The sequence below is a fragment of the Cupressus sempervirens genome, chromosome 9 (genome assembly GCF_028749045.1).
Source record: "Cupressus sempervirens isolate cs-2001-9-10 chromosome 9, ASM2874904v1, whole genome shotgun sequence".
In the NCBI taxonomy this organism is placed as follows: domain Eukaryota; kingdom Viridiplantae; phylum Streptophyta; class Pinopsida; order Cupressales; family Cupressaceae; genus Cupressus; species Cupressus sempervirens.
The window spans coordinates 745,316,795-745,388,883 of record NC_143126.1 but is presented as its reverse complement, the minus strand read 5'-3'; positions in this window follow the sequence as shown (position 1 = coordinate 745,388,883).

Genomic DNA, 72,089 nt, shown 5'->3' with positions numbered 1-72,089 from the left:
TCAGCTTATTCAACTTGCATCTCACACACTTTGAAATAAAAACTTGACCTTGTACTTATACCTTTCAGATTGTCAAGTCAGCTCAAATACAAATTAGAATAACCAATATTCTTCACCTCAATCAACTAGAATCAATAGGTAAAATAATTAAGCTTTACATTTCAAAATAATTAAATCCTTTGGTAGTTGACCCAACTCGATAGAAGCTGATTCTGAAACAATTTCCTATGTTAATGAATAGAAGCTTAGATAACATTGTTAACTTACAAAATTCCTTTGGTAACTAAGTTAACTTTGTTAATACTTGACTTTGTTTAACTTTTCCTTTATTAATTGAGTGAGCTTGGTTAACACACTTTTCTACTTAACTTCCTTTAACACCCAAGTGAGCTAGGTAGAAACTGCCTTTTGCATAGAGTAAACTCAAGAATGCTCGATAGACTAGGAAAATTGTCTTCACTAACCAAGTGAGCTCGGCATGCATTGACTGTCAACTAATATGACATTTGTGTAACATCAAATACAACAAAAAATTAATCAATTGTATCCAACATGAGGATGTCAACAAGTTAGCAAGGTACTGTACATCAAATGTACTTTATCTAATAAGATTACCAAAGATTTGGATAGTGAGAGTGAAGGAAAGCTGAGTGAGTTGGAAACTCTAACTAGTCAGATACAACAACCCTCTTGTAGAGTTTATGAATTGGAAGGACAAGTTGCCAATGTTTACATAGACATCAGGAAATTGGAACTTGAAAAAGAGAAAATTTTGAGAAGACTGTCAAAATTTAGAGAATCTATTGATCTAAAGATATCACTCATTGAGAGATAGTTGGAAGAATGTGTTGAAGAAAAAGACACTTATGAAAATTTCACCTACTTCGACCTTAATGCAGTTGAGATTCCATCATAGGCCTTATGTGCAATGCTCACTACTATCAAAGTAGAAAAGGACTTTTGGGAGGAAGGTATGAATAGTTTGAAGGCAATTTTTTATGATTGTATGAAGATATTAGCAACTTGAGGTAGTGAGACAAAAATTTTGACAGTATTTCACAATAGACAAACAACATTTTTTTATAGGTTTTGGACTTTTTGACCTTTGTCATTGATGTCAAAGGGGGAGAAGTTGTAGAAAAAAATTGTGTATTAATTTATGTATGCAATAATCATATTAAAAGGGGGAGAAATTGAGTAATTGACCATTTGCAATATGAAGTATATGTAATGTAATAGATGATAAGTATTGTAAGTTTTGCTAAGTTTTTGTCACTTAGACAATTTTCCTTACTTTTTTGGCATCAATGCAAAAGGGCAAGATTGTTGAGAATTGGCTATATGAAGTTATGTAATTTTTGTCATTAATGACAACACATGATGTACATACTTCTAGGTAACGTCAGAAATAAAGATACTTAGCTTTTGGTACTTAGAAAATTGTCCAAGTATGAAATTGGTTTACAATAGTATATTGTTTTATATATAAAATGGTTCTAACATCATATTATTACTAGAAAAGATAGATGGAGATAGTATACATGTTTATGATGATGTATATAACCTTGGACATTAGTACAAACTATATGGAAAAGACATATTCATGATCTAACATTGAACATAATAGCGAAATTAAAGGTAAAGGAATTATTTTGTTTACAAAATATTTACTTGACTAATTAGGGCCAACATCCTAGATGTTTACTCTAAGTTGGAAAAGTATAGTGTGGTTTTAGCTGACCTAGTAGCAATTTGTGAAAAGGCACAATATTTATGCAAAGGATATCTTGCAAATTAAGTGTTTGTTTTTTATGTGAAAAGTGATATGCAAACTTTTTGTGAAGCAATGTATGTGAAGTTTTTGGGAACCTAATTTTGTGATCTGAGATCGAGTTAAGGTTAGAGATCAGCTGAGAAGAAGTTACAACATTTATACATCTATGTTTGAGGAACTTAAAGTTCAATTACTTGTTTGGGTTTTGATCTCTTATTGTAATTGGAAGTGCATGTTTGGGTAGTGAGCTCTTCTTGCATCCATTGTACTACAACTCCTAATAGGTTTGAAATCTCCTAATCGAGATTCAAAGTCTCCTAATAGGGAATCTTTACACTAAATTTTATCACTAACTCCTAATAGGGTCCATCTTCTAACAAGGAACATATATATCAGTATATCATCTAGTAGTTATCATCCCCACTAAGGTTTTCCCTTGCCCAAGGATTCCCTAGTTAACAAAATATGGTGTTCTGAGTTCTCTTTATGCATGATTATTATTACTATTCAACAATACTTTTTTACTTTCTTATACATAGTTCAAAGTAAATAATAATATCTATTTGGCAATTTTTTTTTGTAGAATAATAATTCACCCCCCTCTTAGTATTCCTTATTTCTAATATATTTCCTCTCAACTTTCCCAAAATACAAGTCTACCTCTATAGGTTTTCAGATACTCACTTTTCCATCTTCCAGCATATCAAAAGGATTCCTTTGGTTCCTTTGGACCATACCCTATTGTTACTATATTGTGGCTCTAAAATGTATAAAAGGTGGGCAATTTAACAAAGAACCTTTATTTTCTTTGCACTCCAAAGACTCCGGATGCTAGAAAATCCCTTCTTAGGTCATAAATTTCACCAATACAAGATAAATTAGACCCAAAGCTTCTACAACACCAAAAACCCTAAATTTCTCCCCAGAACTATCTCAAACTAGGGCTTTCTAATTAAGTGTTGTGTAAAAACTTGTGCGATTAAAAAATGGTCTATTCACCTTGTATAGTGTGTATTTAGACACCTCAAAACATATAATAGGCCCCTCCTTTAGATAAATCATCTACTACTGATCCATACCCACATCTCCATTCACCATTAACACTTCCTTCTTGTGTGATCACCTTCAAACAAACTCTCATCTACACATGTCAATGCTAGAATAGTATTTTACAAGTTAGGGATGAGTCATTCCATGAGAATTAGCAATTTCATTTGTGGAATGATCATCAAACCATTAATTCTTGTAAAAAACTAGTCAAATATACACTATTCCTAATTTTGTTAGCACAAATTTGCAAAATTAGACATCAATAAGTGACATCAGAACATATAAAGTGTATCTAAAAAAATTACAATGTCCATCAATTGTTAGAACATTAATTGATTAGAAAACTATGTAGAAAAAGCCTCAAACTTGCATCAAAATGGAGTTTTTATTCGTTGTCTTGTATAATCCGTATAATGAATGATTACTAGTGCAACTTCCCTTGGTAAAATGCCTCCAACTTGGCTTAAAAACATCCCCTACGGTTATTCCAACAAATTTGTATTGGTTTCCATGCTTAGTTATGCCTAAAACTTCCTAAAACTGATTTCCCTTCAAAATGGAACTAATCATTTGAATTACAATATTTGAATTTCTGAATTTACAAATTATTTAATAAAACAACTATTTAGATTTTAAAAATTTTCTAGTAGGTCCTCAAGACCAAGTTAACCAATCCTAAACCTTCCTAAGACTCCTTAGGGTTTATTTGAATACATATTTCCTTTCTACCCATTTTTCATCATTTTAGATCCTAAGGTTGTTAACAGTCCCTTTAGTTTTCATTGCATTATTATTATCTTTAAAGCCTCTTAAGACCATGATTGGCTTCACCACATGCCAATTGACTAGTTCATACTATTGTTTTCCTCTAATCCATATTTTTCCTTCTTTAGGGGGCTTTGCATATCTTGATACTCCTGCATCATACTCCCCTCCTCCAATGAAACTCTTGTCTGAAGAGTTGATCTTCTTAGGGCAAGAAATAATCTTTGGTGAATTTTTGTATGCAAGGGTGAGGTAATCTCCTAAGGTGACCCACCTCTTCATAAAATTCCCTACACTCATACACAAAGAGTTAGTAAAACAACTCTCATTTGCTAACTGTCTAAATGAAGGATAGTAAGATGGATTTAAAGGTTTTCAAAACAATTTTTTGTTATCAAGCATCATCCAATGCTTAAATATCTTCAAACTACCTTATAGGCTTAGTTGCCCCAATTAGGTCTCTAGTGATAAATAACCTTGATTTCCTCTCAACTTTCCTAAAATACAAGTATAACTATATAGGTTTTTAGATACCCATATTTCCATATTCCAACATATCAAAAGGATTCCTTGATTTCCTTTGGACCATACTCTATTGTTACTATATTGTGGCTCTAAAATGCATAAAAAGTAGGAAATTTAACAAAGAAACTATAATATATTTTTGTTCCTGACACTTCACACCTCTAGGTTGTCCCTTCTTAGGTCATAAATATCACAAATCCAAGAGGAACTAGACCCAAAGCTTTTGTAACACCAAAAGCCCCAAATTGCTCCCCAAAATTGTCTCAAACTAGGGCTTTCTAATTAAGTGTTGTACCAACACTTATGGGATCAAACAATGGTACCTTGTATAGGGTGTATCTAGACACCTCAATACAAAAACAATTTTCCATCCTTTAGATAGATCCTCTATTGCTACTCCATACCTACATCTCCATTCACCATTAATAATTCTTTCTTGGTTGATCACTTCAAAAAAACTCTCATTTGCACATGTCAATGTAAGAATAGTATTGTACAAGTTAGGGATGAGTCATTCCATGAGAATCAGCATTGACATTCATGGAATAATCACCCAACCATTAATTCTTGTCAAAAACTAGTAAAATGAATAGTATTGCTAATGTTGTTAGTACAAATTTGTAGAATTAAAGATGAATAAGTGACTTCAAAACTTTTAAAGTGGATCTACACAAATTACAATGTCCATCAATGGTTAGAACATCACTTGATTACAAAACTATGTAGAAAAAACATCAAACTTGTGTTGACAATTAACTAAATAAAGATATGTAATTGTTGTCATTTATGGCAACATATGATGTACACACTTGTAGAAAACCTTACAAATAAAGATACTTAGGTTTTGGTACACAAAAAAATGTCTAAGAATAAAATTGGTTTACAATACTGTATTGTTTTGTATGTAATTTGTTACTAATGTCATATTATGATTAGTAAAGTTAGATAGAGACATTATAAATGTTTATGACGATGTGTATAACCTCAAACATTAGTATGGACTATATAGAAAAGAGATATTCATGTTTTACCATTGAAACAAAATAGAAAAATTAAAGGTAAAGGAATTATTTTGTTTACAAAATAATTACTTAAATAATTAGGGTTGGCATCCTAGATGTTTACTCTAACTTGGAAAAGTATATTATGGTCTTAGCTTACCTAACAAAAAATTGTGAAAAGGCATTGTATTTAAGAAAATGGAATCTTGTGAATTCAAATGTGTTGTAGTGAGATTGTATTGTGATAAAATGATATACAAACTTTTGTGAAGTGATATATGCAAAGTTTTGAGAACCTAATTTTGTGATTTGAGATCTAGCTAGGGTTAGAGATTAGTCAAGAAAGAAGTTACAACACCTATATACCTATGGACTAATTACTTGTTTGGGCAGTGAGATCTTCTTGTAATTGGAAGTGAATGTCTGGGAGTAGGCTCATCTTGCATCTACTATACTACAACTCTTAATAGGGTTGGAATCTCCTAATAGGGATTAAAAGTCTCCTTACAGGGACTCTTTACTAAATTTTCTCATTGACTCCTAATAGGGTCCATCCAATAACATGAAGTATATATATATCAGTATATTATCTAGTGGCTATTTTCCCCACAGGGGTTTTCCCTTGGCCAGGGTTTCCCTAGTTAACCAAATATGGTTTTCTAAGTTATCTTTGTGCATGGTTATTGTTACTGTCCAACATTACTTGTTTACTTTATGATGTATGGTTCAAAGTAATAAATAATATTTAGTTGGCAACTAAAATTTGTAAATTACTGATTCACCCCCCCTCTTAGTAATTCCTATTTCTAACAATTGGTATTAGAGCCCAATTACTTAGGAGAGGCTTAATAGCTTGAGTAAGATCCCTATGGATATGTAATAGTTGATGAATAACCTTGAAGAGGAACTTGAAAAAATTGATCTCCTTACTAAATAAAGAGATAAGATAAAATATAGTTACGAAAACTCCAAAGTATATATTGGACAATTGAAGGAAAAGATTGAACATCTCAAATCCAGGCCTAAATCTACTAAATCTAAAATTGCTAATGATGATTATTCAAAACTAAAGACAAAGTAAAAGATCTTGAAGCATGGATTGAAGATTACCAATCTAAAGTTTTTTGGAATATTCAAATAGAAAGAATGCTTCTAAGAGGGGGGGTGAATCAGAAGTATTATACTTTTAACCACTTTTTATACCTTTAATAAAAAATAATTGAAATTGTCATGCATGCATATAAACATTAAATAATCATGTGAAACAAACATTCATCACCACATAACACTTGAGATTTTGGTAACCTAGAAACTCTCTAGAAATAAGAAGGTAAAACTAGGGTGGGGATGATACCCACAAAATCACTGCAGCAATAATGTTTAACCACTTCTAATGGTCTACCCTATTAAAGGCTTTACACTGTATCAATAGTGACCTGGTTAAAGGATTTAATCACCTATTTAAAAGGATCTACAAAATAGATGTTAAGCTAACCTATCACCATAGGGTTTCCTTTTTAATACAATTTCTAAAGAGTATTAGGTATAATAAACCTGATAGCTTACGATCCTTTGATTTCTAAATACAGGCACTTGATCTACTTACTCTGATCTAGATCCTCTGGGATATGATACTCATTTTTATCCCTTACTTTGTTCTGATCAACTGAATATTTCATTGCTGCTCTCTTCCTCCAAGTCTTTTTACTCTTCACTCTAAACTCCACTATAATTTTTCCATATACTTCTTCATCCTATATTTACAATGAAATTTTGTCTTCCTTATAAAGACATTCAAAGACTTTGGGTTAGATATAGATCTACAGTTCATATTGAATCTCTATTTCCTGCTCATTCCTTGCACTTTTCTTATTGGTTGCATGCCTTCTCCATTTTTCTTATTTGTTGTATGTAGATTGTATAGGAAATACAAAAGATTTAATCTTATCATTTTAATCCTTTGAGATTCATCATATGTCGGCCATGAAAATAGTTTATATCTGAATTAGTAAAGTTATAAACTCAAATGTACATTCTATGTTACTCGGCACTTACTGATTCCTAATGCTTGACACATGTAACAAACTAGCTTACTTGGCTCTTGTTGCATTTCTATCTTGCTCAGCATTGTCTGTGACTTGGCACTTAAATATCACTCAGCTCTTGTATCATGCTTGACACCTGAAGTCACTCAGCACTTCATCTTCACTCGGCACCTGAAGGCTGCTCAGCACTTGAAGATCACTCAACACCTGTTGGATCTCCTGACTCAACACATATTATGGGTTGGCAGACATAGTGTGCTTGGCTCCAATGTAGAAAGTGGTTAAGTTTGTTGGCACTCAAATGTCAAAAACCATTCTGAAACTAACAATCTCCCCCTTTGACATGAGTGACAAAAACACTTAACTGACCTTATGAGTACATTCACTAATCTACTTAGTATATATACAGAGGTTTAAAAAACTTGATCAAAATTTTGTAACTTATAGTATATACCTCAAAATTATTATAACTCCCCCTGAGTTGATTGTGTCATTATCTGTGCTATCTTGGTAACCAAAATTTTATGCTATATAGCATCACACTCCCCTTTTATCTTGTCTCCCCCTATTAACTTTTCTCCCCCATTCATTTATACTATCTCCCCCTTTTTGACACTTATGTCAAAGGGTTTTAAAGGTTAAGACCATATTTCACCAAAAATGTGTTATTTACCTCCATAATCATCCTGAGAGCTACATCCCAATTATGCAAAGCAATTTCCAATGACTTATGCTGGATGGTAATTTTGGTAGCAAGGTGAACAAATCCATCTAAAATAGAAAGATTAGGATCTTTCTTGAGAACAGTTTCAACATAGACCTATTCTTTATGGATTTCTTCCACATGTGGGGTAATGGAGGATTGAAGCTGGATTAGTTTTTCCTTGATGGTGGCCTCTTCTGCTGTTAATACAGCTATTTCTTTCTGAGTGCGAAGCATTTGAGAAATATGCTTCTCACTTTGAGCTGGATCTTTTGGTGGCTACATGCTTGAAATATTCAAATTCCTCTCCATGCTCATTATATTTTGGCTTGTCTCTTGCGTGAAGTATGAAAAGTCACACAAATTTTTGTACAATGAGAATATATTCTTAAGTACCTTTTTCACTTTGCCTATTACCTTTTCCAATTCAACTTGGGAAAGTGCAATTTCACTACATATTTTCTTATTTACTTTCCCCTAGAATTTTCTTTCAGGCCATTCCATAAGTTTTGCAATTGTCTCTTGGTATTCATTTGTCACCTGGTTAGCAATATCTGATAATTGCTCCATGACATGCTTTGAATCATCTGGTGACTAAAAACTAAAGGCATCCATAAAGATGTCTTTAATCTCATGTAGTGTTTTCTTTTGTTTATACTCCTTCCTGAGTATCTCTTGCCTCTTTCTTCTATTCAATGCTTCTTGCACCTCATTTATTTGATCAATGCTTTTTTTTTTTGAGTCATAACTTAGTATGACTGTCTCCTCATCTAATTTAGGGTCTCCATAGTGAAGTACCCTTGCAAATTTTGTAGAACTTGATCCTGGTGCTGATATTTGAAGTGGCATTGCATCATTACTTGGCTATTGTGAAGGAGTCCCTGAGGTAGGCAGATTTATCAATGTTTGTATTACCTCCTTCTCTTTAGGGCTTTCCTCTATTTTCTCCTCCTACTGTCTACCTCGATCAATTATAGTAATTTTAGGAAGTGAACCTTGTGTTTGTGCTGTAGGATCAGATGTAATAGTCTGTCCTATTTGTTTTACTTCTTTGTCTCCTACTTCACTCAACTTTAGTATTGTGGTGTCAACTATGCCTAATGAAACAACTATTGGCATTTGAAGTTGACCTCTAGTAGCTATAGAGATGATGGAAGGTTGTTCTTGTGGATTCACCTTATCGCTAACTATTTTTTCTACTAGTTTTTATAATTCATCCACACTGACCAATACCAGATCTTTACATAATTTTTCTTGTTGTGTGGATTGGTCAAGGATTCTTTTGAGATCCTCTATAGTTAATGGATTGATGTTTTGAGCAGAAGTGTTAGGAACATTTTGTACTATTACAGTTTCTACAGGTGTGATGGGTACATGAGGAGGGCTAGAAGATGGATATTATGTGTCTTGCACACTCTGGTCTTGTTTCTACTCTTGCTCAACTATTTCCATTTCATCTTGCTTTTGTTTCTCCTCCTCCTCTATTTCTTTCTCCTCTCCATCTTTCTTTTCTTCTCCCTTCTTTTCTTCTTCTTCTTTCATTTCTTATTCCTTCTTTTCTTCTTCTCCTTTCTCTACTTCTTCCTTCTCTTCTCTCTTTCTTCTTCTCTCTTCTAGTTGAGTAGTAGCTTCTTCCTTGTATTCTTCTTCAAAAAAATCTTCAACCTTTTTGTACAAATTCTTCCATGATTTTGTTGTTCTTTGTACAATTTCTTCCATTTTGTTTTGGAGAATGAAGAATGCCCTGTACTTAGGTGTAAACCTAGTATTATGCCTTTTGACTACTTTCTCTATTTTCTCCTTAGTCAAATGAGGAAGTATGCTTGCTAGGGTTGATTCTCTCATCTCCTTCTCAATTTTCAAACAAAAATGTCATCTGTCTTCTACAATTTTAGACAGTTCCTTTGGAAATTGTCCATCTAGTTCAAGAGGAGTATACTTGAACTGTGCCATCATTCCATAAACTGATTCTTCTATTCTATTTTGTTCCTCTTTAGTGAAGTTATTGAAATCAAACTTATTCATGTCACTTAAGTCTGCATTTCCAAACCTTTCACATAATGTATCAATTGAAGACTTAGAAGAATGGCTTACCTTTTTAGATTGATCTTCCTCATCAGTGTTAGGTTGAGCCACATATTTTATTATTTTCCTTGGCTCTTCCTGTGTCATCTTAATTATTTTTTTCTTTGTAGCATCTTCTTTAGCTTTTTGTGTGGAGGCCCTTGTTGCAGCTCTGGTTGTTGGCTTTTGGGGTGATGGCATGGCAGTTTTCTTTAGTTTGGGCTATGCTGGAGGTTGTTCTATTGCCTTTCTTTTCTTTGGCTCAGCTTTAATTGGTGCTTCCTTGGCTTCTTCTTCCTCAACAGCTTCCTCCTTGTCTTCACCTAGGCCTCAACTTAATTCCATTGGGCCTTGTTCTTGTTCATCCTCATTATCATCATCATCTTCTTCATCTTCTTCTTTTTCTTCAGCCTCAATTCCTTCACCAAATTTCTTCTTAATTTTTTTCATCAATTTGTCTTTCTTCTTCAATGTGGAGGCATTCTGTAACTCCATATTTATCTTTGACCTTACCACATCATAAGTTCCAAAGTGTGCGGCACTCTTATCTATCTTTTCTGCCAATAATGCAGTTATGGTTGTAGATGCTTCATCTATGTTGATCTCATAACCAAATGGCCTTAGCCATCTCACCCTTGGAATTACTACTTGGATATAGGTAAAATAAATATCAACTAAGAAGCATATATCATTAGTATGTTTTTCCACTAAGAAAATTGGTATTCTTACCCTTTGCTTCATGGATTTCTTGAAATTCTCAAAATAGCTTGTCATTAGTGTATCAAAATTGTCTCCCATTTGTTCTATATATTCATTAATTTGGGCAATGATAGTTCTATCATTTCTCCATGTAACTTTTCCAAAAGAGGGTGTAGGACTAGAAAAATGGGTTAAAATGCATAACATACTATGAGAAAATCACAAAACTCAATAATTATATGTTAGCACCCACTAGTCTACCATGAAAGCCAAGCTAATTAAGAAAGAAATAGAAACCCCATTTTTTGTTTGTAGCTCCCATGTTCTTCTTTCTTCTCCAAATGATTGTAGCTCTAATTCACCTATAGTGCACACAAGGTTGAAGCCAAAGCCTATGATGTGTATAATTCCATGAGAATACTTGAAGTGTGATTTTATGTGAGAGAGAGAATGCAACATGCAAAGAAGTAGAGACTCAAAGATATAAAGATTCAAGGACTCAAGACTTAAGCATTCTAGATCTGAAATGAGAGGAAGGGTGTCCATTTTATAATTTCCATGTAGGGTGAGAGCATTGGATTTGTCACCCACAGACATGTGATGTGGCAAGAGATTCTTATGATGCATATGACAGAATATGTCAAAAGTAGGATTCTATGACACATGAGAGTCAAATTTGGAAGAGAATCTATGACGCGTCATAAGATTCCTCAACCCACTTAAAGCCAAGAATCTATGACGAATAAGCCAAATAGGGACATGCATAAGAGGTAATAATAATTCCTATGACACATATGATAGAATATGCCAAAAGTAAGATTTTATGACACACGAGAGTCAAATTTAGAAGAGAATTTATGACATGTCATAAGATTCCTCAACCCTATTAAAGCCAAGAATCTATGACGAATAAGCCAAATAGGGACATGCGTAAGAGGTAATAATATTTGATTATGACAAATCTCAGCCAAGTGTCAAAGGAGAATCCACAAGGTGTCACATCCAAGTGTCATGATGATGAAATATTTTACGTAATATTTGAATTAAAAATCATTTTATTCCACAAAATAAAAATTAGTAGAAAATGGAATTAATGATGGAAAATGGAACTTAGGAAATTGTAAATTTCCATGGTTTGCAGATAATGAATCAATTAATTAATAAAATTAATTAATTGAGGATGATAATTGGGAAGAATAATTAGAAAGAATAAGATTAAATTATGGGTTATTTAATCCTATAGAGAAAATTAGTAAATGATTGGCCAAATTGATTAAATGAATGTGACTGTATCCTTTGATGAAAATGTGACGATGATGGATATCGAATAAGATGATGACTAGTAGATCAAAGCCATGATCAAATTGATTGGTTCAAGTTGATAACATGCCAAGGACACATGGCATGAATTTGTTGATATGTAACATTTAATCGACATTGTAAATGCTACAAGATTGAAATTGATTGATAAGGTTTGATCATAATAACAATGATGGACATTTTCAATGTTATTAAAATGGTTGATGATGCCATGATCTGACATCGAAAGCCTCAACAACATCAAAGATTGAATGACATGAATGATAGTTTGACCTAGCACTGAGAGCCATGACAGTACTAAGGTCATATTGATAAGATTGATAAGTTGATAGGTTTCCAAGACACTGAAAGCCACAAAAATGCCTAGGAGTGGATAAATGATGATTGATTTGGGATGTTTGATATGTTTTGGGTTGATTAGGACCAATTTTGAGTGATTTTGAGTTGGTTTGATATGATTCTGAGTTGATATGAAATTGATGTGAAAGGGGATACAAATGACGAAATATGGTCAATTTGGCCAAAAGATCAAAGTTAGTAGAATGAGAAAATGGGACAAATTAGTATGAAGAAGTGATGAAATTGTAGATGTGAACCATTTTTGAGTGTCTACATTTTTCCCCACTTTGATACAATGTGATTTAGAGTGTTGTATCAAAGAATAACTGATGAGAAAGCCACAACATGCCCCAGTAGGGATGATATATATGGGTGCCCCCTTGAGAAATTAACTAAGATAAGCATATGATAAGTTAATTTATTGACAACAAGAAGACAAAACCATAGCAACTAACGGAATGAAAATCAGAGCTAAAATGTGAAAGTTATGAGGTCTAGAGTGTAGACTCGAAACTGTGCATGCATGCGCAAAATGATGGAAAGATGTCAGAGCATGAGGGAAATCATAAAAAATGGTCGTATTTTGTCAAAGATGATGAGACAATTGTCAGACTGAGGTTGAACTAGGTGGAAAGCCATAGAAAGGTGATTGATAGCATAGGATGATGCAAGAATGCATGAATGCAAGATGAAGATGATTTGGTGAATTAGAAGACATGATCATGGTGATGGAGAATGAGATGAAGAAGAAAGATGAGATGAGGAAATGTTAGTATGATGGAAAGACTTTTGCTTCTAGAAAGTGCACTATATGTCAAATGGAGCTTTATTTTGATATGGCAAATGGAATGCAATGCATCATGGCATAAAGGGCCAGAGCGCAAATGCAAGCCTTTTGCGTAAACAAGCATGATGCAAACAGAGAATGACCTTGTCCTTCCTGAGGCATATGTATATGCCCCAGACTCTCAAAAGTACATTGTAATAAAAAAAATAGAAAAAGATGACCATGAACCATCCTAGCCACTCTCATAGATCAATTTATATCATCGAGTAGCATAGGGACATGATCAAAGAAAAAACAAAGTAAAAATAAATCACTCACTAAACAGCGTGAGCCAACAGCTATCCTTGTCCATTATTACTTGCGGTTTAGTGTGTTAGGTGTGTAGATAGTGTTTTACATGTTGATAATGTGATAGTTTTGGTTATGGATTCAGTTGATAAGCTCATAGTGACATGTTGGATAGATTGTTGGTTCATGTTGCACAGATATTGTGATTGGCATTGAAGCATAGCGCTTTGATTTTCAGTCTACAAAGTGCAAGGGTTTAGGCAAAAGGGGTGGTTATCTACAGTGAACATGTGCAAAGTTTATTGCATATTTTTGAAGGGTTTTATGATTTTTAGGGTTTTTAAGGATATTTGATGTTTTTGCGTGACTAGTTTCTTCAGGACATTTAATGATTTTTAGGGTTTTTCTCAGGACATTTAATGATTTTTAGTGCTTTTTTTAGGATCGTATTTGAATTTTTTTAAGGATTTTTTTTTCAGGACATTATGTGATTTTTAGTGATTTTATCAAGAAATTTTATGATTTTTAGGGATTTTTTTAGGACATTTTATGATTTTTAGGGATTTTTTCCAGGACATTTATGTGATTTTTAGTGATTTTCTCAAGACATTTTATGATTTTTAGGGATTTTTTCAAGATCGTATAAGCATAGAGAAGTGTTAGCTCCAATCCGTTATGCGATAGATTTAATAGATAAAAAGCACTTAGGGGTATGCCCCTAGTTCAAATTCAACCTTATGCACTATGTAGGTAATATGTCCCCAGACAAGACGCAGACTATGTACAAAGGCCAATGATAGAGTGTGTACAGACTGGTAATACTTGGTAAGATAACAAAGGACATTAAACAGTTTGGGAGCCATGATAAGGAACCAAGGATGTCTTGCAATATGAAGGATATGATCAAGGAATGATAGAGGGGGAAAAGACCAGATGGAATCTTGATAGATGGAGGAGCAACACTAATTACACATGACACCTCTTTGCCAGGTTTTCACCATGGTACTTGCCCAAAGCGCCTGTTTGCCAGGTTTTCACTTTTGGACAAAATTTTTCTCTTGAATCAAATTTTTGTGCCAAGATGCTTGTTTGCCAGGTTTTCATCAAGGCATCCATTTTTTCATGACTTTTTCAGTTTTTTTTTTTTTTGATTTTTTCATGACTTTTTGTAATTTTTTGATATTTTTTTAGGACTTTTTACAATTTTTAAAATATTTTTTCATGACTTTTAGATGGAATCAAGAATGTCACTGACAAATGCTGAGAAGATATCTATTGTTGGTGCTGCTAGCTGATGAGCTCTGGATCCATGACTGACCATAACTATGGAGGATTTGTTCCAAGTCTATAGCTAAAATCAAACCACTAGAAAGGCCTCAAGAGATACCATCATGTACCATATGTAAGACAATGTCTATCTCTTGTGAATCAAGGCATTTGAGGATAATTGGGTCAATAGATGTATCATGTGGGATGTCACTAATGATGACATATGCAAAGGCTTGTTGGATAGAGGATAGATTTTGGTTATTGGAAAAAGTAGGTAGTTGGATTTGGGGATAAACAAAGGGATATAAGGGAGGGTTGGGCGATTTGAGACCAATGACCTTCCGCATGAATTCTAATTGAGAGAGCTCCAAAAGACTTTGTGGCATGTTGAACACTGGAACATTGATATTCATGGCGTCATATTTTTCATTTTGTATTCTTGGGAGCTTCTTAGATTTTTATTTTTTATGGTATAATGGTGCCTTTCAATTTTCACCAAGAGACCTATGCTTGCTATCGTTTGCTCTTTTTTCTTTGTAGCTAGAAAGTGGAGTTGGCTCCCTAAAATATGCCAATGTGTTCTCTTTAGGAGAAACTACTTCTTTATGATCTTCAGTCATAATGCTTTCAAAGTCTATTATGAGAGTGTCATCATCATCGAATTGATCAAAAATTGGTGGTCCACATTGGTCCCAATCCAAAGGTTCAGGATAACTTGAGGAGATGTCATCATCAATGGTTAATGGGCTTTGGTTGAAGGTAGATATATGGGTAACTGATTCAACTGGGTCATTGGGGTTATGCTCAGAGGCTAGGGGATTGTTGGTTTCAAGTGGGACATCCTCAGATGCCTTTTTATCATTCGAAACATCCATAGACTTACATGTAGGTACTGTGGTACAAGGAGGACCTATTCGTAATGGTTTAAATCCAAGCCCCAAACTAGGAGGTTGTCCTTCTATAGTGATAGGTTCAATGATTCCTTGTTTTTGAGATCCAAGACCGCTATAGCCATCATAGCCTTGTTTTTGCATGATAGTAAACCCAAGTCCATACTTGTTAGGAGATATCAAAGTGAGTTGTCATTCTTCTTTTTCTTTCTAAATACATACGGATGTATTCTTAGTGATAGAAGTATCATTCCTTGTACTGATCTCTAAATGTTGTGCTTGAACTGGTTGTGAATTACCATGAGATTGGGGAGAAACTAGTGACTCCGTAATGTGAGAGACTTGAGACATAAAGTACTCTCCACACCCATTGTCTTCAATCTTCATCTTTTCCTTTGCTTTACTGAGCAGTATATCAACATCCACATACTTAGAGGAACATGTGGGTTGTGCTTCATTGTTTGTTGGGATTCGGAATGTAGTAGCATCTCTTAGATTAGCACAAAACTAGAAATGATTTGGATCGCCAGGGATGGTAACCTCTATGTTGTGATAGAAAAACTTTAGACATTGATGATATGTAGAAGGGACTGCTTTCATAGAATGAAGCCAAGGGTGTCCTAGTATCATGTTGTAATTCATTTTGATGTCTAGGACATGGAACAATGTGTCTTCAATAGTTGGACCAACTCTGACAGGTAATGTGATGATGCCCCTAGAGAAGCATTCACCATCATCATAAGATTTTATTGCGACTCTTCAAGAGTGATCCAAATCATCTTCAGAATAACCCAAATTGTTGACAACCTTAAGAGTATAGATGTTTAGTCCTACTCCTCCATCTATTAAGACATGTCTGACTTTGGCATTATGGATGAAGACTTCGAGATAAAGGGGATCATTATGGTTAGGTTTGTCCTTAGGAGTATCTTGGGGTGAAAAACTAATATGTTGTGATGTGGATAGGTTCCCAACCATGGCTTGGAACTGGGCCATCAATGTTATCTTGGACAACTGACTCTTTAAGAGCTTGATCCAAGATCTTCTAATGTTGGGGAGATGCACGTAGTAGGTCCAAAATGGATATTTGTGCAGGGGTTTTTCCAAGTTTTTCAACAAGGCTATAATTAGCTAAAGTAGGATTAGTAGGTCTACTTGGGGGTGCAGGTCTAGTAGAAGTAGTAGGTCTAGATGGGGCTCCAGGTAGGGTGATCTTGTTGCGACGTATAGTAACAGCATAATGAGGGTCTTCAGCCTTCAATGTGAATGTGGATATGTGAAAGTCAGACTCATTAAAGCAATTGATGGTGTAGTCATAGCTGGTATGTGTGTAATTCACATTACCTTGCGAGTTTGAGTTTGAACTTGAGGGTTTCTCTTTGTCATGATTACCCAAAGGATCTTTGAAAATAGTGTGATCAAAGTTGGATGCTAATAGTGATGGATCAACTATGATGACACCATCATCAATAAGGTCGTGTATTGCATGTTTCAGTTGGAAGCATGATGAAGTTTTGTGTCCTTTGGTGTGATGGTAATCACAATACTTTTTGTAATCCCACCAATTAGCTTTTTTCAATGGTTCATCTTTGATTGGGGGTAATTGCAGGAAGTTATTACTCAGCAACTATTGTAATGCAGTCTCAAGTTGTATTCCCAATGGTGTGAATTTCTTGTCTTTGGTTCTAGGATGTCTTTTGTCTTGCGTGGAAGTCTTAGTTTTTTGTTTTTGAGGTGTTGTTTGATTAGGAGTTTGTGAATTTGTAGGGTTTACACCTTTCAAGGTAAATTGAGGTTGTGCTATGCTAATTGTGTGGGCATCCACAATGCCATCATTAGTCACATTCTTGTTTTTCGAGAAAATTTTTGCCTTGTCATTAGACGAGTTGGTGTTTGTGTTTTCTTTGTTTATCTTGAGGATTCCCTTATGGATAAGAGCATCTTCAATATTAGCCCCTTTTTTCATCAGTTTAGAAATGGTTCTTGGACTCTTGATTTTAAGTTCATACATTAAGTCAGGGACTAAGTTTTCAATGCACAAGTTTACTTGTTGTTCTTCAAGAATGTCTAGTGAGCATTGACTAACTAAGCTTCTCCAACGTTGTAAGAATGTGATGAATGGCTCTCCCATCTTTTGTTTAGTTGAGCACAAATCAAAAAGTGTCACCTCATTTGTAATGTTAAAGGAAAATTGGGAGATAAATTTGTCTACTAGCTCTGACCAAGATTTGATATTACTAGGAAGTTTGGAGTACCATTCAAGTGCAAGCCCACCTAGAGAATGAGGGAACAATCTCATAAGTTATGTGGGCTCATCACTGAGTTTGATACATGAAGAACAAAATTCTCAGATATGATCAACAAGGTTTCCTTTTCCTTAGTATTTTTCAAACCTTGGAGCTTCAAAGTGTTTTGGGAATTTAGGCATATAGAGACTTTTATCGAATGGGTTAGGACTTAGGTCCCTTTTCGTATATAGAGCTTGTTTCTTTTGGACTCCCAATGCCTCGACTTGTTTGGAAATTTTTTTGAATTGTTGTAATAGTCCTTTATTGGGGTTTTGCATGATGGTCTTTTCTTCAAGTCTTTTGTGTCTGTGAGTAGACCATTTGCTGTGGCGAGAACTATGTCTACTTGGTTCTGACATTTTTGTGTCTGATGAATCTGATGAAGTGTCACTAGGTGATGGAGGTATGTTGGCACCTTGACGATAGAAAGGTCCTTGTTGTTGGGGTACTTGTTGTGGTATTTGATGTGGCACTTGTTGTGGGATTGACTGTGATTGTTGTACCATGTGTTGTTGTTGTGCCATGTGTTGTGGTTGTTGTTGGGATACCTCTGTTGGTTGTATGTGAGACCATGTGCATGCTTGTTGTTCTAGAGGTATTTGTTGAGGTTGTTGTGGCACATGTTGTTGTTGTAACAAATGTTGCTGGTATGCGATTTGTTGCTCAAGGCATCCTTGGTATTCAAACTATTGCTTGAGTTGCTCTTGTTGTTTAGCAAGCATCATTTTTCATTGTTGGAATTGTTGCTGAAATTGTTGTTGATAAATTGTGTGAAAGTCAAGTGGGTCCACATGGGATTGCGTGTTAGGAATGTTGGATTTTTTCCCCACTTGTGGTTGTTGTTGTTGCATTTGATGTTGTTGTTGATATGTGGGATGTGTGTCAAGCGGATGTAGACTTCATTGTGCCTTGGAAGTGTTGAGTCCTTGTATCATTGTAGGTTGTTGTTGTCATGGGGGTTGACTAAGTCCTTGAGAATTGAACATCAAGTTTGTATTGTTGTTTTGGTACCTTTGTGTTTTAGATGTTCCTACTTGTGACATCATATTGACTTGACTATGACATTACTCAGCTTGCACTATATTTCCACTTTACGCAACTTCCATTGGAGTTAATTAACTTGACATCAGTTATCAACTCGGTCGTTGTTAACAACTCAGCATCCACTAGAATTTTACTCAGCATCCAAAGATAGCTTGGCATCATCATTTAAAATTTTTTCTTGGCATCTTGTTTCATGCATATTTATACTTTGCATTGCTTCTTCATGGTTTAGGGCTGATGTATGATACTTCCTTATATGTATCAGCCTCGTAGGCTCATCTTTTGATTAATTGAATGAGAAATGATCACTTGACCTTGTGGGTCAAGTGACCCTTCCATTGGATGAACTTGATTCATTCTTTTTCTGCCATGTTTTCTTCATGTCTATTCTGATGTGTTCCTCATCAATCTTTTCTTTGCCCTTATTTTCTTCAGTCTTGGGTGCCTCTGACCTTGTAGGACAATTTTGCTTATATGACTAATTTTCAAACAACTAAAACATGTGGTTTGGTTCAACCATATTTTATAGTTCCCTTTGAAGTGTGTTCTTATGTAGTTTTGGGATATATGTCCATATTCTTGTCAATAATGACAACTATACTTGGTGTTATAGTCCTAATGGTAGTGAATTTAATTCCCTTTTGTTTTTGCTAGTTGATTTGATGTCCACATAGGCTTTGATCTATATTCAAATGCTCTATGTCTGTACTTCTTACAATTATGACAATGTCCATCAAATCTTTGTGTCCTTGTAACTCTGGACTTGCAATCATGTGTCATATGTCCTTGCATGTTGCACTTGTGATAGTAACTCTTGCTTTTGGGTGTGTTTGTCTAATTGATTCTTCTACTCCTGCAAACATTAGCATTATGCCTCTTTTTATTTTAGTAATGACAAGTGGGTTTAGATTCCTAACCTTTGTCACTTTTTTACTCGCCACCCTTTGATGATTCTCCAATTTTAGTGCTGTTATATCCAAGTCCTGATGTATCATGGGTGGATCTTGGGAATTCCATCAATTGTTCAAAGTATTTTATGGCTTCACTTGACTTTTGAGATTCTCTGCTACCTCTTTTTCTCTATTCAATTCATTTTTCAATTTTTCATTCTACATCTTCAAAGTAGAGATCTCAATATCTTTCATATTGAGTTCATGATGAAGGTTCATCATTTGGGAAAGTGTATCCATCTACATGTTTGAGATCCTTGTTAATTCATTACATTTTTCTTCAAGTCTATTTGCAAGATTTCTTTTGTCATCTTCCATCATGACTCTATCCTAACCTCCTCTTTTCTTTTGTTCAATGATTTCACATAACATTATGGCCTATGATTCATGTTCCATCTTGAGAGATCTTATCTCATCTACTTGAACTTTGTTTTTTTCCATCAGTTCTACTATTGCTGCATCAAACTCTTTAGTGTCTCCATTGACAAACAATTTTGTGGTATCAATATCTTTGTAGTTTATATCATTTTCAGCTATGGCTATATCCTTCCTTCTTTTCAAGGATTTTCTTAGTTCCTTCCTAGCTTCCTCTACTTTGTGTAGAGCCAGTTTCACATCAATCACTTGATTGTTAATAAACTTCCCAAGTTTGAAGACTTCCATATTTAGATCCTTTTCTCCAAGTTGTTAGACTTCTCCTTGTGAGAACCTTGTAGCTCTAATACTAATTTTTGGAATATTCAAATAGGAAGAATGCTTCTAAGAGGGGGGGTGAATCAGTAGGAATATACTTTTAACCACTTTTTATACCCTTAATAACATATAACTAAAATTGTCATGCATGCATGTAAACATTAAATAATCCTGTGAAACAAACAGTCATCACACATAACACTTGATATTTTGGTAACCCAGAAACCCTCCAAAAATAAGAAGGTAAAACTGGGGTGGGGATGATACCCACAAAATCATTGCAACAATAATGTTTAACCACTTCTGATGGTCTGTGCTATTAAAGGCTTTACACTGTATCAATAGTGATCTAGTTAAAGGATTTAAAACACTTTACATGAAGTGTTACCCTATTAAAGGATTTAATCACCTATTTAAAAGGATCTACAAAATAGCTATTAAGCTAACCTATCACCATAGGGTTTCCTTTTTAATACAATTGCTAGAGAGTATTAGGTATAATAAACCTGATAGCTTACAATCCTTTGATTGTTGAATACAGGTACTTGATCTGCTTACTCTGATCTAGATCCTCTAGGATCTGATACTATTTTTATCCCTTACTTTGTTTTGATCAATTGAATATTTCACTACTACTCTCTTCCTTTAAGTCTTTTTACTCTTCACTCTTCACTCTACTATAGTTTTTCCATATACTTCTTCATCATATATTTACAATGAAATTTTGTCTTCCTTATAAACACATTTGAAGACTTAGGGTTAGATATAGATCTAAAATCCATATTGAATCTCTATTTCCCGCTCATTCCTTGTACTTTTCTTATTGGTTGCATGTGTTCTCCATTTTTCTTATTGGTTGCATGTAGATTGTATAGGAAATACAATAGATTCAATCTTATCATTTTAATCCTTTGAGATTCATCATATGACGGCCATGAAAATGGTTTATATCTAAATTAATGAAGTTACAAACTCATATGTACATTCTATGCTACTCAGCACTTACTGATTCCTGATGCTCGACACATGTAACAAAATGGCTTACTCAGCTCCTATTGCATTTTTGTTTTGGTCAACATCATTTGTGACTCGGCACTTAAATATCACTCGACTCCTGTATCATGCTTGGCACTTGAAGTCTCTTGTTACTTGATCTTCACTTAGCACCTGAAGGATGCCCAACACTTGAAGGTTGCTCGGCACCTGAAGATCATGTGGCACCTATTGGATTTCTTGAGTCATCTCATATTGTGGCTCGGTAGATGTAGTGTGCTTGGCTCTAATGTAGAAAGTGGTTAAGTGTGTTGGCACTCAAATGTCAAAAACTATTCTGAAACTAACAAAGTTGAATTTGATTTGAAAATTGAAAATACAAATCTTAGAGTGCATCTAGAAAAGAAGACATTTGAATTTGAAACATTGAAAGAAGATCATAAAGAACTTCATCAGTACGACACTATTATGAAAGGTGAACTAACTCAGTGTAAGAAACAACTTAAAAATCTTTATTATAGTACAGAAAAGTTTGATGATTCAATGTCAATATAAAGACCTACCTATGATAAGACTTTTCATGCTTATCTATTTAACATGTCTGCAAAGAAACCTAAAAAAAGATCAGAATCGAAAGAGAACGATAAATTAGATGATAAAATTAAATCAAGTCAATCTTTTGATAAACCTTAAGAAGATGGACAAGACAAAGAAACTATGAAATTGGATGAACCTAAGAAAGTGGAATCTCCTAAAGAAACTAGGTATGAATTTAGAGGTAAGTGTTTTTCATGTAATGAAATAGTTCATATGAAAAGAGATTGTACAAATAGTTCATTGAATCATGTTATGAAATTTTATTTTTACAATTGTAATGGTATGGGTGATAAAGAAATTGACTATAGGAAACCTAAATATGATAATGATAGAAGGAATAGTAGAATGTCTCAAAATACTAACCCTATAGATAGAAGAAGATCTGATGAGAGCACATAAAGAGAAGGAAGACCTTATGAAGAATGAAGTAGATCATATGTTATAAGTGTAACAACTTTGGACACATAGCCTAGAATTGTCATGTACCTATTGATAACTAGAGTCATAAAATAAACTCTAGAACTAAGAAAGACAATGAGGAACAAAAAAATGTAGTAAGTGAGCTTCAAGAAGAACTCAATGAGGTGTTCATAAAAGGATTAGACATATTAGAGGAAAAGTTAGAAGATGATGAGACATGACGATCAAATTAAATAATTAATTTTGATTCAACTAAGTTGAATTAAGCTTGTTTATAGCATGAGAATTTGAAACTTCATTTAGATATTGAACTATGCGTAGCAAAGTTGGGAAAAGGTGTTTTGAGATAATTTTAGATGGTAGCTAAGCTCCCTTGAAATTTGGAGGTTATCTAAACTTGTTATGAAGGAACTAAGAGTTACTATTATAATAGAGAAAGTTAATTCTATAGTAGAAGATGAAAATTATGTTTTTATAGAGAATTTAATGGAACAAAGATTCTTGGAGCATTGTTGTATGCAAGGAAGCTATGGTAAAGGTTGCATAAAATTTGAAAATTTTACAAAGATTTTTAGTAGATACTTGATTTTAGAATGAAATTGAGAACTTTTTCATGTTTTCAAAATATGTAATTAATGCAAGTTCGAATTGAATAAATAAAATGGAGTATAGACTTGATTACCACTTTATTGTGAACACATAAAAAACATAGAGCACTCAAAAGTGACTTGACAAGGTGATTTTGAGCTAAACTCTATTTCAAAAAGAGATATTTTATCATTTCTCCATAGAATTTATTTGATAAAGTTTACATTTGATAAAATCATGGATATGTCAGTAGATCATAATGTTGAGAATAAGGAGAGACTAAAATTGGAGGTTGTTTTTGTGAATCCCATAGAAGGAAACCCTAATTCATCATTATCTATTACTTTGAACAACATAATGTATTTGGAAGATGTAGGAAGTTATCTTAATAATAAGATTGAAACTATTGGGAGCAAGTATATAAACAAAGATAAGGAAATTGTCTTTAACCATGATATGTCAGTAAAACCCAAATTTGAACATTTGAAAGAACTAGACCTTTTCAAATATCACTTCTAGTAAGAATTGGACACCAAAGAATAGACTCAGATCGTACTACGTAGAAATCATGATAGAAAATTGTGGATGGAAGACAATGTAATTAACATTTCATCTGACCTTATTCATGAGGTAACTAGTCTAGCAAACAAGGTAGTGTACCTATAGGTGGGAAATTAGTTAAGAAGTAGGTTGAGAGCTACACAAAAGTAGTTTATAATGGGAAGGCTGTGGTGATCAGTACCATTAAACAAGATGATGTAATATTTCTAATCAGAATCATTACCTATTTTATTTGTGCAAGTTCCAAGATTGATCAATTATTAGAAGGATTCATATATGCATCTTATAAGATTTGTATTGAGAAGGAACAAGTTAATCTAAGTTAAATTCTAATGGTAAAACTTCTTGAAAACTTAGAGAAAATAAAGAGGACCAAGAAAGGTTTGTTTAGATTTTAGTCATTGATCAATCATATATATTTTTGTGTACTTAAGAGATTTCCACACTTATCAATCATAGAGATTATGAGTAGTGAGATATGTACCATGGAGAATATTACATATGTATGTAGAATAAATATAGTACAAAAAAGCTTGGATAGAAAAAATTTGATCATGAAAACATTACAAACGGGATGAGACAAAGATTCAAAATTGCACCTATAATTGTAGAAAGATTCAAAAATGGTATATGTGTTATGGTTGATATAGATTTAAATCGTATTCATGCAGTAGAACCCAGGGAAACATTCATTGGTCCCTTAGGTTATGAGTTAAGTAATGATGTAGCAATTGGACATATTAATCTATTGTTGAACTTTGAGAAGAACCAAGTTGAGTACAAATTTAGGATATATGAAGAAATTACCTAGTTAACTCATCAAGCATCCTTAGAGAAAGCATCTCACAAAAAGATTGAGACTATAATGAAGAAAGCTCTAATTGAGGCTAGTATGATAGAAAGTGATTCATAGGAAATTAGATAGAAAATGAAATAAGGAATAATGTATGTGCAACCATTATCTGCTGGAAAACCATCTCATGTGTCTATTGCAAAAACATATTCAAAATAGAGTATTCCATATGATGCAGTATCAACTAAACACGCAAGAGAGTGAAAGAGAAAATTAGAAAGATTAGTGGAAGTTGTGGCTACCAAGACCAAAAGAGTCAAGCAATAGGCTCCTAGATTAGGAAAAATATAGAAGTCATTTTTGGCAATTGTGGAATTTAACAAAGAAAGAGAACAAGAACAAGAAGCAAAATAGGTAGAGAAAGTTATCAATTTTAAATAGTCAGTAGGAAAAGAAAGGCAACCTTGAAAGCCAAAGATTTAAAAGATCAACTCAACCATTACAAATAAAAGGAACTTTGTCCAAATCAAAAAAAAAATTATGATTTATATAATGATATTGAGAAAGATCAGATTGAGATCTCTACTATGAGATATATAATTTCTAACAATCTAAAACTTATCGATATTGAAGGCATAATAAATTAGAAAGTCTATGATAGACTTATAGAGAACAAAACACTAGCTCTAGAAGAGGATATAGGACTTCACAAGTCTATGATAAGCACCATATGCAAGACAAATGGTGAGGAAGAAGTCAAGAAATTTTTGAACAATCTGGCACCCTACTTGAGGAACAAGGAGAGACCATTTCTATTTATGGTGGGTGAGAAGGATAAAATAAGGAGTGAAATAACTACAACTATTAGTTAGATGATGAAAAATTCAAAGGAAACACCTACACTAGCACCTAAAACTTTGGAATTTTCAATAAGTGGTGACACTATGTAGATTGACCAGACCAATATTACTATTAACATTGATGATCACTAACCCTTTTTAGAGTTTTGAATAGCCTGAGTCTCAGGCCAAGGTTATTCAAGATCAATTGAAACTAATTGAAGAGGAAAAGAAGCAATTAGAGAATAGAAGAAGATAATAGAGGAGGAAGAAAATAAAGAGAAGGAAATAAAATAAAAGGAAGATAAAGAGAAAGAAGAGAGAAGAGTTAAAGAGGTAGTAGAGAAGAAGTAAAGGGATGATGAAACTAAACCATCTAGTTCATCTACTCCACTTTTTCTTGCTAGCCTAAAAAGTGATGACGATTATCAAATTGACTTGATCTCATCTCTGAAAAAACTTATTAAGAAGAATATAAAATTAAAGAGCTTGTTGGGACTCAAAATTGAAGCCCTGATTTTGAGTACCATTGAGAAAATGAAGGACTATAAATGTCTTTTAATGCATCTATACCTAGCTATCCATTTGAGGCCTAAGAGGTGTTTAATGCTTCTAACACCCACCATTTAGTACGTCTATGTGTTCCATGATGATAAATTTAAATTCTAAGCTATTCCATGAAGTCCCATTTTGAACATTTGTTAAATCTGCATTTTCACCTAAGTGTCAAACAGTGACAAGATGCCTTGTTTGGAATTGAATATCTCACACCTGATAATGTTTCATGACTCAAAAATTTGGGAGGATTTAATTTACATAATAGAGAACCTATTTTTAAAATTTTGAGTCATTTCAAATCTATTTGACTAGGTTTTGATTCCCTCAAAGTTGGTTGTTTATCGATGTTATGCTGATGCAATTTGTTTTGAATTTTGGGAAGACCTGTTTGACTTGTTATAACTTTGAACTAGTTGACCAAAATGATGGAATTACTTTTACATTTAATTTTAGAGGTTTAAGACTTACTAGGTTTAAATTTTGAGCTTATGACAAATTTTTTTGATTAGTTTTTGAATGCAATTCCAAATGGAATTTCTAACTTTTTATTGGTGTCAAAAGGAGCAGATTGAGCAGTACCACTGTTCATGATCTTTTATCTCAAAATCCATGATAGGTGAGATTTAATTGATTGTACAAATATTTTTTACTCTAAAAATAATTCAAGTGTAACAATTTTCAAATCTTGACGAATCCATCTGCACATTTTCCCAAATCAATTCCATTTGCAAAAGGCACTTTTCTGCCATTGTTTCCAAGATATAAATTCTAAGTAGCTCACTTTGAGCGCTTTCCATTTGAGTCTTTTTATTAATCATGAGCTTAAATTGAAAATTTATACTCTCTTCATAATAGTGAGCTAATGCCCCAATTTTCATTTGCCCAGATTTTAAAGCTGAATCTGAACACAATTTAGTGTTTTCTGACATGTTTTCTTGTAGGAAGTTCTAAGAGGGCAGCTTTGATAGTTAGTATATTTTGACTGAGAATTTTTCATGAGATGAGATTCAATAGGGTAGGATTATGTGGAACAAAGAATCAGTGTGTGTGATTTTAGATCCCAATCATATGTTTGGGTCAGTTTTTAAAGCCACTCAAAGGACCTCCTGACACAAAATTGATAGTTTCCAAAAAGATGTAAAATGAGCTTCAAATTTGCTTTCAATGGTCAAATTTTTTTGAAATCAGTGCCAGACAGTGAATGAGTTAGGTTTGATAGTTTAGGTGTTTGAAAATTTAAAAAAAATTAGCCATACCCACTTTTGGGCCCGACTAATATCTTTTGATTGATGAGGTGTGGATTTGGGGACTAGTAGATCTTTTTAAAGGGGCAAATTTTTGATGTTTTAAATCAAGTGCAACCATGAATTTTTGCCTCTTATCTACCAAAAAAATCAAAGAATGGGGTAAACTAGTAGCCATGGTGACAACCTTAGGGTCTTCCAAATCAAGAGAATATCACAGAAAGCAGTTGGAGTTAAAAGAGGCCCAAGAGGCTAGACTTGCACCATCAAAACTTGATGAAAATGGAAAGTAGATCAACCCTCACATCCCTTAATATATGTCATCAGCTCCATGGCATCTAAATGTGGAGAGGCTGGGTTTGAGAAATCAAAGAAAATGGACATTAGATCCAAACTATTCAAAGGACTAGTATGACAAAGGTGCCAAGGTCTAACAGGCTGATAGATACAGAAAAGGTGTATGAATAAATTGTGGGTAAATGACACATCATAGCAAGTATTGCATGGAAAGGTCTTGTGAAGTTGGAGAAAAATGGAAAAAAAAAGTTAATATCACTTGATAAAAATGTTGAAGCCTTTGAGTTGGATTAGCAAACGAGATCATTGGAAATGGATATGATCTAGCCATATATGCTTGTGTTATAGATATGGTCTTTGGCGATGCAAGGACAAAGGAGTTGATCAATATACTTAAGACAAGGGAGATCACAAGCATATGAAAATGGAGAGAGATCCATGTGCAGTGGAGCTCCACACCTTATAAAGGAAATTAAAGCTATACATTGTCTCTTGAGACCATGCCAAGGAGATAACCGATTGGGTCTTTGGACCTTTCCAAACAAGTTCATGAAAGAAAAGATGTTTTAAATTTTCCAAAAAAGTTTCTATTTAGGCTGAATTTTTATGTTTTGTCTTGGTTTGGGCATACTCTAGAACCCTAAATCATAGCCTAAAGGAAACAATGGAGATATTTTTCAAAGGCAGGGTGCATTCATCAAGTTCCCACCAATTCAATTGACAAAGACACTTGTGTATTGTATTGCTATAGGAAATAAAAAATCCACATAAGTTGAAAAAGAAGACAAACTAGTAGAAAAAGTAAGCAATCTACTCAATTAGAACGAGTGGAACTCTCTTGTCACCAATGCAGACATTGTAAAAAATCTCCACCCAGATTTAATATATAGGTTATTGCTCAACCACCAAAGAAAAAATGTTCATAGCTGCAAATGGCATTATACAAGGTCTAATTGGTCAAGAAAAATCATCTACTCCACTAGCCAATTTGGTAGATGCTCTTGTGGACACATGCAGAGATTGTGATTCATCTCCAATGGTTTTTGACATACTAATTGATGCATATGTTTAGAATGGAAAGAACTTTCAAGCTAGTACTTCATTCTAGATATTGCAAAAGCATGGTATTATGCCAAGTTTGAGGTGTTGCAATGCATTGCTAAAGGTATTATTGAGAGAAAATGGTTGGGACTATCTATTAGAACATATTGGATGCTAAGATGGCACCTAATGTATATACTTAGAGTAACATGATTCATGCTTATTACAAGAAAGGGAGGTTGGAAGAGGCTAAGAAGATGCTCTTTGAAATGGAAACCAAGGGGTGTAGTCCAAACATGGTTACTTACAATACCTTAATTAATGGATGTTGTAGAAAAGGAGATCATAAAAAAGATTTTGGTTTAAAAAATACAATGTGCGAAAAGGGCTTGGCTCCTAATATTTCAAGTTATAGTGCTCTTGTAAATGGTTCATGCAAGAATCAGAGAGTGAGTGAGGTGAGGGGACTCTTTATGGAGATAAAGAATGTTGGTTTGAAGGCTGATGAAGTTCTATATACGATATTGATTTCTAAGTCTGGGAAAGCCATAAAAGGTAGAGCCCATGCAAGGAGAGTAACTCACACCAAAATAGAGGAAGCTCCATGATATTGCATGGAAGAAGCCAAAATTTTGAAGTCAATGATGGAGATGCCACACTAGAGAAAGCCCACACATAGAATGTAGTGGTCACATATGAAAAGGTAACGTTCAACAGCAAGGTTCCTGTAATTCCTTAGTCCCACATTGGGGAGGAGAGAGACCTTATATGCATTTAAATAATACTCCACACAATAGCATAGTGTCTTAAAGACACACACTTTTGTGAGTTTTAGTGCATGTGGAGGGACCCACTTGGCCAGCCAGTGAATGCAAGTAAATTTTGGTTGGAAAGAAAGGAGAGTTGCCAAAAAACTTGAAAAGTCACTAAGAAAGTTGAGGTTTCCGGTGGTCACCATGTTGCCACCAAAAAATAGGAGGATCTTGCTAATAGTAACATGGAAACCTCCCAAAAAGTTGAATTTCTAGCCAGTGACTTCTTGGTAAGGTGAAATTCTGGTGAGCAGTTGAGAACAAACTAGAATTTGACACATGGCATCATGTGGTGAGTAGACTGTGATTAGAGGTGACATGGCAGATCTTGATTTCAATGATGCACTAGATCATGCCATGTGGCAGATCTGATAGTGGTCATTATGTCAGTAAGGTAAAGTTGTGTGATAATTAACCATGCAAGATGGTGACTAACCAACTGACAGTGGCATGATGAGGCAGACCGATGAATGGATACTTACATGGCAAGGATGACACATGTTGCAAAAAGTTGATATGGTACTAACGTGGCTGTAACATAGTGACCATGATGTAGCATGATGACATGGCATGCTAACATGGAAAAATAGAGGACAAATCAAATGATGCCACATGGCATCCAAGTGGTAGGTATGGATAACCAAGCATAGGAATGAGCCAATCAAAAGATGACATGTGGCGAGGGTGGTCAAACCAAGTTTGACCTAGATAGAAAAATGAGTGGAAATTTCAAAGTCAAAAATTATTTTTTTATTATATCTTCCTTGAATCACGTGCAGTTCCTTTTTAAATAAAATCTGATTTATTCTATAGTTTGGAACTATAGAAGAGATTAAATATTTGCAATAATGAAGTGCTTGGAAAGACTATAGAAGGAGCCTGGATTTTCAAAGGGGCATAACTGATGGAGTTTTTCATCAAAAAATACACTCCAGTATACTGTTAGAACTAGGAAGAGATGAGCTATCCATTTCTGAGGTCAATTTTTGCATAGGTGCTCACCAGTTTGAGTTATAAGAGAATTTATGATTTTTGGGGCATTCTTAGTAGAATAGATAGTTTTCATCATGAAGCATCAACAATTGGATAGGAGGCAGATATGAAAGTTTTTTGAAGCCTAAATGTGAAGAAAATTGATTCTAAAAAGTTTTTGTGCTTCTAGAGTTCATTTTTAACTGATTTTCACTTTTGCCTTTAGTTCAAATTGGGCATCAAAATCATTTATGATTTTCAATCAAATATCTTAGATATTTCTTGCTTTTGGAGGCCAAAATGATTGAAGATTTGATATGCAGGTACATAGAGAGATTAGAGAGACTCTTTTCACTGCTAGGAGATGGAATTTCAAGTGGACACATGTCATCTTCACAACAGATCCAGGAATTCACTTCCTCCTATATCATTCTCTTTCTTTCTCATTATAGAGGTTCCAATTTTGGGGAGAAAAATTACTCACTACTGAGATACCATTCTTCAACAAATTCTTCTTGTATGAATAGTAGTTGTAGTTTTAATATAGATAGTTCTCATTTGTTAGGTGATTTGTGAAGTGTTTTTGTACATCTATCATGTGTTTGTTTTGAGCGAAAATGAATAAAAACATAGCAAGGGGTTTTAATTTCAGTCTAAATCTTGTCTCCTATTCATAGAATCATAATATTTTCTAGTTTTGTAAAAAAGAACATAATCCTTTGAATGTAGATCATTTGAACATGGGAAAGGTAATAGAAATGTTGTGATACAAGGAGGCACTAAGGGTTCACCAAGTGGACCATAGGCTGGCAGAAATCTGATGGCGAGAAGAACCCTACGTAATAAGGGAAGTGACGAGGAACCTATCCTAAGGAGAAATCTTTTCAAAACCAATTGTAAAATGGCTAGAAAATGTTGCAAGGTAATCATTGATAGTGGAAGTTATACAAATTTGGCATAAGAAGAGTTGATTACAAAGTTACAATTTTAGAGGATGAAGCATCCTAAACCTTATTATGTTTCATGGATTAAAGATGAGCATAAGATATTGGTAAGTGGGCAATGCCTTGTGAAGTTTAAGATTGGATGTTACTTTGACAAATTTTTGTGTCATATTATGCCTATGGATTTTTGTCATATTTTATTGGGTAGACCTTGGCAACATGATAGATATGCTATACATCATGGAAGATTGAATCAATATACTCTTTGGATGAATGGAGAAAAGAAAATATTCTTGCCTTTAATTGAAAGTCTAGATGAGGTTAATTGTACTACTACGAAAATCTGCATAGTCAATGGGAAACAATTTTAAAAAGAAGTGAAAAGGAACCAAGTTTGTTTTGCTATAATTCTTAGAGGACTGAGTCTTGATAGTAATGACTGAGTGACAACAAAATCTAGTAATGACCAAGTGATAGTAGAAATTGGTAGAATTGAGTACCAAAAAAAATTGAAAACTTGTTGAATGAATACAATGATATTGTCACAAAAGATATTCCTGATGGTTTACCACCAGTAAGGAGTATAAGTCATTGTACGGATCTAATTCCTAGAGCTAGTTTGCTAAATAAAACACCATATAGATTGATACCTATAAAGAATGAAGAACTTAAAAGGAAAGTTCATGAGTTATTGCAAAAAGCTTTGATCAGAGAAATTTTAAGTCCATGTGTTGTACCTACCATATTAGCACCTAAAAATAATGAAGAATGGAGAATGCATAGTAATTCAAGAGCTATTAACAAAATCACAGTGAAATATAGGTTTCCTATGCCAAGGATGGATGACATAATGGATTGTTTAAGTGGAGAAAATTATTTTGCAAAGATTGATTTAAAAAGTGACTATCATCATATCATAATCAGAGAAGGTGATCACTAGAAGATTGTGTTCAAGAAAAAAGATAACTTGTATGAATGGTTGGTTATGCATTTTGGTGTGACTAATGCATCTAGTAATTTCATGAGGTTAATGAATGAAGTTCAAAAAATATTTTTGGGTAAATTTTTGATTGTTTATTTGGATGACATTTTGATATTCAGTAAGACTAAGGAAGAACATCTTGAGCATGTTAGAAAAGTATTGCAAAGATTGAAAGAGGAGAAGTTGATGATTAATCTAAAAAGGTGTCCTTTTATGCAAGAAGAGATTATGTATTTTGGATTTGTGATTTTAGGTGATGATTTGAAGATGGATCTTGAGAAGGTTGAAGCAATTTTGGAGTGGCCTACACCTAAGAATGTGGGTGAGGTAAGATCATTTCATAGTTTGGCTAGTTTTTATAGAAAGTTTATAAGGGATTTCAGTTCTATTTGAAATGTTATGAATAAGACAATTAGAGGAGATGAAAAGGAATTCAAGTGAATACACAGAGCTGATAAGAGTTTTGAGACTTTGAAACAAAAGGTTGTTGAGTTACTAGTATTAGCTTTGCCTAATTTCAATAAGGTATTTCAAGTTGAATGTGATGCAAGTGATAGTGCCATAGGAGCTATATTGAGTCAAGAAGGTAAACCTATTGTTTTCTTTAGTGAAAAGTTGAATATGCTAAAAGTAAGTATTTTGTGTATGATTAAGAGTTTTATGCTATTGTTCAAGCCTTGAAGAAGTGGAGACAATATTTTATTCCTAAGGAGTTTGTGTTGTATAATGATCTTAAATCTTTAAAGTACTTTGGAAGTCAAAAATTGAATTAGAGACATATGAGTTGGGTTGAGTACTTGAAAAGTTTTACATTTGTTATCAAACATAAGAGTAGAGTTACTATAGAGTTTTAATTGCATTAAGTAAAAGATGTTCCTTGTTGACCAAAATGAAGGTTGAAGTTCTTTGTTTTAATGACATGAAAGAGTTGTATGATACTGACCTTGATTTTTTTGAGGTGTGGAGAGAATGCATAGCACCAAATCTAATAGATCATAGAAGCATAATGAATATTTCATTCAAGAAGGTATATTTTTTAAAGGAATTCAATTTTTTATCCCTAGAAGTTTTATGAGAGTTAATTGATCAAGGAAAAGCATAGTGGTGGATTGGGTGGACATTTTGGAATTGATAAGACATTGAGCTTGCTGAAAGAGAAGTATTATTGGCCACAAATGTATAAGGATGTTCAAAAATTTGTGAAGAGTTGTGGATTTTATCAAGTTTCAAAAGGAGTAAGTTAGAATAATAGTTTGTAACCACCTATTTCTATTCTAGAGAAACTTTGGAGTGACATCAATATGGATTTTGTTCTTGGATTGCCTAAAATAGTGAAGGGGTATGATTCTATATTTGTTGTTGTGGGTATATTTTCTAAGATGGCTCATTTTATACCATGTAAGAAGATATTAGATGCTGATCATGTTGCTAAAATTTTCTTCAAAGAGATTGAGAGATTGCATGGATTTCCAAGAAGTATTATTTCTGACAAAGATGGTAAGTTTCTTGGTTATTTTTGGAGGACTTTGTAGCAAAAGATGGGTATTGTGTTGAAATTTAGTTCTACATTCCATCTATAGATAGATGGATAGATAGAGGTCATGAATAGAACCTTAGGTAATTTTCTAAGATGTCTAGTTGGAGATAAGCCAAGTAATTGAAAGATGGTATTGACACAAGCTGAGTTTTCATATAATAATTCTATGAATAGGAGTATAGGGAAAACAAATTTTGACATTGTTATAGGAATGTAGCCTAGAGGAGTATTAGATTTGAGGGATGTTTCTAGTGAAGAAAAGAGAAGTGTTGTAGGGGAAGCATTTTCTGATTTTATGGAGTCTTTGCATAAGGAAATGAAGAAAGATTTAAATAAAGTAATCAGAAGTATAAAGAGAATGCTGATAAGTATAAAAGACATCATGTTTTTCAAGTTGATGATGAGGTGATGGTTCATTTGAAGAAAGGAAGATTTCCTATTGGAACATATGGTAAGCTAAATATGACAAAGTTTGAACCTTATAAGATCTTGAAGAAGTTCGATAGTGGTAATGCTTATGAGGTTGAGTTACTTGATCAAATGGATATATCTCCTATATTCAATGTTGCTGATTTATACAAGTATCATGAGTTAGATGATGAAGTTTTTGTATTAGATGATGATCATAAAAATTCAATTGAAGAAGTAGAAAAGGTATTGGATCAAAGAGTTGGTAAGACCACAAGAGGAAAATATTACTATGAGTATTTGGTGAAGTTGAAGAATAGACTAGTTGAAGATGCTACATGGATTTTGCAATCTTAGTTGGATTGAATTTAGGTTGTGACACTTGCATGATGCACAAGAATCATTTCTTCTAACCCTAGCTATCTGATGTAGTAGAATCCTAGGTTTCCATGTAATCATGCACTTTTGTTCATTTTTCTAGTTGTAATCAAGTTCCAATTACTATTGAGTGCCAGTTTCTAGTGTATGTTGAGTTTCCAGTGTATGTTGAGTTTCCAGTATATGTCAAGTTTCCAATGTATGCCAAGTTATCCAATGGGTGCCAAGTTTCTAGTGTATGCCAAGTTTTCCAGTGGGAGTTGAGTTACCTAGTGTGTGTTGAGTCAGCTTGTTATTTATTTAGGCTCGATTCCTTCTTTAGTTGACATGCGTATTTAATTTTGCTTGTGAATTTAATGATAGAATCTTGTTTAGAGATGAGTGTTGAGCATTTTGAGGTTGGCCTTTCTGTTATGTAATATTCTAGAATCTTCTATAAGTCATTTTGATAAGTATAAATAGAGTTCTTAGGCTTAGATTTTAAGAGAAGGGGAGAGGATGTAGAAAGAGAGAATGTATATGTGTTTGGAAATGCAAATTTGAACCTAGATTGTGGATCTAGAAGTTGCATTCTGTATCTAGCCATAACCTAGAAGATCTTACAACTAGGCATGTATACTGATTACTTCTCGAATAAATAAAATATTTTGTTCTCCCTCTCTCTTTTGTATTTCTCTCTATTGTTTGCTTCCATTTTGTTTAATTTACAAGGTGGTTGGGATAGTTGGGTGTGCCCTTGGCCCTAGTTATTAGTTTTCCTCCTTGCATCATTAACCTTAAGGGATCTAGATAAAATGCCTAGATACCAAGATTGATAGACTTTTAAAGGTAAAATGGTTAGAATTAAGCTTAACCTTAGGGGATCTAGATAAAACACCTCGATACTAAGATTAATGGCACAAAGATTGTCAACCTTGATAGAATTGTTCCTAGAATGAGACTCAATTCTTAGGAGTCAAGGTTTAGACTATCATGATACCTATCAACTCAAAGATGATGAGATTAATCATGATTCATAGAATTATCCCTAGAACAAGGCTTAATCCTTAGGAGTCAGGGTTTAGACTGTCTCAATACCTGTCCATTGAATAGTGATCAAAAGAAAGAGCTTAGAATTATCCCTAGAATGAGGCTTAATTTGTAGTGAGAGTTAGAATTATCTCTAGAATGAAGCTTAAGCCTTAGCGAGAATTTAAAATTATCTCTAGAACATTTGAATATTGGTCCATGAAAGATGACAAGACCTATCATTAATTATAGAATCATCCCTAGAATGAGGCTTGATCCCGAGGATTCGGGGTTAGACTGTCCCAATACCTATCCATCAAACATTGAGAAGAAGTGTTAGAAGATTGATTAGTTGATTAAAAGATGAGATAAATGACATAGATGCTAAATAGAGGGGAAAAAGAGGCTCTGAGTGATGAGATGCCCCTAGTAATTAGGACATCATGTTCAAATTAAGTTGAAACCAATTTTGAAAGATTCAATGATGTAATCATCTTGCCCCTTTGGGAGTGAAATTGAAAGATGACAAACTAGAAGTGTGATGAAGAGTAGTATATCAAGAGATACTAAAGAAATCTGAGATTTGAAAGAATATAGAAGAGATGAGAATGATTAGAAGAAAATTTGGAGTCATTTCGAAGTAATTTGGAGGTCAAAAAGACTAGGTTCAACCAAAGTTGACTTGAGTTGACCAAGGTTGACTTTTTCTAGAAAGTTTGGTAAATTTGAAGAAATTGTGATTTGAAAATATTTCAAGATTCAAAAAGTATCAAAAAAATGGACTACATAGGCAGTCAATCCTACCAGTCCCAAAAATTTAAAGTGTGAATTTGAGTTGATCAAGTGTGTCATATTTCAAATTTGATCTTGAAAATGGGTTTAGAGCAACCAAATTAGCTAGGGGATGATCCTCATGCCAATTGGAGAACTTCAAAAAATTACATCAAAACCTATATAAGGGTCCAAAAGGTAATTTTCAAATCATTTGTGCTTTTGTCTTTTATGTAGAAAAAAGCTCAAAGGAGAAAATGGTGGTCCCCATGCATTTGCATCAATTTGAGTGCTCAAATGACATAGGTGACCAACAAAGTGTGGATATCTGGTGAGTAATCAATAATCCTACTTTGCATATCAATTTTCATGTATTTTGAGGTTTTTTGAGGTCATTTTTAGGTTGTTTTAAATTTTCTTTGCCATTTTTCATGTGTGGATGTCTCTCCCCACAAACCTAATCATCATTCACATGAAGAACTACCAAGCTGGTACTTCTTCGCTTGGTTTTATGGGTTTCCTTGCATGGAGGATACCCATCTCTCGCATGAGAAATGCTAATTGTAGTGAGGTTTTTGCTAATTGTTTGATTGCATTTCATGAGACAAAGTGCGTACTCATGTAATGATTTACAACCTTGTGCGAGATCTTGAATTTTTAGGTAAAATTATGGTGTAAAATAAAAATTTTGATGTTTGAGATTTAATTTTTGTTGTATTGCTGTAGTTTCTCCCATCATTTTGCCTATCTAAGATTGACCATTTACCTATTGTTTTCATGCATGCAGGTTACATTTCTCGATGTCAGATTCTAATCCCATTATCCACCTTATGGAGCTCTATTACAATAGTTAGATGATGCTGACATGGCACACATTGATAGGCTCAAGTTATAATATCTTTTCTAGATTCTACCATTATTGTTGAATCATGACCTTTTGACTACACTAGTTGAGAATTTCCATTTATAGATGAACACCTTCCATCTTGCATAGGGAGAGATGATGATCACACCCAAGGAAATCTATAAAATACTATAGATACAATTAAATGGACCATGGGTTTTTTATGACATAGTATGATGGATAAATACAGAGGCATTGAGGACCTCATCATGGGCAAAGCCATTAGCTTGAAGGAGCTAGTGCATACCTATGGTCCCACCCATAGGTTGCCATCAGTATTGGCTATATTCATCAGTTACTTTTTGATGATGGACAAAGGTTAGCATGGACTAGAGTGTAGATGGTGGTTGATGCTACAATTGATGCTAGAGGAACCTAAGAGATATGGATGGGGTTATTTTATGCTTGCCCAAATGCTCCACTAGATGCATGACACAATATATCATGAGAGGAAGGGCATGGACATTGGGGTCTATGTTCTTCATGTATGGGCATGGGAAAATTTATCTATTACCAAACCCATTTATGTAGATGAGAGGCAACCCATAGAGCCCTATATATGTAGGTATAGAGGCTAGTTGACCCAAATAGCTCTGGGGAAGACTAATTAGTGGAGAGCTTGATTGGATGACCTAGTAGCGGTGGTATGGTAACCATGGAGGGAAATAAAGTTATGGGATGATGCACCCACAGAGCTAAGTTACATGTTTACATCTCGACCACCAATAGGTCACTCTATGTAGGTTGTCAAGAGATTCCCATTGACTCATGTGTGGTGATAATATGGTTAGCCATGGGACATACCATAGGATTATTTTTCATACACACAACTAGCTATAGATCTGGGTTGTGGGTTGTCCCTGAGATTAGACCTAGGCAGGTCAATGATTGATTTAAATAACTTAGTTGTGACACAATTGGGGGGATGGTTGCACGTGTTCAGCCAGTATAGGCACCATAGGGACTACCATAATAGCCACAACAAGGGAGGATTAGGTAGATGAAATGATAAATTCCCATTCTACCTCAAAAAATGAGAGTAGACCTAGGTGTTGGTGGAAGTGGTATAGGATAGAGACATCCTAGAGGTGAGATGGGTTCCCTAGGAGCCATTGGAGGAGACATCCTTAGGCCATGTATAGAGGTAGAGCAACTAGCCAAGTAGCTAATTAAGGAGGGTGAGAGTGATCAGGAGATGCTAGATCAACCTACTATAGGGAACCAGGGTAGAGATATCCTAGCATAGACCCATGATACCCTTAAGAGGTCGAGAGACCAAGTTAGGACTATGCAGTGACAACTAGTAGAGTTGCACATATAGGTTGCAGTAAGAGATACCTAGATAGTAGAGCTAGATTGAGAGATCCATGATTTATTAGAATAGCTAGAGTGAGAGGCTTGGAGGTCAAAGTAGCAATAGGATGAGGTCTAACTATAGTCAATAAGAGTGGCATATTATTTTGCAATGTATGTGGCAATAGTGCCAGATGAGGTAGAGCAGTTACCTAGATTTTCATAATATGTATGAGAGTCCATAGGTGCACAACCTACAGAAAGATTAGGTATGCCTCTTCCTCCTCTTCCACTACTTGTGGGGGTGAGGGGGAAGGAGACAGACAACTCTATTCGTTCTAATTTTGGTCTAGCTATGTATCAATTGGTGTGCCAACACCATTTTGTACCATTTTTTAGATCGACAACACTTCAGTAGCATCCATTTTTACAAAAATGTATACTTTTGACTTGATATATATATGAGATTCTTGATTTGAGTACCTTCGCATGTGTCATTTTCTCTCTATTGTTTGTTGTACATTAGATGCTTAGGCTATGATTATGAATGAAAATTTGATATGATGTATGAATGTAGTATAGATGAGATAAATTATGAAATTATGTATGAAATGCAAAATGTGAATGAACTAACATCTCATGCAGTGTTCCATTTTTTGAATAGTGATAGGTATCCCCTAAAGATCAATAGGATGAATCAAAGAACTGAATGCTTGTGCAACCATCATGAAATGTGATACTTTGAAGAAGCCACGAATTCCTCATCACAAAGGATGCAAGTAGATTAGCGATTGAACCATGTGCTTATGCAATGCAACCCTAGGTCTGGTTACCAAGCTTTCAAAAATTGTCATCACTGAGCATGTAGCAAAATCCTATATTTCATACAATTCCCACTAACATTGAAATCATAGAATTATGAATGACATCTATTCTAGTTTTTTTAGAATTAAATATAAGCATTTGAGGCACAAGAAGCCAGAATAATGAAAACATTTTTCACTTTTGATGTAGTAAGTAGACATAAGCATTAGAGCATGAATGCTAGGATGACTAGAATTTTTCTTGCATGCAAACACACTAGACACACAAGAGATCCTTCTTATGCTAATTAATTAGTAATTATTATGTCTATAATGACCCTTGCATTTGTAACTTGAGATAAAAGTGTGCTAGGTATACTTGTAGTGACCCGTATTTTCACTTAGCAAGATGTGTATCAATATTTACTGTAGCATAAAGAGTTCACTCCAATAAGCAAGGAGAAGAACCAACCTCATTGATTTATCCATATAAAGGGAGTTGAGGTACACACGACCATCTAATATGAGATAGAGGCTCTTATAGTGGATGCCCCTTTTATATGGATGCTTCAAACCATTGGAACTAAACAACAAATACAAAACAAAGAAAAGATCATGCCCCTAGTCCTCACTTCTCTAGTCAAAATTGATATACTCTATTTGCTCAAAGAGATAGGATAAAGTGAAACCAAGAAAGTAAAGAAAAAAGCCCAACATATGCCAAAAAAATTCATCATTTTGACTTCATCATTTTGTTTTATAAGATTGATGTCAAGTGCCAATGTTTAGACCATGTGTGAAAGAAATCTATTCAACAGGGTGACAACAATAAATAGACATAGTTAGAACAACTAGTGACTAAATTTAAAGAGGAATCTTCAGTAAGAAGAACCTTGGTAGGAAACTAAGCGACAATAGATAGACATAGTTAGGACAACTGGTGACTGATGCAAGAGAGATCTTCCATGAGAGGAATCTAAATAGTTACATAAGCGATAGTAGGTAGATGTAGTTAGAATGACTAGTGATTGACATGAGAAAGATCTTCCATATGAGGTATCTCAATAGTGACACAAGTGATAGTAAGTAGATATAGTTAGAAAAATTGGTGGCTATCATGAAAGAGATCCTTTGTGAGAGGAATCTAAAAAAGTAACACTAGCGATAGTGGGTAGACATAGTTAGAACAACTAATGACTATCACAAAAGGGATCTTCTATGAGAGGAATCTCAAAGAGTGACACTAGTGATAGTGGGTAGGTGTAGTTAGAACAATTGGTGAGTGTTATGAAAGAGATCTTCCATGAGAGGGATCTAGAAATTGAAACTAGCAACATTAGGCAGACGTAGTTAGAACAACTAGTGATTGACATGAGAGAGATCTTCCATGAGAGGAATCTCAATATTGACATGAGTGATAGTAGGTAGACATAGTTAGAACAATTGGTGATTGACATGAGAGAGATTCTTATGACATTGTGGGGTGTTGCCCCTAAGTTATGACAAGATTCAATCCATGGATAAATGAGTGAAAGTAGAAAATTCAAGTAGGAAAGTAGCTATACAAGGGCCAAAAGATGCACTGCAAGATATAGCATTAGCAACAAGAAGAACCTATTTACAAGGATTTCACCTTCTTGGCAGAGATTATCTTTTTTGCTACCATGATGCTTGTTTGCCACATTTTCATCAATGACACTTTTTTTTTCTTTTTTTTCTATTTTTATCTTTTTGATTTGTAAAATTTTTTTGGTATTACTAAGGTGCCTATTGCTAGGTTTTCACTAGGGTAATGATTATTTTTAGGACATTTTAGTATATACAGGGATCTTTTGAAATCAAATAAGTTGTAGAACTACTTTAGATGGAGAGTGTTGATGGGTTTGTTGAGAACCTCTCCCTTGACTATAGAAAGTTGGTAAGCACTAGATCCAAACAAAATAGTGACTATGTAGGTACCAAGCCAGTTGGGTTTAAACTTCCCTTTTTGTACTTGTTACTGTTAATTCTTATGGTTTTTTCTTAGAACAAGATTACATAGTTACAAGTCCCATGGCTTAGCTTTCTTATTGTAGCTTTTGGACATATGTTGTTGATAAACTCAAAGATGATCACATTCCACTTGCCAACATTCATCTAACAATTCTAACTCTTAAAGCTATAATATTCTATAGTCATCATTAGTGATGAGGCCCTTTATGGAGATTCTCAGAGTGGGAATCTCAACCTCAATTAGAAGCACAACATCCACTCCATATACTAAAGCAAAGGGCATTGTACCCATTGGAGTTTTGATACATGTTGTATAAGCCCATAAAGTTGGATTAATCTAGAGGTGCCAATCCCTTCCAGATTTATTAACTATGCGATGCAAGATCTTAACGATCTCTTTGTTGGATACTTCTTCTTGACCATTACCCTAGGGGTAATAAATAGAAGACCAATGTTGCATGATTCTAAATTTTTTGCACAACTCCTTAGGATCCTTATTTTGAAACTATCCTCCATTGTTAGTAATGATGGAGGAAGGCACACCATACTTGCATATGGTGTAATTCATAATGGAAAAATCTATAGTTTTTCTATTTTATATAGAGAGAGGGACTACCTCTACCCACTTAGTGAAGTAATTTGTAGCTATAATGATAAACTTGTGTCCATTTGAAGAAGATGGGTGAATTTGACCCACAAGATCAAAGGCCCATTATTGAAATGGACACAATGTGATAGATGGAGTTAGCTCCCTAGTTGGAATGTGAATCAGATTTCCATGGAGTTGACATTGTTTGTAGGACTTGAAATATTTGATTGCCTCTTACTCCATGCTTGGTCAATAGTAACCAGCTCTAATAAGTTTATGAGCTAGTGTCAAGCCATTAGAGTTAGATCTAAAAATTCCCTCATGTATACTAATTAATGTACATTTGGAACCATTTGGTTCTAGACACCTAAGGAGTGTTTCATCGAGACCTCTCCTAAAAAAGTCATTAAAAAAAATAACATACTTTGAACCATTGCGGATAAGGTGATGTTTTTCATTCTAGGTTAAATTATCTAGGATGGTTTGGTCACATAGATAGGAGTATATATGGTGGTAGCAGGATGAATCATGTCCTACAATAGAATAGACCATCTAATATTTAGGAGAATTATAGGTAGGGTAGAGTAACATTTCCACTAGGAACTCATGTCAAAGATCATTCTCTGGCATCAACCACTTTTCTATCTACCTAAGGAATCTGTTGAAGAGTGATATTAGTAAAGTATTTATTCAAGTCATCCACCGTGCATTTATAAGGAATCAATTTCTCATCATTTTTCTGGTATACATCATTGACTTGGTTGATGATGACCTGTGAATCACCAAAATGTTTAACTCATCCACTCTCCATTCAACTGCAATCTTCATGCCATTAATATAGGCTTCATATTCTACAATATTTTTTATACAAGGAAACATAATCTTGTATGCCTTAGGTAGTGAGTACCTCTATGTTATTATGAACAAGAGTCAGACACTAGATCGCTATTATGTGAAGGAACAGTCAAAGAGAATCACCCAAGTTTGGTGTGTGAGTTTTAGAATTAACTCATTAGGGAAGTCAATATTTAGTGGAAGAATACTCTGCATTGTTGCTTCTACTAATTGATCAATGATCACTTATCCTTTGATAGCCTTTCTCACAACATATTAAATGTTAAACTCACTCAAGATCATGACCCACTTAACCAACCTCCCTATTATAGATGTCTTTCTAAATAAGTACTTTAGCAGATCAATTTGTTGGAATATTCAAATAGGAATAATACTTATGAGAGGGGGGCCGAATCACAAGTATCACACTTTAACCAATAAAACTTTTAGGTGTAAGTAAATTGCATGCATGTAAATACATCAAGTAAACATGAAACTAAGACATGCATCAACAACACATAAAACTAGAATTTGGTAACCCAAAAACCCTCCAAGAATAAGAAGGTAAAACTAGGGTGGGGATGATATCCAAAAAAATTATTGCAAAAATATTGTTCAACCACTTCTGATGGTCTGCCTTGTTAAAGGCTTTACACTGTGTCAATAGTGACCTAGTTAGAGGATTTACAAACACTTTACATGAAGTGTCACCCTATTAAAGGATTTAATCACCTATTTAAAGGATCTATGAAATAGTTGTTAAGATAACCTATCACCATAGGATTTTCATTCTAATACAATTGCTAGAAAGTATTAGGTACAATGAACCTGATAGATTACAATCCTTGATTGCTGAATGTAGGCACTTGTTCTGCTTACTCTGATCTTGATCCTTTTGTGATCTGATAACCCTTGTTCTGAAAGTAGGTTTCCTTCAACACCCTTGTATCTCTGCTTGTATCTTTTACAATGAAATTTTGTCTTCCTTATAAAGACATTTCAAGATTTAGGGTTAGGTATGGATCTATGATCCATATTCAATCTCTATTTTCCACTCATTGTTTGCATTTTTTTCATTGGTTGCATGCCTTCATCATTTTTCTTATTGGCTACATGTAGATTGCATAGGAAAGATAAAATATTTAATCTTATCATTTAATCCTTCAAGATTTACCTTATGCCAGCTACAAAAATTGTTTGCATCATAGTTTGTGCAATTACAAACTCTTATGCTGATATTCTAAGTTACTCAACTCCTAAAGCATTACTGATGCTCGGCACATGCTATTTCTTGGATAACTTGGTAGCTAAACAAAACTATATCACTCAGCACCTTGTGTTACTGAGCACTTTGAATAACTCGGCACTTGATATTACTCAACACCTACTCTTTCGTTGGCATCATCTATGACTGGGCACTTGAACTTTACTCAGCACCTGATCTTCACTCAACATCTGAAAACTACTCGGCACATGAAGATCACTCGGCACCTGAAGTCTTTCCTAACTTGTCTCATGTTGTGGCTTGACATTCATGGTGTACTTGGCTCCAATATAGAAAGTAGGTAAGTTTATTGGCACTCAAGTGTCAAAAACCATTATGAAGTTAACAATCTCGCCCTTTGACATGAGTGACAAAAACACTTAACTAATCTTATGAGTACATTTACTAATTTGTTTGGTATATATAGAGTTTAAAGAAAACTTGATCAAAATTTGTAACTTACAATAGATACCTCAAAAATTTTGTAACTTCCCCTGAGTTGATTGTGCCATTATCTGTATATCATGCTCCTGCTTTTATCTTTTCTCCCCCATTAATTCATCTTCATAATATCTGTATCTCCCCCTATTATATCTCTTTTCTTCTCCCCCTTTTTGACACTTATGTCAAAGAATGTTTAAGGGTTAAGACCATATTTAGCCAAGAATGTGTTGTTTACCTCAATAATCATCTTGATAGCTGCATCCTAATTGTTTAAAGCAATTTCTAGTGAATTATGCTGGATGGCAATCTCTGTAGCAAGATGAATAAGTTTATCTAATATAGAAAGATTAGGGTCTTTCTTGAGAATAGTTTCAACATAGAATTTCTCTTTATGGAGTATTTCTAAATGTGGGGTAATGGAGGACTAGAGCTGTATTAATTTTGCCTTGATATTGGCCTCTTCTGTTGTTAACACAGCTATTTCCTTTTGAGTGTGAAGCATTTGGGTAAAATGCTTCTCACTTTGAGCTAGATCTTTAGGTAGCTGCATGCTAGAAATATTTAAATTTCTTTCCAAGCTCATTGTCTTTTGGCTAGTCTCCTGTGTGAAGTATGAAAAGTCACACAACTTTTTGTACAATGAGAATATATTCTCAATTACCTTTTTCACTTTGTCAATTAGCTTTGCCAATTCAACCTGGGAAAGTGAAATTTGACTTGATATTTTCTCATTTACTTTTCCTTGGAATTTTCTTTCAGACCATTCCATAAGTTTTGCATTTGTCTCTTGGTCTTCATTTGTCACCTAGTCAACAATATCTATCAATTTCTCTATGATATGCTTTGACTCATCTGGATTGCAAACTGAAGGCATCCATAAAGATGTCCTTAATCTCATGTAGTGTTTGCTTTTGTTTATACTCCTTCCTGAGTATCTCTTGTCTTTTTCTCCTATTCAGTGCTTCCTGCACCTCATTTATTTGATCAATGGTTATAGTTTTTGAGTCATAGCCTAATATGACTATCTCCTCGTCTAATTAAGGGTCTCCATAGTGAAGTACCCTTGAAAATTTTGTAGTACTAGATGTTGGTACATATACTTGCAATAGCTGGTGTGAAGGAGTTCCCGAGGTAGGCAAATTTATCAATGTTTGTATTGTCTCCTGCTCTTTAGGGGTTTCCACTTTTTCCTCCTCTTGCTATCTTCTATCTTGATTAGTTATGGTAATCTTAGGAAGTGCACCTTGTGTTTGTGTTGTAGGATCAGATGTAATAGTCTGTCTTGTTTGTTCTATTTGTCCTATTTGTTCTGTTCCTTCTTCTACAGCTACACTTAGCTTCTGTATTGTAGTATCAACTATGCCTATTGAGATAACTGTTGGCATTTGAAGTTGACTACTAGTAGCTATAGAGATGATGGAAGGTGGTTCTTGTGGATTCGCCTTATCTCTAATTGTTCTTTCTACTAGTTTTTGCAATTCATCCATACTGATGAATACTGGATCTGCACATAATATTGCTTGTTATGTAGATTGGTCAAGGATTCTTTTGATATCTTCTGCAGTTAATGGATTGATATTCTAACCACAAGTATTAGGAACATCAATAATAGTTATAGTTTTTGCAAGTGTGATGGATACTTGAGGAGGGCTAGAGGGTGGCAATTGTGTGTCTTGCACATTCTGATCTAGTTGCTACTCTTGCTTAGTTGTTGCCATTATATCTTGTTTTTGTATCTCTTCCTCCTCACCATCTTTCTTTTCTTCTTCCTTCTTCTCTTCTTCTATCTTCTTTTCTTCTTCTCCTTTCTTTTCTTCTTCTACTTTCTCTACTTATGTCTTCTCTTCTCTCCTTTTTCTCCTCTCTTCTAGTGGAATAGTAGCTTATTCCTTGTATTCTTCTTCAAGAAAATCTTCAATCTTCAATCTTCTTTGAAAAATTTCTTCCATCTTTTTTTGGAGTATGAAGAATGCCCTGTATTTAGGTGTAAACCTATTATTATTCCTTTTGACTGCTTTCTTTACTTGTTCCTTAGTCAAATCTAGCAATACACTTGCTAAGGTTGATTTCCTCATCTCCTTTTTCATTTTCAAACAAAAATGCCATCTGTCTTCTACAATTTTAGATAGTTCTTTTGACAGTTGTCCATCTAGTTCAAGTGGAGTATACTTGAACTATGCCATCATTCCATAGACTATTTCTTCTATCCTATTCTATTCTCCTTTGGTAAACTTATTGAAATCAACATTATCTAAGTTGCCTAAATCACCATTTCCAATCTTTTTACATAAAATATCAACTAAAGAATGGCTTACCTTTTCAGATTGATCTTCTATGTCAGTATCAGGTTGAGCCACATATCTTCTTCTTTTCATTGGCTCTTCTTGTGTTTCCTTGATTTGTTTCTTCTTTGTAACTTCCTCTATAGCCTTTTGAGTGGAGGCCCTTGTTGCAGCTCATGTTGTAGGTTTTTGAGGTGATGGCATGGCAGATTTCTTTGGTTTTTGTTGAGCTAGAGGCTATTCTATTGCCTTTTTTTTCTTTGACTTAGCTTCAGTTCATGCTTCCTTGGCTTCTTTGTCTTCTACACCTTCCTCCTTGTCTTCACCCAGTCCTTGAGTTAATTCCATTGGGCCTTGTTCTTGCTCATCTCCATCATCATTGTCATCTTCTTCTTCTTCTTCTGCTTTAGCCTCAATTTCTTCACCAAATTTCTTCTTAATCTTCTTTAAAAAAAATTCTTTCTTCTTTAATGTGGAAGTAGTATTTAATTCCATGTTTATTTTTGACCTTACTACATCATAAGTGCCAAAATGTGGAGCACTTTTATCTATTTCTTTTGCCAATAATGCAGTTATTGCTACAGATGCCTCATCAAAATTGATTTCATATCCAAATGGCCTTAGCCATATCACTCTTGGAATTGCTTCTTGGATGTATGTGAAGTCAATATCAACCAAGAAACATATATCATTAACATGTTCTACTAAAGTAACTAGTATTCTCATCCTTTGTTTCATGGATTTCTTGAAATCTTAAAAATATCTTGTCATCAGCGTATCAAAATTTTCTCCCATTTGTTCTATATATTCATTGATTTGGGTAATGATTATTCTATCATTACTCCATGTCACTTTACCAAAAGAGGGAAACTCATTTTGAACATAGAAGAATATACAAACTAGAATTGCTCCAAATTTGCATTAAGTGCCCTTTGTCCTTCTTATGGAAGCTAGGTTTTCATTAATATGTTGTAGTTGTAGTTTTGCAAGATCATAAGTATGATCTTTTTTCATCAATTTGTAGCCTACATCTACTGCAATACATGGTACACTGTTGAGTCTATTGGATTGGTAGAACTTATGGGTGATGACTCTAACAAAAAATTCAACTAGAGGATCTTGTATGGTGTGAATTGTCATTCCTCTCTTATTCCACTGAGCACCAGTGTTCTTTTCAATAACCTCCTTCAATTCACTCCTCAAGGTTTTGAACTGATCTAGAGTTGGGTACCCTATTACTCTATGTATGATTTCTTTGGTTAACTTTATGGGAATATCTTCTAACCACAGACTACCACCATGAATTTTGCTCAGCACAAGTCTAACCCATTCTATCTTGAATATGGTGGGAAAGCTAAATACTCAAGTCAAACCCTTTCTTTCAACAATTTTGAATTCATCTCTTAAGACTCCATCTATGCACAATTTCTCATAGGCTTGCCTTATTTCCATATCTCCTAGGGCACCTATCTTACAATTGTAGAATTTTCTAGCATCTTGAACCATTACAACTTTTGGGGGTATTTGGGAGAGAGCTCCAGCTGGGTCATTTTTGTATGCTACTTTAGGTATGGGATGAAAATCAAGTTGCTTGACCTCATTGGATACTAACTAAACTTCAAATGACTCTTTGTCCTCAGTTTTCTTGGAACTTGATGCCATTTATGCAAACTAGGGTTTCCTTTTTATGAAATATAAAACTACGTAGCTCAGCACAAATGAAAAAATACCTCAAGATCGATGAAAACACATTGGGAGAGGTTGCAATCTACTTGAAATGCTAGATTCTCTACTATGAAGTTGCTCTGCTCTTTTTCTCTTCCTTGCTTCTTGATCATGATGAGTAAAATTGATTAAAATCATGATAATATACCCTATTTTCATTGCATTAAATGCTCAACTGCCAACTCAGCTTTTGAAAATTTTTGACCTAACTTGGCATTAGTTAGCAACTCGATCATTGTTAGGAGCTCGGCATGTGTTTGAGTTTAACTTGGCATCCAAAGATAGCTTGGCAATCGTCATTTAGATTTTGTCTTGACATCTTGTCTCATGCAGATTTATACTTTGCATAGCTTCTTTGTCTTGGGATTGATGTGTGATATAGCTTTGTATATCAGTCCCGTATACTTCTCATGCTTAGTTTCATGAAGTGTGATCACTTGACCCATTGGGTGAAGTGATCCATCCACTTGATGTGTTGCACTCATCTTTCTTTTTCCAAGTTTTATTCATTTTCCCTCTTATATTTTTGACATCAATATTTTCTTTGCCCTTATTTTCTTCAGTCTTGGGTGCCTTTGACCTTGTAGGACAGTTTTTGTTGGTATGACCAGTTTTTAGACAATTGAAACATGTGGTTTGGTTCAACCATCTCTTGTAGTTCCCTTTGAAATGTGTTCTTATGTAGTTTTGGGGCATATGTCCATATTCTTGATAATAATGACAACTATACCTGGTGTTGTAATCCCAATGATAATGACTTCCATTCCCTTTTGATTTTTCTGGTTGATTTGATGTCCACATAGGTTTTGATCTACATTCAAATGCCCTATGTCCATACATTTTGAAATTATAACAATGTCCATCAAATCTCTGAGTCCTTGTGACATTGGATCTACAATCTTGTATCGTATGTCCTTACATGTTGCACTTGTGATAGAAGTTCTTACTCTTGGGTGTGTTTGATTGATTCAATCTTCTACTCCTACATACATTAGCTATATGTCCCTTCTTATTACTGTAATGACAAGTGGGTTTTGAATCCTTACCTTTGTCACTTCTTTGTTTAGCACTCTTTGATGATTTTCCAACTTCAGTGCTATTGTATCCAAGTTCTGATGTATCATGGGTGGATCTTGGGAATTTCATCAATTGTTCAAAATACTTGATGGCTTCACTTGACTTGTTGAGGTTCTCTGCTACCTCTTTTTCTCTGTTCAATTCATTTTGTATTTTTTCATTTTGCATCTTCAAAGTAGAGATCTCAATATCTTTCACATTGAGTTCATGATGAAGGTTCATCATTTGGGCAAGTGTATCCATCTGCATGTTTTAGATCCTTGTCAATTTAGTACATTTTTCTTCAAGTCTATTTGCAAGATTTCTTTTGTCATTTTCCATCATGAATTTATCCTCAACTTCTCTTTTCTTTTGTTCAATAATTTCACACATCATTATGGCCTGTGATTCATGTTCCATCTTGAGAGATCTTATCTCCTCTGCTTGAACTTTTTTTTTCTCCATCAGTTTTGCTATTGTTGCATCAAATTCTTTAGTGTCTCCATTGGCAAACACTTGTGTGGTATCAACCTCCTTGTAGTGTATATCATTTTCAGCTATGGCTATCTCCTTTCTTCTCTTTAAATATTTTCTTAATTCCACTCTTGCTTCTTCTACCTTTTGTAGAGTGAGATGCACATCAATCACCTGGTTTTCAATGATCTTTCCAAGTTTGAAAACTTCCATCTTTAGATCTTTTTCTCCAAGCTCTCAAACTTTTCCTTGTGAGAACTTTTATTCTCTGATACCAATTTTTGGAATATTCAAATAGGAATAATACTTATGAGAAGGGGGGTGAATCAGAAGTATCACAATTTAACCAATAAAAATTTTAGGTGGAAGTAAATTGCATGCATGTAAATACATCAAATAAACATGAAACTAATACATGCATCAACAACACATAACACTAGAATTTGGTAACCCAGAATGTAAGAACCCCAAATAGGCTCTACGCTGATCACTGTTTGTTTCCCTAGGTGTAATGATTGTTTTTGGTTTGTTTTTGAATGTTTTAAGTTGTTTTTGGGTTTTTGAGTTGATGAAAAGAAAATACAAATATTAAAAACTAATCTTACCAAAAATTATAACTCAAATCTGGTTATAATGCTAATCAAATTCATTTATTGAGATGGCTCCTAATGTATGTACAATACTTATTGCTGGAAGAATACATTAAAAACATCATCATTAATAGTTGGAAAAAACCTGATTTTTGTCTCCAATAAGCAACCACGCTGCTGGTTGCTTCCTCCTTGGACAGCGCCTATAAAAAACCACAATATTAAATCTCTGTTTTTTAATTCACTATAGTGTTGTACTGTTCACAGCACTGTAGTTGCTATTATAACCCCTTCCAACTTGTAAACAGATTCATCCACTTTTTTCCTACTAAAACACAATATTGACTGCAAAATGAAGTCAACTCACAGGCAAAATTCAAGTGATATTTCACACCCTCAAATTGCATCAACTCTGAAGATACTACATTCTCCACAGTCTGAATTCTTCTCAAACTTGTAGAAACCCTTGTTGCCACAACTTCAAGAAATTTCACAAGGCAAAGTTTTTAAGCAATTCTCATAACCTGCTCTTGAAGGAAGACAAGGTTTGTTTAAAAGGACTCCTCAACTCCAGAATGAGTCTCCATGCTCAATGTGGGATAAAAGATATAATAATAACATAAAAAATGTTATTACATTAAAACTTAGAAAACCCCTTTTAATTTTTCCATAAGCTTGGACCCACAATTAATTGAAACGATGACCCCTTTTATGATATCATGACCCTCACTTAAGCTATATATTATAACTTAACAATATAGGCTCAAAACCAATAATGTTTATTTTAACTAAATAAACATTAATATCTCCATTATTACTCAACATTTTTGAATGTCGTTTGGACTGGGAGCTAACATGATAGAACTGCATATGACCATACCCCTTTTCTAAAAATAGTAGGGGTCTATCTTTATAACTCCAAAAATTCTAAAAATAGCCTGACCAAGCCAAACTCCAAGGAAAACTCATAATAAACAAACTCTGGCAACCCAGAAGAGTACTCTGCTCTGGTCCTTGGAGGATCTCCACACCAAGGTGGCCCTCTATCCAATCTTATTAGCCTACGAGGGTCTCTGATAGGCTAATCACCAGCTAAAGTGATGTCTCTAGCTAGAAGGGGACATCACACAGAAACCCTCTAGGAATAAGAAGGTAAAACTGGGGTGGGGATGATACCCACAAAAATTACTACATCAATATTGTTCAACCACTTTTAGATGGCCTGCCCTGTTAAAGGCTTTACACTGTGTCAATAGTGACTTAGTTAGAGGATTTACAAACACTTTACATGAAGTGTCACCTTGTTAAAGGATTTAATCACCTATTTAAAGGATCTACGAAATAGCTATTAAGCTAACCTATCACCATAGGATTTTCATTCTAATACAATTGCTAGAAAGTATTAGGTATAATGAACCTGATAGATTACAATCCTTGATTGTTGAATGCAGACACTTGTTTTGCTTACTCTGATCTTGATCCTTTTGTGATCTGATAACCCTTGTTCTGAAAGTAGATTTCCTTATACACCCTTGTATCTCTGATCGTATCTTTTACAATGAAATTTTGTCTTCCTTATAAAGACATTTGAGGATTTAGGGTTAGGTATGGATCTACAATCCATATTCAATCTCTATTTTCCACTCATTGTTTGCATTTTTTTCATTGGTTGCATGCCTTCATCATTTTTCTTATTGGCTGCATGTAGATTGCATAGGAAAGATAAAAGATTTGATCTTATCATTTAATTCTTCAAGATTTACCTTATGTCAGCTACAAAAACTATTTGCATCATAGTTTGTGCAATTACAATCTCTTATGCTGATATTTTGAGTTACTCGACTCCTGAAGCATTACTGATGCTTAGCACATGTTGTTTCCTGGATAACTTGGCACCTTGTGTTACTCGACACTTTGAATAACTCGGCACTTGATATTACTCGGCACCTACTCTTTGCTCGGCATCATCTATGACTCGGCACTTGAACTATACTCGGCACCTGATCTTCACTCGACATCTGAAAACTACTCGACACATGAAGATCACTCGGCACCTGAAGTCTTTCCTAACTTGGCTCATGTTGTGGCTTGACATTCATGGTGTACTTGGCTCTAATATTGAAAGTAGGTAAGTGAATTGGCACTCAAGTGTCAAAAAACATTATGAAGTTAACACAATTTTAGCAACTAGACACATAGTATGAGTGAGCATGTAGTGTTTCAACTTGTGGAAAGCAAAGAAAACTACCAAGAAAGCCTTCTAAATAATGCTCTAATTTATTTCATAAGAAATTAGCATGTGAATCATATAGTAGATTTCTCTTTCCTTGTTATCATTATCTTCATGAGCTAGCAAGATACCAAGAGATCACTCTGTTGCTAAGGTGTAGAAAATAAGATGCTTCTCATGAATTGGAGGCATCAATATTGGTGGATTAGCAAGGTATTTCTTTATCTTTGTTAGACTCTAATCACAATCTTGGCACTATTTATATTTCACACCATTGTACAGAGTCTTGGTAAAAGGTTGTAACCTATCTGCAAGTTGTGAGATGAATATGTGAATGGATTGAAGTCTTCCTTCTAAGCCCCTCATCTAAGTGATATTACATGGTGGAGGTATATCCATGATTGCTTGAACTTTCTCTTGATCAACCTTGATTCCTTTTGTAGAGATAATGTAACCAAGTAGTTTCCTAGACATCACACCAAATGCACATTTGTTGGTATTAAGTCTCATAGTGAATTTCTCCATATGATCTAGGATGGGCCCCATATCGTGAAGGTGAGTGCTATGTTTTGTGCTCTTAACTAAGGTATCATCAATATAGTCCTCCATGGTCTTATGCATTATATCATGGAAAATTTTAGTAATTGGCCTCTAATATGTGGCACCAACATTTTTCAAACCAAATGGCATCACATTCCAACAAAAGGTTCCCCATGCACAAGTGAAAGCAGTCTTTTCCTCATCTTCTAGTGAAATTTTGATTTGATTATAACTAGAGAATCTATCCATGAGTAAGTATGTTTCATACCATACTATCATGTCCACTATCATATCAATGTTAGGGAGTGAAAATGATCCTTTGAATATGCTATGTTTAGATCTTAGAAATATCTACAAACTCTAATAGATTTGTCATACTTGGAGACTACAACAATGTTTGATATCCATTTAGTGTAATCAATAGCATGGATGAAACTAGCTTTCAAAAGCTTTTCTAGTTTGATTTTGACAAGTAATGCAACATGAGGATGCATTTTTCTAAGCTTGTTATTAACTAATTTAACCCATAGTGCAATAGACAAGTGACACATTATGAGATTAGGATCTAATCCCAACATGCTTGAGTATATGTCCATGCAATGCTTATCGTTTTCTCCTAGAAGAAGGTAATGAATTCTTCTTTTTCTTTTGGAGATATTTACTATAAAATATGTATCATGTAAGGTTGTTCCATTATTCACAAGTTGATTAGCTATATTGGTTCTATCAATATTGATGATCTTTCTTGAAAATAACTCTAGGAAGTGCATCAAATATCTCATCTATAGGTGTCTTAGAGAGGTTTTTGCCTTTGGATACATCTTTTATTTTTACTATTTTAGGTTCTAGAATTGCCACAATTTGGTTTTCACCATTGGACCTTCTATTTTTTCCCTTTCTATTGTATGACTATAATATTTGATGTCATCTTCAGTCATGTTGACACTTTGTTTGCTGGTGGAAGATGTTATAGGTTCAACAATGTTTAAGTAATAGGAAAGAGCATAGTAATTCTAGAATGTAGGGACTTCACTAGATGCATTGAAATTCTAGTCTATGAGCTTGGGATAGGTGAGTGAAAGAGATATGGCAGATGTGATAGCATTCATGGTATAATCATCAAATGCATGGACAAGAAAATTGAGATCTAGAGTGAATTCATCCATAGGTGTGTTCAAATACCTTTGAGTTATAATATCATTAATCAAAAACTTGATAACACTAGCTACATAAGACTCATGTAACCTAAGTTAGATGATTCGCCTACTTTGAGAAGATTCTCATACACATGAATTTGATCTATGTCTTTGTCAGTAGCTGCTTTTGAGACAAAGTCAAATTTATACTCTCGAGAGCCTATACTACACGTAGATAGATTGTAGAATTCACCGACAGTGATAGGGAAAAATTATCCTTCATCAAATAGATTTTACAATGGTACTCAATGACTAAATCATGGCTGGACTCTCCTTGTTCTTAATGAATATGGGGAGAATCAACAGTTTTGTCAAAAGAATTGCTATCAGTATCCATAGTGCTAACACGTGGTACAAAGTCATCTAGTTCTCCGAAGGATTTAGCAAGATCATTAGGAATTGGATAAGGATAAGGATCCTCATTATTAGCCTTGTCTTCATGGCCATTGAACTTAGCTTATGACTCATTTTCAAATGAATTCTTAGGTTTTGGTATAAATTTTTTTACCCTAGATGGAAGGGAATCTTCTTGAAGTCTAGACCAGATGTATCTCGATTCCTTCTACTTATCACTTTGATAGGATCAACCAAACCATTTTTTTTGCATCTAATAGGATTTTTACCCTTTTGGCCAAAGAATTTCATGAGTTTAAGGCCTAGACCATACTTTTTAGGAGTAATTTCATGAGACTATTCTATGAGGTGAACTGAAGTTTCCTCTTTGGATATCCATATAGCAATGGCTCTATTTTCATTTTCCTCCTTGAGAGGTATAGTAGCTTTGAAAAATACACCATTGTATTTAGTTTTAAGTGTCAAAAAAGAGGGTCTCTTCACTTTATATGGTCTCCCATAATGACAGGGAGACTCAAGAAGAGATGTCAAAGATAAAACTAGTTCTATGCAATATTCAACCATTCTTGTTTCCTTTAGCTTGAATGACTACTCAATTTCTTTTAGCTTATTATGATGATGGTTTGTAGACTCCCTTTTAGTAGGTACAAATCTTTTAGTATATTTTAGCATGCTACTTGTATAGCTAGTACTTGTAGGTATGGTGACTTTAGAGTTGTTAAATGGGAACATTACGCATTGATGATAAGTTGAGGCCATAACTCACATCTCATGTATCCTTGGTCTTCCTAGTAGTATTTTTTAATCTAAGGGAATGTCAAGGAGTTGAAAAATGATATCCCTTTCTATAGGAAAAACCCAAAGAGGTAACACAATAAGACCCAAGGATTTATGCTCAACTTTGTCACATGCTTTGATAGTTATCTTACAACGAGGATTAATGGACTCTTTAGAATAGTCCAATTATCTAAGTAGAGAAGTAGAGACAATGTTTAAGCCAACCCCATTATCAATGAGCACACAATAGACACATTTCTAATGTATCATGACCTCAATGTGTAGAGGTTGTTTATGTGGATGAATCAGTCAATTGTTGTCCTCCTTAGAGAAAGACATACAATAAGGTGAGGCCAGATGACCTACCATAGATTGGAACATCTCAAGATCAAGACCTTGAGGTATATTTGCATTGGTGAGGGATTTTTCAATAATTTTCCTATAAGGAGTAAAGATTTTGAGTAGTTAAAAGATCATTATTTGAGCATTTGTTTATTGTAATTGATCAAGGATGTTGTAGCTAGTAGCCACAGAAGATGTTGCAAGTTTTGCAGTTTTGCCAGATGGTCTAGCAAAGAGTGTCTTTGTGTTGTTCTAAATTAGGAGTAGAATGTGTAGGGTCTTTGAATACAAACTTAGCATGGGAATGCATAATAATATTGGCACAAGATTGTGATGGTTCATTGTTAGATGTATTAGAAGTAGAGCCCCTTAAGACAAATGGTGTCTTAGGTTTAATGTTATCTTGTTTTCCCTTAATGGTGATAACATCACAATACTCAAATTCACAAGTTCAACCACGCTCATCACATTGTCATCATTAGAGTACATATAGTTGACCTTGTTATTAGGTTTCTATTTTGAGTTTTCTCCTTTTTTCATAAGATGGGAATGACTCCTTGAAAACCTTGTGATGTGAGTTCTTGTTATGTCCATCCACAACAATGTCACTATCACTAATTAAGTCTTGGACTTTGTGATGTAGGTTAATATAGTTACTAGTTTTGTGACCTTTGTTTTGATGGTACTTGCAAAATGTAGGTTTTTTTCACCATGGTGGTCATGGTTTTGGATCATAAGGATGAGAGTTATCCAATGAAGAAATGAAATTATTTTGTAGCAAGGTCTTGTAGACCATATCAAATGGTTCACCAAGAGGTATATATTATCATTTTGGGCATGTTACTCAAGATGAGTTCTTCAATTTGTCTCCAAATGTCTTATTGTTAGAAGGAGGTTTCTTAACATTCTTGGATGCTTTAAGATTGTCTATAAGATTGAAATCTGCCTTGGTAAGTTTAAGAGTAATGTTGTCAACAACTCCATCATGCACAACCTCTCGGTTCCTATTCACATACTTGGATTTGTCCTTATTAGAGGTGTATCCTTGTTTGGTGTTCTTTTGAAGGGTTAGTTCACTCTTTTTTACCATGAATTCCTCTATCTAAATAGCTTGTGTGACCATATCTTCAAAGGTGTGTAGACCTTGAAGTTGAAATTTATACCCAAAGTTAGGTAAATGATTATTAGTGAAGATATCCAGCTTTTCCATTTCACAAATTTTTCATGAATATTTGGTGCAAAGTTGTCTCCATCTCTAAAGAAATATGAGGAAAGGTTCCCCAACTTTCTATTTAAGGTTATAGAAGTCTTGTATGTTAAGAGGATGTTGTATGTTATGGGAGTACTATTGGACAAGAAAGTTAGCAATCTCATCGAATTTTTTGATACTAGTAGGAAAGTGTGAAAACCATTCCATGGCTTGATCACCTAGACTTCTTGAGAAGAGACACATGAGATATGTCTAATTATGCATGAAGTCTATAGAAAAGGCACCAAATTCCCACAAATGATCTTGGGGATTGGAAGTTCCAAAGTATTTATCGTACTTAGGTAACTCAACTCCTCTTGGAAAAAGAGGCATATCTATGCTCCTATCAAATGGAAATGGACAAATAGTGTCTTAGGTGTATGTTTTTGTAGGTTTGTCTTTATCACACATCATTTGGGCTAGCTATTCTTGCATGATCTTCATTTTTTTTTTGTAACTTAGATATTTTAGTTTCCTCTTCAAGTGTAATGATAGTTCTGACATTAAGCTGATGAGGTAGCTTGGCTCCATCTTGAGAAAGTTTGAGATAGTATTTCTCTTACTCTTTATTAAGCAATATTTCCATGAATTTCTAGAAGTTTTTGTCCTTATGAAATTTTTCAATATGTTGGGGGAATATTTCTATCTCTTCCTTGAATTCTCATCAGTAAAAGGTTCCTCATGTCTTTCATTCCTATGTTGACCTTGGTCTCTACTATGTTCTTCATGTTCTAGTTCTTGATCAATCATCTTAGGAATGTGATAAGTTTCAATGTATGTTGGTTGAAAAGGTTGTCTAAATAAGAATTTAGTTGCATTTTATGGAGACGTATGACCTTTGCTAGTTTCAAGATCCTCTTGATACAAGGGGTTCCTAATTTTTTGTAAGATTATGGAAACACTCTATGAACATGATGTAATCTAATAGGTAAAGGATATTGTGAAGAATACTCACTAGATGAACTAGAGACAGACTGCGTATAAACTGAGAAGTGACCTTTGCTATGATTATGACCCCTAGCTCTACCTTGTCTAAGTCTATGGGGATAAAATACATTTTTTCTTCTTGTTGTAATAGTCATAGACAAGAACAAAAAGAAAAATCCTAGACAAGGACTATACTAGAACATAGTCTCAAAAAAGTGAGATAAGAGCGTTCTATACTTAGTCATGAGTTGTCTGAGTAATTACTAGAAGAACCAAAGATTACGACTATCATGAAAAAAAGTATGGCAAACATGAAAGGACAAGAACAAGATAAACAAGTGATGAGACTAGTTTGCGTGTACATCACAAGTTGCCAGCTAAGCAAGAAGTCATTGTTTGACACTATTTGTAGATAGAGAAGTGGAAAAATGTTTTAGATATAGATCAAAATTAGAGCACACATAGCACTAACATGAGAGCTTGATATTTTTTAAGGCAAGATCCCATGTGAGGATTCTTAGAGAACTGTGTGAGAAATTACAAAGAACCAAGTGAAATTTTAGAACATGAATTTTGACCATTTTTTCAAGCAAGGACTTGCAAAGGGTCATACAAGGAGACAAAAGTTTGACAAAAAGGCAAAATTATAGCATAAAAGATCATTTTTTGTAATATCTTGCATGGATATTTACAAAAAGTCACATGAGGACTTCCACAGAACTACATTAAGAAGCACTAATAGGGTATTTTCTCACATGAAATTTCACATAACTGGATGTGAGAATCTGGACAAACTGATAATTATTGACTAGATTTTGAGGAGATTTTCAATGTTTTGAATTGTTTTTAATAGAAGACTGATTTTTTTGACAAGTTTTAGATGGACATCAAGATAGTTTTCAAGTTTGGACAATGTTGTGGTTTTCAAAAAGTAAGTTGTTTTTAGATAGACATAGGAAGCAAGCAATAGTTGCAAACAATGCAACCAAGGAAAAGAAAACTTAGAGAGATCAGGGAGTCTTGAAATTTTGTTTGTTTGATAGGTTTGGACAAATTTAACAACTCAAAACAAGCACACTTTATCCCTAAAACCAAAAATGGTAGAGGAAGCAAAACCTTTGTCCCACAACTTATGTGCATGTGTTCACCTCACACAATTGTGTCACCCCACTAGAAGGCACGTATGTTTTTGGTGTATTCCAAGGACTCAATAACATATACAGTAAATGAAAAACCTTGTGGAAGGGGCCAAGTGTGTATACCACGTTCTAACATCTAGGTACATGCCTATGGTGAGTAATCTATAGGAGAAATTCTTCCCCCTCCTTGCACACAGATTATGTCCCCTTTCGGATGTGAACTGGGTAGAAACTAAATAAGAGGTTTTACTTGGCTTCCATTCATATTTACCCCCTAGTGGCTTCACAAGAAAAGTTAAGGCTAGCAACCTGCACCAACATCTAAAAGTGCACACACTTAACTAGCAAGACTAGGGCCGACACCGGCCAATGCAACGGATAGAGCCTCCTCTTGATATGTGATATTAGTAATCAAGAGGAAGAAATTAATATGGCTTTGGACTCTTTCTCACTATAAAGATTCTTTATTATAGTGAGTTGGAATTTCTGGTGAAGGGAATGTGCTCACTTGGGTCATTCCTAGAGGTTGGATTGCTTTGACAGGCCCTCTAAAGTTTGACTTGGACTAGTGGTTTGGATCTAAGGGTCCAAGTTTCTAATTTCCCTCAAGAGGAAAGAGGATACTCCTCCACCTCATCACCTTGCCCAAACATGAAAGACATATTCATCATGAAGTTATCTTAATTGATCCTAACTTATCCTTTCTCAAGGTTTTGGTTTCCTAAAAGGAAATCATCATCCTTTCATAGAAAAAACTTGTACTAGAGAACAATTAACTTGATTGCCTCCCTCGGGTACAATCTTTCAAAGGCATCTATGTTTCATTTACTCTTGGGCATCACTTCCGAATAGTAAAGAGCATACTCCCCTATTCATCTATCTTGCACCCTAAAAAGTTCATAAGCCCTAGTTAGACTATGTTTAAGAAAGAAATAAGAGGAAACAAAACATTTAAGTGGATTTGAAATGATTTCTTTGACATGCATATCTTTGACAACATCTTGCAATCAAACTATTAGTACTATTTTAGATGTTTGTGATAATGCATCTTTGATGACCATCTTGAAAACCACTATTAAGATGTTTAAAATCAGAAATGAAAAATGAAAAATGATTTAGAAACAACTTGTTAGTCAAAACATAATCATAAAACTGAATTTTGAAAACTACATTTGCATTTGTTGATGCAAAATTTTGCAGAAAATCTTGCACAGGCCCACATGAGGCAATGGTGTGTACCACATGAGAAACCATGTAATTGTAAACCTTTTCAAATGAGGAAGTGAAATGAAAGGAGAAAAATCTTAGTTTCTTTGTGTGAAAATGAGATTTTTCATGCAATAATCTAGAAAAATGTACAAACAATAGGGACATAATAATAAAAAATGCAGAAAAATAGAATAAATGAGGCCAAAAACTTGATTTCTTGGCTGCATGGTGGGTTCCATAAATTTTTGTGTTAATTATGGCCTATTAATCAACCACACTTCAACATGGTCATTATATGCAAATCATTCCAGAATGAACATTGAGTTGTTCATCTAAAACTATTCAGCAAGCCGACCTGTTGCCTCCTAACTAGATGGATTTTTCTATTTCTCTTAGAATGAGAAGCTAGCAACTAGACCTCCAGTATGAAGGATTTTTAAGCTATTTGAGAATGCAAATTAATCTAGAAATGAGAAATTTTATTTAATCTAAACGAATGCATTTTAACACTAAAAGTGAGATTATTATGCTAGAAAATATAAAGCTATGAATATATCAGCAAGTGAATATTTAAGCATAAATTTGATGCAAAAAAAATTCAACCTCTATAATGAGGAATCCAAGGCCTCTTAAATAGAATTCTAGAAATCAATCAATGGTCAAGATTAAGTAGAATAGAGAGTTGAGGTTAGAAATGACATTCAATTAGAATGGAAACTTCCTTGTGTAGATGAGGTTAACCATTTCAAATCTAAGTGTGATGAAGAGTTAACTTATTTTCATCTGAGTGTAAGGGAGAATTAACTAAGTTAATTCCATTTTGAGAAATACTTCACTCAGAATTTCCATTTTTAAACTAAAGAAAAAATTTGGAGAGAATATTTAATTAATAAAATAGGATATGAGCTCATAAATGTATATTCTTTAATTAACTGAATAATTAAATTCAATAATTAAAATGAGGACATATCTTATTAAATTAAATACATTTAATTCCTTTATACATTAGCTAAAGAGGTAATTTTAATTTAATTAAAGTATGAACACTTATAATTAAATTAAACTTAATTAAAAGGTTTAATGTAGCTAATTTGAGTCAATACTTAAGAATTAAATAAAGAGTGTGACTAATGCAGATTAGAGTTTTCTGCATTTGACACCTAGGTCAAGTAGAAATTATCAAAACCAAAATTTCCTAGTAAAATAGGAATTAGGATTGATCGAATAGACAAAAATTGGTTTAGCATGGCAATGTGCAAATTTTGGGGTATTACAAGTCCATCCTCTAACAATGAACATATATATTAGTATATTATCTAGTGGGTATCATCACCCCAAGCTTTTTTTAGAAACAAAAGTCCACCAAGATAACTAAGAGTGGATGGGAGGTGAATTAGTTATCCAATAATTAAAACACTTATCTTCATTAGAAAAACTTAACCATTCAACCAAAGTAAACAACAACCATATAAAGATGCACATAGGTAATTACACTAGATATGTTGACTAGCAAAACCCTTGATTAGAGGGAAAACCCTAGTGGAAATGATGCCCAAAAGATGATGTACTAATATAAATAGTCCTTATTAGAGGATGGACCCTATTAGGATTCTATTGCAACATTTAGTACAATGAGTCCCTATTAGGAGACTTTGAATCCCTATTAGGAGATTCCAACCCTATTAGGAGTTGTGCCAACCCTATTAGGATTTGTTGTATAATGTACAGAAGAAGAGCTGACTACCCAAACATGCAATTTCAACTACAAGAAGAGCGTACTGCTCAAACAAGTAATTTATTGGTATCTTCTTCTTTTCTCTATCCTTTCTTCTATCCTGTCAACTAGGCCAATCACTATTAGACCTTTTAGACTAGGTTATGAACCTTAGATCCAAATACCAAACTTGAAATCACTCAGTAAAACCTTAGCAATGATGTTTCCTTCATTTGTATACTGCTCTATTCAAATTTTCATTTTGCACTCTCTATTGCTTACCAAACATTCACAACCTACATATCTCCTTTTTATGATAAAGGAATATGTCCTTCCTTTATACCAAGTACATAAAAAAATTCCTTGATTTTGATGTTAGTCCTTTTCAATTAATTAGTATAGGACCACATTAAGAACACATTACAATTAGTGATAACCTTAGTCTTTTTCCTTGCAACTTGAATAACTTTCTATACATGCAATATCATGATGACCGAGAAAAGCCACATCATCCTTGACATGTCTTCCCCATTTCCTCAACCTTGATCCTCAAGATATCAACTCTATGAAGAGATATAAAAAGTTTACTTAGAAACATGCCTCTATAAATTCTATCTCAGAATAAACATCACCAAAACTTACATAACTTCTTCTAGACTTATCCTTTCTTCTTCTAATGTTAACTACATATACTAGATACTCCAAAGTATCTCCCATAACCTCAGGTAGTTATCATGCTCAACAAGCCATCCATACCAACTTAATCTATCCATTATTCTTCTATTAGATACCACAAAACACATCAAACATGCTATGTTAACATCAATGAAAACCTTAGTCATGAATGTAACATAACATCAAACCAATCTTCCAATAATATTTCCAATCTTCCAAAAAAATTCCCTTGGCTAGGGTTTCCTTAGATAAAAAAATATGGTGTTATGAGTTATCATTGTGCATGGTTACTATTACTATTCAGCATTACTTGTTTACTTTCTTATGTATAGTTCAAAGTAATAAATAATATCTAGTTGGTGACTAAAATTTGTAAATTATTGATTCACCCCCACTCTCAATAATTCCTATTTCTAACAACTTGCATCAAAATGGAATTTTTATTAGTTTTCTTGTACAATCCCTACAATGAATGATTCCCAGTGTTGTTTCTCTCCATACAATGACTCCAATTTGACTTAACAAAATTCCATACAACTATCCCAATTAATTTAGATTGGCTCCCATGTGTAGTTATGCCTAAAGTTTTCTAAAAATGATTTCCCTCCCAAGTGAAGCTAACTATTAGAATTCCAATATTTGAATTTTCCAACATACAAATTATTGAATAAAATAACTATTTATCTTTTCAAGCTTGTCTAGTAGGTCCTCAAGACCAATTTAGCCAATCCTAAACCTTCCTAAGACTCCTTAGGCCTAATTTGAATCCATATTTCCTTTCTACTCCTATTTCATCATTAAAGATCCTAAGGTCCTTAATAGGAACTTTAGGATTCATTATATTTTCATTATCCTTAAAGCCTCCTAAGATCATGATTGGATTCAACACATGGAAATTGACTAGTCCATAATCTTCTTTTCCTCTAACCCATATTTTGTCTTGTTTAGGGAACTTTACATATCTTGATTCTCCTGCATTCTCCTTCACCTATTTTTCATTTTCTACTTGAAATATTAAAAGTAACTATTGGGTGGTCATTTTACATGAGGTCAACGGCAAGAATCCATTGTGCAATTCCTCTCTTGAAAAGCTAATTTTTTTGGGATCAACTCCAAGGTTCAGTATTTGTCTTGTGACATACCAAAATTTTCTCAATTGAAGATAAATGTGATTGTTCATGAGGAGGCCTTTGCTGGTTCTATTATGATCTCAAAATTAATTAAATGTATTTTCTATCTCAAAATAACACACAAAAGAACAATATTTTTGTATTTTTTGAGTTTTCCATGAATGCAATCTAATAGTGCAACTAAAATGAGTTCCTATTCTAACAAGGGGTTATCAAAGAAAATAAAGAAATTGAAAGAAAATTACATGAAATTGAAGTAATGTGAAATTGAAATCCTAAATGGACCTAGGCTATAGAAAACAACATGCTGCGAGTTATACTTTCGAAGAAATCGGTAGGAAACTAATGAAAATAAGAGCAATGCTTCCTAGAATTCACTAATGCAATTGTCAGTGAGAAATTTTAACAATCCTATGATATTTCACCTTTCATCAAATTGCAAGGCCATAGAAAGTGCACTCATGCTAGACAAAAGGCTATGTAGACACAATTTGATGATCTCTTCTCAAGCTCGTTACATCAGCAAAATTCATAAATATATAGCAAACACGAGAACTAAAAGATCACACAACTAGAAACAATGCAATAAACCTTTGACTCAATCACAATCTCATGAGTAAAATTCACAAAAATATGACACGTTCAGGAAAGAATCACTATACTCCAAATGCGAGCACCAAAAGCATAATTTTATTGCATAATAATGATGGCCCTTGTTACATTTTACAATGGGGTATTTATAAGAAATTGTCTCCTCAATTTGTGTTGAGATATCTTCATGCAATAAAATGTTTTTAAAACATTAAAACAAAGTAAATATATATAGATTAACAATTAATCTTGTGCTTAGAGGGACTCCATCCATATTTTATTCATTAATTGGATGTATGAGCCCTTTAAATGTCAAAAATAGAGAAAGTATGAGAGAGAAAGTAGGAGGAATCCATCAGTCAAAGTAGGAGCATTTGGAGGTGCCAAAAATATAAGTTAGTCCTTCACTAGGTGTGTGTTGGAGTTAAACTACCATCAGAATGCATTCCTGATGCATGGAAAGTGTTATTTTTGAACCTAACAATTAACTGTCAGTGCACTTCTAAATTGTAGAGCTACGGACCTACATACCTATGAATCTATATGCTTGTGGAGTTGTAGACTGACAGAGCTATAGACTTGTGGAGCTGCACACCTTGGAAGCTCAATTTGCCAAAAAATCAAAGTTCTCAATTTTGAAAACATTTTTTGGGTTTTGCTCAAATGGGGTTTTAGATCACTTTTTTTGTACATTCTTTGCCCTTTTTTGATGATTGATACCCTCTTTATAGCCAATCACTTTCATAAACTTGAACTCCTTCAGCTTCCTCAATCTAAAATCCCAAGGCACCTATGTTGAATCTTGTCATTAATAGCTGCATAAGATGAGGAACCTATTCTGCTTCATTTGTCTAATCTCTCTATCTTCGACCCTTGTCTTCTCTCCAACTACCCTATCCTTCCTGATGAGAAAGTAAGTGATCTAGGTTATCCAAAATGATCAAATGTTTTAAAAAAAATTATATCTTTTCCCAAGATTTTCTAGGCATTTTAAAATGGCTTTTTCAGAGGTCTTCTACTCAAATTTCAAATCAAAACCTTCATCAATCCCTAAAACTAGGTAACTGAAGGCTCTCTATTTTAGGGACTAAAATTAGATCTTTAGCTCTTCTTTCCAATGATGTAAACGATTCTAAATTCTGAGCTCCGAGTCAAAAGTTATGACCCTGACAAGTTAAGGATATCTGTTTAACCTACACAAAAAAGAAAATACTAGTTTGTAGAGCTAAAAAATATTTAATTAAGACACACCCTACTAGAAAAAAAACCCTAAAAATTAGTTGGGCGACACACGAGAGGTGAATGGAAGGCATGATGCACATGTGGAGTGATGGCACACAGTGTTGAGCAATCGAGTACATAGAGGGGAAAGGTTCTTGGAAGTGTATGTGGTGGAAAAGCATGGTTCACACAAGTGGGCATCTAGTGCAGTGCATGATGTGGTGCATAATGCTCATGGAGTGCCTATGGCACTCATGGAGTGCTCATAGTGCTTCAGAGCATGATGGACACTTCCATGCATGTGGTGCTTCAGAGCACGTGCTACACTCATGGAGTGTGCATGTGGCACTTCAAAGTGTGCATGGTGCTTTGGCATGCTTGGTGCTCATGGCATGTGCCTGATACTTGTGGAGCATGAACAACACTCCTGGCACACATGCACAGTGATGGAGGTGTGCATGCAGTGTTGTTTTTTTTTTCAAATTTTATATTTTTTATGATTTTTTTGATTTTTGATTTTTTAAATATTTTTTCCCAAGATTTTTTTATTTTTTTTGTTTTTTAGAATTTGACAACTCTAGAACTCTAACTCTAATAAAAATTTCTTCTACCGACTCTCAAACTGGGAGGCTGAGAGTCAAAAAAAAAGTAGGGGGTCCCCATTCCTAGTGAGGAATGGGGCATTTTTTGTGGACACCACAATAGTAACCATCAAAAAATAACTCAAAATTATCTCCTAATTATCTCATATTCTCATTAATGTATTGGCTAACTTGATTCTTCTTGCTTGATCTAACATTTCCTTTGATAGGAAAATAATTTTGCACATAGAGGAATATGTAAATTAATCAAGAACAAAACATACACATTGTATTTTTTCCATTATTAATACTCTTCAATTTTTCTTCTAGCTATTGCAATGGTAGATTGTATAGCTAATAAGAATGACCTTTCTTCACAATTATCTTAGTGACATCAACTACAATAAAGGGAAAGATGTATCGCTGACTAGATTGGTAAAACATGAGAGTTATTATCCTCATAGAAAAAAATTTCTTGACATCCTATATGGTTTAAATCATCATATCACACGTGTTCCATACTTCTAGTCTATCATCTTCAATCACATATTTTGGTTGACACCTGATAGTCTTTGCTTTGTCCATTTTAGGGTAACCAATCATTCGATGAATAATTTTCTTTGTTATCTCTACTATATTTCCCTTAATCCATAACTTAATTGCATGTGCATGACTTAGAACAATCATAATCTATTCGAAATCGAAAACCTTAGGAAAATCTAAGGCATGGTTGAGTCTATACTTTGTAATGTGTTGGTACTTCTCTTTTAGCTTTCCATTAATGCACAAACTCACATATGCATTGTTCAACTCAAAATATCCAACTTCATTGATTTTGCACATATAGCATGACCTAACATCATGGATCATTATAACCATAGGTGGTATGGTGAAATTTCATTGGATACATCACCCTTCAATACAATCTGAGGATATGCTTTCAAATTTTGTAGTTTTATTGTTTCATTATGAATTTATTGTACATTACTAATCTTTGATGCCTTTCTTCCTTTGGTTGTCAAACTTTATTCTTCTTTTCTTTGTTATAACATAGCCTTCAAATCATTCCAATTGTGAATGACATTCTAAGATATCTTCACACAATTTACTTATCTTCACTCTATAATCTCTCTAATACTACTCTATTCAAAAATCTTGAATTCAAGATGCTCAAAATTATCAACAAAAATTCATTATAAGGGTCAAAAAATCAATTTTAGCATCTAATAAATGCTTTGTACATGTAATGGGTGTATGAAACTTGTCTCGACCTTCACTACAAAACTCAACAACTATACTTCTTTTAGTCTTCTATTTGGCATATGTATCGACTCTATCAAGTCATACTCAATTTCTTTACACTTTCATCCTTCAATACTAATACTAGACCATATCTATATTTTAAGCTTGATCTTCGCACATTACTTGGTACAAATTTTAAATTTGTTTAATTCATCTTAACTTACACTAATTTGGACATTTGTTCTTTCAATATTAGGAACTGATGTATTATTTAGAAATTTTAAAACATAGCTCCATACCTACCTCTTCATTCATTTTTTGATAGGGGAATCACCTAATCCATTTGAGATATTGCCTTCATCAGTTTTATGTTTCTAGGTTTGATTCATCTAGTTTCTCACCTCTTTATCATTGACCTTTTACTTTCAATTTTCTCTTTATTATTGGTTATTAATTCTCAGTTCATCAAGTCCCTACTTAGATGACTAACCTTCTAATGGCTAAAACATACTAGACCAAAATTTATACAATTTTCTGATCTTTCTCTTAGATGTATCCTTGCACAATTTTCTTTAATGTGTCCATATTTTCCACAAAATTGATAATTAACCTAAGTATTGTAATATTAGTTTATAGTATTACCTTGCCTAGTTGCATTACCTTGACCTTCAAGTGTCCAACTGTATCTTGCATTAGATTTTTAGTCTTGTGCCTTGTGACCATACTTTTGACATGTGTCGCAATAACCTTCAAACATAGATGTATCTTCTATCTTGCTGGTCTTTGATATACATTCATGTGCTTGATGTCTATGCTTGTTACAATTCAAGAAATTTACGTTGAATTTGGGCTTAGGATTTGAATTACCAATTTTTCTCCTACAAATATTTGTTATGAGAGCTAGTTTTCAATAGTGATAGCATTTAGGCTTTTTGTTCTTAGAATTCCTTTTCTCTCCATTCTTTGATGATGCTCCTTGCTTGGTAGATGATATGAACTTGATGTAGCCTAATATGGTAGTGTCATGAGGTCTTCTTTACACTTTTGACTATTCATCAATTGGTCTCATTACCTCTCTTGATCTATTCATTTTTTCAATGATATTCATTTCAGCTCTCAATGTGACTTTTAGTTGATTATTCTCATAACTAAGATTTGTAATATCTTCCATCTTCTTGCTAATATCATGATTGATACTTATTAAATGATTGACCATGTCAAATTTATTATGATTAAATCTTTTTACCTCATGAATTCTCTCATCAATACTTGTAGCTATCTATCATTTTTCTTCATTAGCCATTACCTTCTCTTCTTCAGCCTTTTCCTTTTTTCTTCACTAACTTTAGATAGCCTTACTGACTATATTTCAAGTTCTCTTACTACTCCATTCAAGATGTTATTCTTGTCAACTAGATCTAACATTGTTGCATCAGTTTCACTAGATCTACTTGCATTATATAAGGCCTAAATATTTTATTCCTTGTATTGTATGTCATTTTTCTGGATTTCCATCTCCTTCCTTCTCTTCAAGAATTTATTTAGTTCCTCCTTTTCATCCTTAACTTGTTTGTATACATGATGAAAATCAAGATTTTGTTTCTCAATCATCTTTCACAATCTATAGGTTTCCATCTCCAAGATTTTTGACTCTCAAGTGGTTATTGATGCAGGAGCATCTAGAGGTATAAGGGCAATCCTGTGTCACCCAAAAAAGTGTACTTAGACTTAGTTTCTATTTCATGTGTTTTCATTTTTGGACACCCATTTGGGTCAAATAAAGGTTCCAACTCTCATAGTTCCACTATCAGTGTGCTAGAAAATCCTAAAAAAATAGGAGCATGTAATTGGTCCATCATTTTGGTAAACTAGAAGGTGTGAATTGGCCAAATGAATATAATTGTGATTTAGAACATTCTAGAAAAAGGATCAGGTCAAAAGGCCCCATGGTTTGAAAGTTATTACAGTTTTTTGAGTTTTGGAGACCTCCTAAGAATGCTTCAAAGTCAAGTTAGGGGCATTAAATGACCTAAAAAAGGGCCAAAAAATGGGGGACAAGTGAAGCTGGTCCATAGGGCTATATAGTGCTTCGAGAGCTTTTTGGAAATGTAAACGGTTCCTCAATCGGAGCTATGGTTCAAAAGTTATGCCTCCCAAAAGTTTAGTTACCGTTTCTAGATTCTTCTAGATTTGCACCAACTTCTAACGTAGCTTTTGGAGCCTTCTATTTGGTTGGTGGATGCCTACTATCACCTTCTAGAATGTATTCCTAGTCCTTAACCCTTTGAGGTCTATTTAAGGAGATTCTCAGCATTGTAAAAGGCAGTTTGGAGTGGAGTTTGAGAGGAGGTACTGAAAGGAGAAATTATCTCTAGATTTATGCTATTGTAAGCCCTTAGGGCATGTTTTGAAGTTTAATTTCTCTGTACTATTTGTACTAGCTTATTTTTTTAGTTGATATAATTTCCCCTTTTTTGTTGTGTCCATTCTGTGCTTGGGTTGTGTCCCCATCAAGTGGTATCAAAGTCAGTTTTCCTGAGTGTGTAGATAGAGTGCCAACTATGAGGTTGTTTGCACCAGGACTGTGTGGTTGTGGGTTCAAGTTAGAAGATGCCTCCATGAAGAGAGCATGGCATAAGGGCCAGAGCTATTAATCTTGAGGAGGTTAGAGCCCTCCATAGGTAGGTACAAGCATTGCAAGAGGAGCTCCGTAGAGGAGAAAATGTTGCCACAGGTGACGATAGTGAGGATGAAAGAAGAAGAAATGGGACCAGAAGGGGAATTTGACGGGGAAGTTTTGAATCATGTAGAGGAAAGGCTTTTTAGGTCCATTACTAAGTTTGGGAAAAGACCTACAATTGAAGTAGGTGTATTTTCAGGAAATCTGAAACCAGATGAGTTGATCGATTGGATCAATGAACTGGAAGAATACTTTGAGTATGAAGATATCAAGGACCCAGATAGGGTTAAGTTTGCAAAGGCCAAAATGAAAGACCATGCCAAAATCTAGTGGCAAGAGGTTCAATTGGAAAGAAATAGAAGAGGAAAGGAGAAGATCACAAGATGGGATCGCATGGTGGACAAATTGAAGAAGCAGTTCATTCCTGTGGACTACGAGCTTGATTTGTTTAAGAAGACACATGGGTTAAAGCAAGTAGGAAGATCGGTCCAAGAATATACAGAGGAATTTACTGAATCTTGATTAGAGTGGGGGAAAGCAGAAGAAAATAAGGAGAAGGTTGCTCGTTATATCAGTGGGTTGCAACCTAGCATCCAGGAGGAATTAAGTCAGGTAAGAATGACCATCGTTGAAGAGGCATACCAGTTTGCCCTATGAGTTGAAGAGAAGTTGAATAAAAGGTTTGAAGGAAGACAAAGAGGGCATAGTCAAAGAGGAAGGGGAAGTGATAGGTCATCTGGAGGCGGCAATGAAACCCAAAAGAGAAATGAAGATGAGGGTACTAGCAGGGACCAGAGGAATGAGAGTTTCAATTGCTCCCATGACCAAGACTTTGGAAATCTGAGAGGAAGAGGTAGAGGACATGGACAAGGAAGAGGAGGCTTCTATGGTACCTATTTCCATTGTAATGAAGAAGGTCATCATGCCTTTGAATGCCCTCAAGGACAAGGAAGGACAGATACGAGAGCTGAGGGCCAAGCTAGGGTTGCTTATGTGGATGAGGATGCACAATCATCACATTCAGAGGATGTAGAAAGAGGAGAGACCTTGGTAAATAAAAGAGTCCTACTAAGTGGTGAGATTGAACCAAGACAATGGAGAAGTTTGTTCCATACCAAATGCAAGTGTGAGGATAAATGTTGTGACATGATCATTAACGGTGGTAGCACTGATAAATTAGTATCAGAAGAGATGGTCTCTAAGCTGAAGCTCAAGAGGGAGAAACATCCCCAGCCCTATTCGATTGCTTGGGTAAAAGATGATCATAAGGTCCTGGTAAGTGAACAATGTTTAATAAAATTCAAAATTGGGAGTTACCATGATGAAGTTCTCTGTGATGTTATTCTGATGGATGTTTGTCATCTATTGTTGGGTAGAGCATGGCAATTTGATAGGCATGCAATACATGATGGTCATGCAAACACATACTCTCTAACAAAGGATGGAGTTTGCCACAAATTGAAGCCCATGAAAAAGGAAGGTGAAAAGGTATGTAACAGTGCTAGGATTTGTCTTGTTGATGGAAGGAAGTTTTTAGATGGCATGAAACATCAACATATGTGCTATGCTTTGATTCCTAGGAAAGATAAAGAAGGTAGTAGTGAAATACCACTTGAAGTTTCAGATTTACTAGGTGAGTTTGGAGATATTATCTCTGATAATGTTATAGATGGATTGCCACCAGTAAGGCAAATCAGTCATCAGATAGATTTAATCCCAAGAGCTAGTTTGCCTAACAAGGGTGCTCACAGGATGACTCCTACTGAAACAGAGGAGCTAAAAAGACAGGTTCAGGAGTTGTTGAG